Genomic DNA, 70,990 nt, shown 5'->3' with positions numbered 1-70,990 from the left:
CCCTCACTTGACAATCTTGTTATCAAGGTTAAAATGAAAGAAAATAAATGTTATCCTCTATCTTTGTTGAAGAGCAATCAACTTGTTTTAAAAGCTAGCATAGATTACTCTACTTGGACTTGGCACAGAAGGCTAGGTCATTTACATTTTAGAAGGCTTAAGCAGCTTAGAGAGAAAGATATGATGCATGGTCTTCCATATCTAGAATAAACAAAAGAAGTGTGCTAAGGGTGTCAACTTGGAAAACAATACAGAAACTCGTTTCCAAAAGAACAGGCCTCAAGAGCAAATTATCCCTTGGAACTTATTCATGTAGACTTATGTGGTTATATGTAAAATGAATCTATTGCTGGAAACAAATATTTCATGTTGCTTATTGATGATTGTACAAGGATGATTTGGGTATACTTTCACAGATGTAAGTCTAATGCATTCAATTGTTTTAGAAAATTCAAGTCAATGGTGGAACTACAATATGGTTTCAAAATTAAAAGTCTAAAAAGTGACAGAGGCGGATAATTCTTATCAACTAAGTTTTCTAAGTTCTATGAGGCTAAAGGGATTCAAAGGCAACTCATAATGGCCTATACTCCTCAATATAATGGAGTAGTAGCAAGGAAGAATAGAATTGTGATTGAAATGGCTAAAGCAATGCTTCATGACAGGAGTATGTCATACTACTTGTGGGCTGAAGCTATTCACATAGTTGTATATATTTTGAATAGACGTCCTACAAGGGCACTTGAAGATATAACTCCTTTTGAAACTTATAGTGGCAAAAAAACCAGGCATATCACATGTCAAGATCTTTGGTTCTATGTTATGTACATGTACCTGCTGAACTGAGACAAAAGCTAGATGCAAAAAGTACCAATGGTGTGTTTGTTGGCTATGCAACCTGTGAAAAGGGGTATAAGGTTCTTGATACAGTCTTCAAGAAACTCATTTTATTAAGGGACATTGTCTTCCATGAAGAGGCGTCATGGAATTGGAAAGAAAACCTTGAACAATTTGTGACTATACTTAATGATGAGAAGTAGTTTAATGTCTGTCCCAGAATTGAAGTTGGTGGAAGTGAGACTACTATATCAATACCTATGTCTCTATCTCTACATGAAGGAAACATATGCTCAATTGATTCTGGCTGCATCATCACTCAATCATTTTTAGATGACTCTTCAAATAGTATAAGCACAGATGAATGGAACACCCAAGTTTATGATCATACACCTCTAAAATGGAGAAAACTTGATGATATCCTTGCTCAATGCAACCTCTGCATTATGAAGCTAGAAAAATATACAGAATAAACTCAAGATGAATCCTGGATAAAAGCAATGCAGGATGAGTTGTCAATAATTGAAAAGAATGACATATGGGGATTAGTTGATAGACCAACAATGTAGCCTATTATTGAGGTTAAGTAAGTTTACAAAACCAAATTAAACCTTGATGGTTCAGTTCAAAGCAAGGTTAGTTGCCAAAGGCTATGTTCAGAAACTTGGGTTGGACTACAATGAGACTTATGCTCCAGTTGCTCGATTGGATATTATCAGGACCCTCATTGCCTTAGCTGCTTAGAAGGATTGAAGGTTGTATCAGCTTGATGTTAAATCTGCTTTTTTGAATGGAGTATTACAGGAGAAAGTGTATGTGGATCAACCAAAAGGATTTATAGTGAGAGACAAAGAAGATAAAGTTATAGGCTTCATAAAGCTCTTTATGGACTGAAACAGGCACCTAAAGCCTGGTATGGAGAAATTGATGCATATTTCTCACAGTGTGGTTTTGAAAAGAGTCTAAGTAAACCAACATTGTATATCAAGTCAAGGGGAGAAAAAATATCATAATTGTTTCTATCTACGTAGATGACATTGTCTATACAGGTAGTAGCATAGAGATGTTGAAAGAATTCAAAGAAGACATGATGATGAAATATGAGATGACAGACTTGGGTCTTCTTTACCATTTTCTAAGAATGGGAGTCATTCAAACTAATTACAGCATTTTTATTCATCGAAAGAAGTATGCCTCTTCTCTGTTGAATAATTTTGGTTTTAATGAATGCAAATCAGTGACTACATTTGTAGCAACTTAAAAATTAAGGATGATGGAAGTGGATCTGTAAATGAAGAACAATATAGAAGCATTGTGGGAAGTTTGTTGTATCTCATTGTTACTAGACCTGATATCATGTATGCAGACAGTCTACTTGCTAGGTTCATGCATTGTCCCACCAACAAGCATTATAGAATTGCTAAAAGAGTACTTAGGTACATAAAGGGAATACTGGATTATGGTTTGGAGTATGTGAAAGGAAAGAATGCAGTCTTAATTGGATTTTGTAATAGTGACTGGGGAGTATCAATTGAAGACAGTAAGAGTACCTTAGGGTATGCCTTTTCTTTTGGAAGTGGAGTGTTTTCATGGGCATTTGTCAAACAAAATTGTGTTGCACTTTCAACTGAAAAGGTAGAATACATCAGTACATCAAAAACTATAACTTAGGCAATTAGGTTAAGATTTGTACTGGAGGATTTTGGAGAACTTCAAACTGAAGCAACACAACTATAGTGTGACAACACATCTGCAATTGTCATCACTAAGAACCCAGTGTTTCACGAAAAAATAAAGCCTATTGATAAAAGTTATCGCTTCATCAAGGATGCATTGCAGGATGACATAATTGATCTGGTGTACTGTCCCATAAATGAAGATTTGGCAGATATCTTCACCAAGGCCTTGATCAAGGATCGATTCAACTACCTCAGAGATTTTCTTGGAGTCAAATAAACTCAAAGCTTAAATGGGAGTGTTGAATTATAAGCTATGAGCTTATTAGTATTAGTGAATAAGTTTTGTGTTTAATTGTGTATTCACTTCTACTTAAGATTGCCAAGTATAAGGCTCAAATATGTAAGGTCATGAATGCCATGTGTAATGATCTTAGTTGTTAGCTAGATGAGTGGCAGATATCAGCTTTTAGAGATATGGTAATCCAGCTAAGAGCTCCTAACATTTTTATTCTGTTTTACATGACTTGTGTGAGAGTGAGAGAAGCAATGAAAGAGAAGAATACTTTCTTTGTGATTTGGAAAGAGAAAGAAGCAACAATATCCTCTCCCTTGTGCATTCATCTTCCTTCAATTCTTTGTAAGTTCTATTTGAAAACAAACACTTTGTGATTTGTACGAAGTCTGTTTGGGACGACAAGGAGATTAGGATTAGCACATGTGGTAGACTTTTCAAGAGTTGTATTACTTTGGTATTCAAGTCAGAAATGTTCTTAGATAAATTAGAACTCTTCTAGCTGATTTATGCATAAGTGATTTTCAGTGATAAGATTTATCTTTGATAAGGTTTTCTTGATTGGAGGACTCCTAATCAAAGACCATCGTATACAGTATATAACTAAGGTCCCTACACTCTCATTAAATAGGCAAGTTTACAGAAATACTTTAGCCTCATTGAGCGAGCCTTGCTTTCAGTTAGTGCAGAGTTGCAGAAAAACTTCAGTTCCCTGCTCTAGTTCCTGAGACGATGTCTTCCACAGGTTAGTGGTTAGGTTGATATTGGGTCAGTCCTAATATATAGCTTAAGGGTATAACTAACATTTGGTATCAGAGCCTTCACATATCATCTGACCTTATGTGAGAGGCATCAAGAAATTTTGTTTTGTCTCGTAGGTTATGGAATTAGAACTATATTATCAAGAAAAAAAATGTATAAAACATGTTCAAGGATGACTAAAGTTGTCCTTGATCATAAGGATTATATATTTTTGAATTGATATATGTACCAGTGATGGTGCTCAAAATTCAAGATATGATCACTAACCATCTAAAGATGATCTTTCTTTCATGTTTCGAATTTAAGCAACATGTCATTTTATATAAATATTTGAATCAAATTATTATTATCAAACCACAAAGGCTTGTAGTTAATTGCAGAAATTCGAATATTGACTATAAAAGTGATGTGAATAAAGAAAGGTTTCACATGTTCTTTAGTCTAAAGATGTTGACAATGAGATTTATAGTTTGGGGTTAAAGATTAATACTCTTTACATTATGAAATGTCTTCCACAGTGAATCCCAGCTCGCTAAACCTCAACACAATTGAGCCTCTTACTGGTGTCAATTACAAAAAGTGGAAACAAGATCTCAAAATTGTTTTGGGAGTCATGGACTGGGATCTGGCACTGAGAACTGAGGAGCCTCTAGCACCTACTTATGATAGCACATCTAGTTAGAAATCCAAGTATGAAAAATGGCGCAAATCCAACAAAATGGCCCTGTTGATCATCAAAAGGAGCATGACAGATGTGGTGAGAGGTGGCTTTCCTGATGCAACAAATGAAAAAGACTTTCTGAAGTCCATTGAGGCAAAGTATAGGGAGTCACCAAAAACTGAACAGGTAATCCCATGAATGCTCTCACTACCATGAGATATGGTAAGGTTCAAAATGTGCATGAATACATATTGAAAATGGTGGATGTGGCTGGAAAACCCAATGCACTCGAGGTACTAATTTCTGATACTTTTCTAGTACATGTCATTATGAATTCTTTGCCTGAGAACTATACACAACTCAAAGTCTATTATAACGGTCTGCATGAGAAATGGGATATGAATGAATTGATAGCTACTTGTGTGAGTGAAGAAGAAATAATGAAGAAAGAAAAGTTTGAGAAAGAGAGATATGAGTCTGTGAACTTTGTCCAAAATGCCACTAGGGCTGCTAAACCTCATGTCCCCGATGCTGCCAAAAATGACTCTACCAAGCATGCTCCCTCTCCTAAAAGAAACTTCAAACTTAATAAATCTTCAGTTTTCAAGTGCTATTTTTGCAAAAAGGCAGGCCGCATGAAGAAAAACTGTCCCAAATATAAGGCTTGGCTTGCCAAACAAGAAGCAAAGAAAGGTAAAAATGTTTTTTCTTGTTTTGAATCCAATTTAATCAATATACCTAGCACTAAATGGTGGCTTGACTTGGGCTCTTCTATACATGTTATAAATTCATTGCAGGACTTCACAACAAAGGGAACACCAAATAAGGATGAAGTCAAGGTTTCAGTTGGCAATGGAAGAACAGTTGAAGTCAAAGCATTAGAAAGTGTTAGGCTAAAGTTAGAATTTGGTTTTTATTTAGAGCTAGACAACGTTGTTTATGTTCCTTCCATGAAAATGAAGTTTATTTCTATTTCAAAGCTAGTGTTGTTGTGTTTTTATTTTACTATCAATAAAAAGGGCTTCAATGTTTTTTATGAGTCTTCTCAAGTAGGCAATGCTTTCATGAGTGATGGCATGTTTCAACTTAAATTGAATCAAACTGAATGTATTTTCAATGTACAAAATGATAAAGCCAAAACTCAACAATCTTCAATATTATGGCACAAGAGACTCGGTCATATTTCCAAACAAAGAATGGAGCTGCTTATTAAAAACGAAAATTTGCCTCCATTAACTTCAATGATCTTGATTTTTGTGTGGATTGCATTAAAGGAAAATTGACAAACAAGAGAAAAGAAGGCTCAACTAGGAGTAAGCAGCCTCTAGAGATCATTCACACGGACATTTGTGGTCATTTTCTCACACAAACCTTGGAAGGAAACAAATACTTCATAACTTATATTGATGATTTCTTGAGATTTTGCCTCATTTATTTGATTTCAGAAAAATATAAAGTACTTGAAACCTTTAAAATTTATAAAAGTGAAGTCAAAAATCAATTGGAAAGAAGTATTAAGGTTGTAAGGTATGATATGAAAGGGGAGTACTATGGTAGATATGCTGAAATTGGTAGAAATCTTGGACCCTTTGCATTATTCCTGCAAGAATGTGGAATAGCAGCCATATATACCACACCAAATACTCCAAAGCAAAACGGAGTGGCCGAGAGGAGGAATAGAACTCTTATGGACATGGTGAGGAGCATGATTTGTAGAACTAACTTGCCTAGTTGTTTATGGGGTGAAGCAGTGAAGATTGAAAATTATAAATTATATATGGTACCTTCAAAATCTGTCGAATGGACACTTTTCGAACTGTGGACAGGTAGAAAACCGAGTTTGAACCACATAAATGTATGGGGGTTGTAAGGCAAAGGCAAAGATCTATAATCCAGGCTACAAGAAACTCGATCCCAAGACTGTCAGTTGTTATTTTATTGGATGTGCTAAAAGATTGAAGGGTTGTAGATTCTATTGTCCTAATCAAACTACTAAGATCGTCGAAACTGGAAAAGCAGTTTTCATGGAGTCTGATGCAAGCATTGATTCTAGGACAAGGGTTGATGATTTTGTTTTTGAAGCAGAAACTAATGGCAAAGAAGCTGTAGTTGGGGAAGTTGATCGTAACACATAGATGATGGCACCGATAACTATAGTAACCAAGAATTTGGGAAGCAACAATTCTGTTGAACCATATAATGAACCTGAGGCTGCATGGGACACTAAACTACCTAATAATGTAGTTGTCCAAGATGTTATTGAGGATACTGCAAAAGAAAATCATCTACCATAACATGCACAAGAAGACAGTTCGATGGTTGCAAGTGCAGCAAATGTAAGAAGGTCAACTAGGGTTTGAAAACCTACAACCCTAAGTGATTTTGTATATTTGACAAAGGCTAACACTAAACTTTCAGAGTTTGATGATCCATTGAGTTACAAAGAAGCAGTTGCAAAACCAAATGCTGACAAATGGATAAAGGCGATAAAGAGTGAATTGAGTTCGATTAGGGGTGGGCATGGTCGGTTCGGCCTAGTTCCACCCTCAAAATGGAACCGAAAGCGAAAATTTTCAACAATTCAGTTCAGTGCGATTTCAATTAAATTTATTACTACAATCGTACGGTTCGGTTCATGACGGTTTCGGTTCGGTTCATGCCAGTTTACAATTCTAACCAAAATTATATATATGTTTTTTCCAATTTTCTACTTCTAATACCAAACACATATTTCAACTAAAAATTCAAGTAAATTTGAGTTTCCACTACTAGATCTACAAGATTTGTGATTGGAAGATAGAAAGTGTGCATATAAATATAAATAAAAAGATAGAAAGGTGTAGATCTTAAACTAAAACTAAAATGTACATAATGCATAATATACTAGAAAAGAATAGAGAAAAATAATGTAAGGGGAGAAAAGTGATAAAACAACAAAGGAGTGGGAGAGAAGTGAAGAAAAATATTGGGCTTATGCACATGGTGTTCTTGGAAAAATGTCTAATTTATATAAAAATAATAATAAAACAATAATTTATATTAAAAGCGGTTCGGTCTAGTTCTTTCGGTTCCTAATATTTCCAAACCAAAATCGGAACCGTTTGAAATGGTTTGGTTCGGTTTTTGTTCCGATTTTGACTTTTTTGGTCAACGCAGTTTTTTACAGTTTTTTTTTTGGTCATAGTTCAATTCGGTTTTCCAGTTTGACGGTTTTTTTGTCCACCCCTAAATTCAATGGCGAATAACCAAGTATGGGAATTAGTGGAACACACAGAAGGCACAAAACCCATATAATGCAAATGGGTCTTTAAAACGAAAAGGGATTCAAATGGAAACATAGAGAGGCACAAAGCCAGGCTCGTTGCAAAAGGTTTCACGTAGAAGGAGGGTGTAAACTACAAAGAAACATTCAGTCATGTATCAACAAATGATGCCTTTAGGGTTATCATGTCTATGGTGGCTCATTTTGATTTAATTTTACATCAAATGGACGTAAAAACGACGTTCTTGAATAGGGACTTGGAAGAGTGTATTTACATGCGACAACCACAAGGTTTCAAGGAGGGAGAAGGAAGAAACCTAGTGTGCAAACTCAACAAGTCCATATATGGTTTGAAGCAAGCATCACGACAATGGTACTTGTAATTCATTGAATCGTGAAAGAACATGGCTTCACCGAGAGCCATGGCTTCACCGAGAGCCATGGCTTCACTAAGAACCCATCAGACAATTGCATCTATCTAAGGTTCAGTGGGAGCAACTTTATCATCCTAGTTCTCTATGTGGATGATATATTGCTTGCCACGAATAGTCACAATTTGTTGGATGACACAAAAATATTTTTGCAAAAGCATTTTGAAATGAAGGACCTGGGAAACACAACTTATGTTTTGGGCATTGAGATCAAAAGTAGGGGGGGTTCGGTATGGGATACTATACCGAAACTACTATCCCGAATCCCAAACTGAAATTTTTCGGGACGGGAATTTGAAAACCAATCCCAAACCAAATTTTCGGGAATCCCAAATTTCAGGAATCCCGAAATATTTTCAGGATTTTGGGACAAATCGGGAATCCCAAATTGAAATATGAAATTATGAATTGTTCTTCAAATATATAATTTAAGAACACATTCATGAACTAGGAATTTCATTTCATTCACACTATCATTTAATTGAACACTGGCATGTCTGACTGTTTTTATCATAGTCAAAATAAAAATTAATTAAACCCTTTTTGTAATTTGTTGAGAGACAAAAGAATCAAGCCTTCTGAAATCATCAGCCATGGCAGCAGCAATAATAAAATCCACATGAATATCAAATAGAACATGAAAAATATACAAGGTGTAGGGCATTCCAGGTTGCAGAGCATAAATTAGAAACTACTAGCATCAATTATAAAAGAATAATATATATATGTATAAATATATATATAATAATTAATATTATATATTTTCGGTTCGGTATGGGATTCCCAAAATATCGAGAAGCCAATCCCGAATCCCATACCGAAATTTTGGGATCGGTTCGGGATAGCATCCCGAAAATTTCGAGAATTTCGGTTTGGGATCGGGATTTTTTCGATTTGGTTCGGGATTTTCGGGATTTTTTTCCACCCCTAATCAAAAGGGATAGAAGGAGAGGCTTACTGAGATTGTCACAGAGAGAATATATAGAGAAAGTGTTAAAAAAAGGTTTAACATATCATCGTGTGCAACTATTGAAATGCCTATATCGAAGAGTGATAAATTAAGTAAACTGTGGTGCCCATAAATAGACTTAGAGAGGAAGGTTATGGAGGACAAACCATATGCATCCTTGGTGGGAAGTTTAATGTATGCACATGTGTGCACAAGGCCTGACTTGGCCTTCACCATTTATGTACTTAGGGAGGTTTCAATCCAATGCTGGAGAAGCTCACTAAAATGATGCCAAAAGGGTTTTGAGATACCTCCAGAGAACCAAGGATCATATGTTGGTGTATAGAAGAACTGAGAGTTTGGTTTTGGAAGGATATAGTTAGACCTGGCAAACGAGTCGTGTCTGTCGTGTTCGTGTCGTTTTCGTGTAACACCTGTTATCTTAACGGGTCGTGTCGTGTCACACCCGTTATCTTAACGGGTCCTTAACAGGTCGTGTCACTTTACCCAACGGGTAAAGTGACCCGACCCGTTATGACCCGTTAAGAAAAAAATATATTTTTTAAAAAATTTGCACATACCACACATTGCGACATAAATATTACTTGAAAACATTAAAACATTTCTCGTTCAAGTACTATATCTACACTCGAAAATGAAAGCCTAATAAAAAAAATAATACATACACTACTAATCTATTACAAATATTAAATGTGCAAGGATAAAGAGTTTTTGTTTTTAAGATTGACTAACACTTAGAGTTTATTTATACTTTTATTAAGTATAACATAAGATTTTGTGGTATCCACTTGTGTAAATATTTTAAATTGAAGATCGAATTCATTCATTGTATTCATATAGGGTCAAGGAGTGTAGTTATAAAAAATCATCAAAATCGGAGTTAAAATAACCGTTAAATCGTGATTTTTCGTTTATAACCGTTGAAAAGCTTTGTCCCGTTACTTGATCTCTGAATGTTTTTTTTTGTGATTTTTTGCTGATGTGATCTCCAAGCATATACAAACAATTTTGACGGTTTGGATCGTTGAAATTAGTTTTGGAGAATTCGTAAAACGATAGATTGACTAACACTTAGAGTTTATTTATACTTTTATTAAGTATAACATAAGATTTTGTGGTATCCACTTGTGTAAATATTTTAAATTGAAGATCGAATTCATTCATTGTATTCATATAGGGTCAAGGAGTGTAGTTATAAAAAATCATCAAAATCAGAGTTAAAATAACCGTTAAATCGTGATTTTTCGTTTATAACCGTTGAAAAGCTTTGTCCCGTTACTTGATCTCTGAATGTTTTTTTTTTTGTGATTTTTTGCTGATGTGATCTCCAAGCATATACAAACAATTTTGACGGTTTGGATCGTTGAAATTAGTTTTGGAGAATTCGTAAAACGATAGATTGACTAACGCTTAGAGTTTATTTATACTTTTATTAAGTATAACATAAGATTTTGTGGTATCCACTTGTGTAAATATTTTAAATTGAAGATCGAATTAATTCATTGTATTCATATAGGGTCAAGGAGTGTAGTTATAAAAAATCATCAAAATCGGAGTTAAAATAACCGTTAAATCGTGATTTTTCGTTTATAACCGTTGAAAAGCTTTGTCCCGTTACTTGATCTCTGAATGTTTTTTTTTTGTGATTTTTTACTGATGTGATCTCCAAGCATATACAAACAATTTTGACGGTTTGGATCGTTGAAATTAGTTTTGGAGAATTCGTAAAACGATAGATTGACTAACGCTTAGAGTTTATTTATACTTTTATTAAGTATAACATAAGATTTCGTGGTATCCACTTGTGTAAATATTTTAAATTGAAGATCAAATTCATTCATTGTATTCATATAGGGTCAAGGAGTGTAGTTATAAAAAATCATCAAAATCGGAGTTAAAATAACCGTTAAATCGTGATTTTTCGTTTATAACCGTTGAAAAGCTTTGTCCCGTTACTTGATCTCTGAATGTTTTTTTTTTGTGATTTTTTGCTGATGTGATCTCCAAGCATATACAAACAATTTTGACGGTTTGGATCGTTGAAATTAGTTTTGGAGAATTCGTAAAACGATAGATTGACTAACGCTTAGAGTTTATTTATACTTTTATTAAGTATAACATAAGATTTTGTGGTATCCACTTGTGTAAATATTTTAAATTGAAGATCGAATTTATTCATTGTATTCATATAGGGTCAAGGAGTGTAGTTATAAAAAATCATCAAAATCGGAGTTAAAATAACCGTTAAATCGTGATTTTTCGTTTATAACCGTTGAAAAGCTTTGTCCCGTTACTTGATCTCTGAATGTTTTTTTTTGTGATTTTTTGCTGATGTGATCTCCAAGCATATACAAACAATTTTGACGGTTTGGATCGTTGAAATTAGTTTTGGAGAATTCGTAAAACGATAGATTGACTAACACTTAGAGTTTATTTATACTTTTATTAAGTATAACATAAGATTTTGTGGTATCCACTTGTGTAAATATTTTAAATTGAAGATCGAATTCATTCATTGTATTCATATAGGGTCAAGGAGTGTAGTTATAAAAAATCATCAAAATCAGAGTTAAAATAACCGTTAAATCGTGATTTTTCGTTTATAACCGTTGAAAAGCTTTGTCCCGTTACTTGATCTCTGAATGTTTTTTTTTTTGTGATTTTTTGCTGATGTGATCTCCAAGCATATACAAACAATTTTGACGGTTTGGATCGTTGAAATTAGTTTTGGAGAATTCGTAAAACGATAGATTGACTAACACTTAGAGTTTATTTATACTTTTATTAAGTATAACATAAGATTTTGTGGTATCCACTTGTGTAAATATTTTAAATTGAAGATCGAATTAATTCATTGTATTCATATAGGGTCAAGGAGTGTAGTTATAAAAAATCATCAAAATCGGAGTTAAAATAACCGTTAAATCGTGATTTTTCGTTTATAACCGTTGAAAAGCTTTGTCCCGTTACTTGATCTCTGAATGTTTTTTTTTTGTGATTTTTTGCTGATGTGATCTCCAAGCATATACAAACAATTTTGACGGTTTGGATCGTTGAAATTAGTTTTGGAGAATTCGTAAAACGATAGATTGACTAACGCTTAGAGTTTATTTATACTTTTATTAAGTATAACATAAGATTTCGTGGTATCCACTTGTGTAAATATTTTAAATTGAAGATCAAATTCATTCATTGTATTCATATAGGGTCAAGGAGTGTAGTTATAAAAAATCATCAAAATCGGAGTTAAAATAACCGTTAAATCGTGATTTTTCGTTTATAACCGTTGAAAAGCTTTGTCCCGTTACTTGATCTCTGAATGTTTTTTTTTTGTGATTTTTTGCTGATGTGATCTCCAAGCATATACAAACAATTTTGACGGTTTGGATCGTTGAAATTAGTTTTGGAGAATTCGTAAAACGATAGATTGACTAACGCTTAGAGTTTATTTATACTTTTATTAAGTATAACATAAGATTTTGTGGTATCCACTTGTGTAAATATTTTAAATTGAAGATCGAATTTATTCATTGTATTCATATAGGGTCAAGGAGTGTAGTTATAAAAAATCATCAAAATCGGAGTTAAAATAACCGTTAAATCGTGATTTTTCGTTTATAACCGTTGAAAAGCTTTGTCCCGTTACTTGATCTCTGAATGTTTTTTTTTTGTGATTTTTTGCTGATGTGATCTCCAAGCATATACAAACAATTTTGACGGTTTGGATCGTTGAAATTAGTTTTGGAGAATTCGTAAAACGATAGATTGACTAACACTTAGAGTTTATTTATACTTAGATTCACCACTTCTATTAATTTTCATTTTTCCCTCTCTTTTTTGTTTCCTTTTCAACTTTTTCTTATCATTTTCACTTTTCCCTCCAACATCTTTCCCTAATTGAATTCCCTCACTTTTTTGTTTTATTTTCAACTTTTCTTAACATTTTCATTTTCCCTCCATTTTTTTTTTCAAAAAGGGCGGCAAGTTGGCAAATGGCAATGGCAAGAAATTGATTATTGAAATTTGAGAATGGAAACAAATCACATATGAGTCCTGACGCATCAAATTTCAATGGATGCAAAATCATGCAAATATGCAATGCATGATCATGCATATTAAATTATTAATTAATAATTATTATAGTTTTTATAAAATTTAATATATATATATATATAATTAGTATAGATAGACTTAATATTTTTGGGGTATAATTATTATAGTATATATAATTATTATAATTATTATAAATTTTATAGTTAATTTAATATATATATATATATTTATTATAATTTTTAGGGGTATAAAATTGTAAAATTAATGTATATAATTATTACAGTATTTTTTGAGGGTTATAAAATTATAAAAATAATATTCTGCTTATCGTGTATCGTGTTTACCCACGTGTATACCCGACCCAACCCGTTATCTTAACAGGTGCTTATCGGGTTACCCGATAAGACCCGATTCGTTATCGTGTCGACCCAAACACCTGTTAATTTCGTGTCGTGTCGTGTCGGGTTATCGAGTCGTGTCATAAATTGCCAGGTCTAGATATAGTGATTCAGATTTTGCAAGATGTCCAGATGATATGAAATCAACTATAGGTTATGTTTTCTTAATGGTATGTGGTGTGGTTTCCTGGAAAAGTGTGAAACAAGGAACCGTGGCACCATCAACAATGGTTGTAGAGTATTTATCAGTTTGTGAAACAATGAATCAAGCTATTTGGTTGAAGAACTCTATACTTGGACTTCATGTCATGGATTCTATATCGAGACCTATACAGATATTCTGTGATAATAATGCAGCTATATCCTTTACTAAGAATAATAAGAGGTCTAATGCAACAAAGAACTTGGATATAAAGTATCTCATTGCTCGAGATAAGGTGATGGCTGGTTTGGTTAAAATTGATTGAGACTAGATCCATGATTGATGATTCGTTAAATAAAGCAATTCCCACCATTGTTTTCAAGAAGCATGTCACAAGAATGGGAGTCTTGGCTGATTTTGATGCAGCGAATTAGTGGAAGACATGCAACAGGTTTAATTTTTTATGTTATTTTCAGTTTCAGTTACTTTATGGAGCATAAGTTTTGAGTATCAAGGATGAAGTTTTCTTAGCTAATAAAGAACAATGCTGAAAGGTTGTTCAAGTTCCCTTAAAGTGTTCAGCTGCTAGCTATGATAATGCATGAGTATGTTTTGCATGATGTTTTATGTTTTTACTCATTATAAAGTGTTAGACAACCCGAGGGCTTCATATAGAAGCACATGAATTGTTTTCGATTCTGAAACGGACCAAATGTTTGACATATTTAATACATGTTCTGCTGTGTCTTACATGTCATATATCTTGTTGGAGTCTTATGTGTTGATAAGCTTTACTGTAAGTAATTATGGGGACAATACTCTTTGGTGAAACTCAGTGTTGCCCTATAATTCACATAAAAGCTTAACAATGACAAAGACTGGAAAACTAAGGAGTGTCGAATGCTAGTCTCATGGCCAATACAGATTCTTCCCAACTCAAGTATGATTATACAACTTTACAAAGTATTTGTTCTAGTGGGAGAATGTAAGTTCCATTTGAGAGCAAACACTTTGTGATTTGTACAAAGTCTTTTGGGATGACAAGGAAATTAGGATTAGCACATGTGGTAGACTTTTCAGGAGTTGTATTACTTTGGTATTCAAGTCAGAAATGTTCTTAGATAAACTAGAACTCATCTAGCTGATTTATGCATAAGTGATTTTCGGTGATAAGGTTTATCTTTGATAAGGTTTTCTTGATGGGAGGACTCCTAATCAAAGACCATCGCATATGCTATATAACTGAAGTCCCTGCACTCTCATTAAACACGCAAGTTTTCAGAAATACTCTAGCCCCATTGAGTGAGCTTGCTTTCGGTTAGTGCAGAGTTGCTGAAGAACTTAAGTTCCTCACCCTAGTTCCTGAGATGATGTCTTCCACAGGTTAGTGGTTAGGTTGATATTGAGTCAGTCCTAATATATAGCTTAAGGGTATAACTAACATTCTTTTCTTCCAAAAATATCAATTTACTGAGCTATTTTTCAATTCACACTAACACGACTCAGGATCTTCACGAGAAGTTTGTGGAGTGTATAAATCGTCTTGGGGGTGCTGAAAGTAACTAACTTGGTAAAAATTGGTGCAGTTCACTATGATCAAATAATGATATGTTTCTTTATCAGTTGATTCATTGTAGAAGCAACACCGAAGGCAATACTGAAGATGATGGATTAACCATGTTTCATGTTAAAAGTCATTTGCAGGTTTAAAGGAATCCATTAAAAAATTCTTTCATTTTTCCTTTTCTAAAGTGTGATTTATTTTCCTTTCTCCTTTTTACTCTTCTTGTCGGAATATCGAATTGCGGAATATCTACTAGACCCTGCAGAAGGTAAATATCGAATTGTTTAAATCATACATCCGTTCCTAGTGAATAAGACTTTTACTTCTATAAAGTTTAATGATCCATTGGCGTGGCTTGTTTTATCATTAGTTTTTATCTGAGTACTTTTCTTGTGTTGCAGGAAAATCTGAGAAAAGAACTACTTTGAATCTTAAACCCCAGCTCGATCTGAAAACGTAACCTGTTGTATTACCCTGACTGTTATTCTGGTTCTGGTTTTTCAGTCTACAATTGCGAAATGAACACGCTTTCGTTTTAGTATTGGCATTCGTTTTGACATTTTCCTTTTATATCCACTAGCTTCTTACAAACCTATGATGTGAACTTTTCTGGCAGTGGCTTGCAACTCAAAGAGGCACTTCGCAATTCGATGTTCAGCGGCGTCTTCACGAACAGTTAGAGGTATACATTCATGAGATCTGTTGTGCCTTGGCTGATTATCTTCACCAACATACAAACCCACAGTTGAATAGTTTAAAATACAAGAAATAAAGACATCGAGAAATTTACGAGGTTCGGCAAAAACCTGCCTACGTCCTCGGAGAGATATTGCTCTTCACTATGAGAAAAACAGTACAAGTTACACATGAGTTAAATCGACATAACCCAATCCCATATCCCTTGTACACCCACTCACAGAATTTTCCCAAGAACCTCACTCTACCCCAAAAGTTCTTTCACAAGAGATCTTTCACTCTAACTCTCTTGATTTCTCTCACCCATGCCCATGGTAGAGCTAAATGCTCTCACCATCTCTTTTGGATGCTCTCAGAAAAGGAATGCTAAAAAACAAATGGTGCCCTTCCTTCTTTTTCTCATCTCTCGGCTGCACCCTTCATTCCCTTTAAAAACAACCAAATACAAATAAAATAATAAGGCTACTTGCTAGCCTTTTCCTTTTCTCCTCAAAACAAGGAAAGCAACAATGATTTTGTCCACCTTATTATTTTATTAGCCGAAAGTGGATGTGAGTTGGCCACTTGGCCACATATTCCAACAATCTCCATCTTGGCCAAGTTCCAAAATCCATTGGCCTTACGTACCAGCATGCACACTCTGAATCAACCTCGTTGGTCCTGTTCCGATTCAGTCACTGCCAATGCATGTGCAGCTGCTGCAAGCAAAAAAAACATTTAGCTTCAGACAGGATCTCGACACATCCTCGTCTCCTCCAGCAGGTTTTCCTTCTCTTCATTGTCTGCAACTTGGAAACTTGGTCAGTGCACCCATTTCCAGCAACACCCGTCGAGCCAGACAAACATTCCTCACACTTCTCATTCTTCAGGACCATCTCATCACCTGTGAATCCCATAGCTTCACCTGCTGCAAAACCTCTGCAACACTTGAGACTATACATCACCGGGAGATGTGTTGCTTCGAGTACCTAGAGGGCATACTCGAAGTCTTCCGCCACAAAATTGCTGCTACCTGGACCAAGATCATCCTTTCTTTTTCTCAAAGGACAATTTATCCTTTTATGCCCGAATTCTTTGCAGTCATAGCATTGTGGTCCCTTGCCTTTGGAGCTTGATTTGAACCTGCTGTCTCTCTCAAATCCTCCTCCCAATTTTCTTCCATGATTCCAACCTTGAACAGCTAAAGCAGTCTCGTGCCCACCATCAACAATGGTCTTCCTCTTTTGTGTATCATAAGACACCAAAGAAGCCTGCACCTGCTTCAAACTTACTGTATCTTTTCCATGCAATAAGGTTGTCACAAGATTCTCATACGAATCTGGAAGTGAGGTAAGAAGTAAGAGGGCTTTATCTTCTTCCTCAACCTTAACATCAACTTTCCTCAATTGATCTAAGTATCCATTGAACACATTCATGTGGTCCATGAGATTCCCGCCTTCATCCATCTTCAGCTTGTACAGCTTCCTCTTCAGATGTAACTTGTTGGTCAAACTCTTAGCAATATAGAGTTTTTCCAACTTCTCCCACAGTGCAGGCGCAGAATCTTCATCCATAACATTGTTGATAATGTTATCAGCTATGCAGTGTCGAATCGTGCTAACACAACGCGACTCCAGCTCCTCCCACTGGTCATCTGTCATTTCTTTAAGCTTCCCATCTTTTCCCTTCAAAGCTCTAACTAAGCCTTGTTGAGCCAAGACATCCTTTACTCTCATCTGCCAGAGAGTAAAACTGCCATTCCCATTAAACTTTTCAACTGAAAACGACATGTTTGTAGTCATCATGGTGAATAATAAATCTGAACCTTCAATGAACCAAAGCTTCCAACAAAGCTCTGATACCAATTGTTGTGCCTTGGCTGATTATCTTAACCAACATACAAACCCATAGTTGAATAGTTTAAAATACAAGAAATAAAGACACTGAGGAATTTACGAGGTTCGGCAAAAACCTGCCTACGTCCTCGGAGAGATATTGCTCTTCACTATGAGAAAAACAGTACAAGTTACACATGAGTTAAATCGACATAACCCAATCCCATATCCCTTGTACACCCACTCACAGAATTTTCCCAAGAACCTCACTCTACCCCAAGAGTTCTTTCACAAGAGATCTTTCACTCTAACTCTCTTGATTTCTCTCACCCATGCCCATGGTAGAGCCAAATGCTCTCACCATCTCTTTTGGATGCTCTCAGAAAAGGAATGCTCAAAAACAAATGGTGCCCTTCCTTCTTTTTCTCATCTCTCGGCTGCACCCTTCATTCCCTTTAAAAACAACCAAATACAAATAAAATAATAAGGCTACTTGCTAGCCTTTTCCTTTTCTCCTCAAAACAAGGAAAGCAACAATGATTTTGTCCACCTTATTATTTTATTAGCCGAAAGTGGATGTGAGTTGGCCACTTGGCCACATATTCCAAACAAGATCCAATTCAATGATATATATTACTTCGAAATTTTTTTAGTAGCATTAGTAAATCATTCTTAATACTCCAATTTCATAACAAATTCATTCAACTATTCCTATATGGTGATTCAACAAAAGTTACAGTTACGAATTCAACAACAAGGGAAGAAGCTCAAGAAGATGTTTGATCTGCAACAACAGACAAGTAGTAACCTGTTGAAGACTCAGAACGGCGATGTCACATGCCAAGAAGCTGCCCCATCAAATAGTAAGGACGATACTGATCAGGTTTCAACTCCTGAAGGTTCTGGGAATACCGGTTTTCCCTCCAAGATAAATTAGCACTGAAAAGATAATTAGTCTGTCATTCTTCCACACTACAACGGAACTCATACGGTTTCTAAGTCCTAAAAAGGTCGAGTCCCTTGGCAGAATCAATAAGACTACAATCAATTAACCGGTACTCATACACTGATCATATTCCATTTAAAGGATATGTTCCTATAAAATGACTCTTGTTTCTTGTTTCATATAGTTTGTAGCGACGGCTTATAGTTACCATCAAGTTCTCATGCTTCCATGTAATCATAGAAAATTTGTACTGTGAATATTTTTCCTGTGCGGAATCGATTAGGACTATAGTTGAACACAACGTCAAAATTTTTGGTGCGATAAAAGACTCAATAAGAATATTTATTTATTTATTTATTTAAGTTTCGTTATTCTTTACCTCCTCTTAGTAATAAAAAATTTAAAAAAAATAAATAAATCTTGTAGGCTATTTTATTAATCTTGCTTCCATTACTTTCATGCGTTTACGTGAGGGGAGTGGGACAAGAGGAATGGGAATTGCACTCCTCCCTGGTTATTCAAGTGTTTACCAACACTTGAGGGAATGAAATGTACGTGGGAGCCGTCTAATATTGGGAATCAGACTCCTAATATATCCGGAACCAGTCTCCCGAACAATAGATGGGATTTGAATTCCGGGAGAAAGCCTCTATCCGGAATCCCTTTTTTCCTACGCAAAATACCCTTATCACGTCTCCCTTCCACCTCTCTCTGCTTCTCTGTGTCTCTGCGGGCAGTGACCAATACCAAAGAAGAAGAAAAAATCAGAAGGGAAGAAGAAGAAGATGGAGAAAAGAGATGGGAAAGCTGAAAAGAATTGGGGAATGGGGTGCGGTGCGGTCTTCACGAGAAAGAAAAAAACAATTGGATGAGGAAGAAGAATATGAAGAAAACAAGAAGAAGAATCAGACGGGAGCAAGAAGAAGAAGGGAAGAATCAAAAGATGGGGAGGCTGAAAAGAGTTGGGGGATGGCTGAAAAGAATTAGGCGATGGGGTGTAGTTTGGGCTTCAGGAGAAAGAAAATAATTTAGGGATAAGGATCTGGAGAAAAAAATTTGATAAACCGTACAAATTTTTTTTAAAGCTTTTTCATACAGTCTTTTGAAAAAAAAAATTATCAAAAATATAAAAACTATAGACTTGGGTATGGGCAATTTAGTAACTACATAGTTTTCATTCCAGTTCATGCATTTAAGTAAACAACTTATATAAATAAATATGATTCCTATTTCGATTCCAAAAAATTTTAATAAACAATTTTAACAGGAATTTGATTTTGATTCCATTCTATTTCAATTCCTCTTCAATCCAATTCATCATCAATTTAATTCCTCTCGTTTTAATTACGGATTAGTAAACGAGCTCTCAATAAATTTGCAATCCATACTTTTCCTTTTCGCATAGCAATTCCAAGAAACAAAAGTTTCAACAATTTGTAATGTTTTCTAGTGAAGTTCTCGTTTTTCCATCGTCATAACTGGCAATTCCAAGGTTACACGTGTACTTTGGGAAATGGATTAAGCCACTTTACACTTACAGCGTCCTTGTAGTTTACTGCAATTTTCACTTCCGTCCTAGTCGTTTTCTTATTATATTTTCATGTCCCTGTAGTTTCATTATTCTTTCAATTTAGCTTAATCTGTCGACTAAGTTGATTCATTTTTTGTTCTTGTAGTTTCATTTAATAATTTCAGTATTTTAAAAGCATTTTCAAACTAGTCTTCAATAAGTAGATCAACAACTTTCGTAAAATTGACACTTACTACCTTGTGCACACATGTTGCCACCTTTTTAATCATTTTCAATCAAATTTCCTTCCACACAAATTAGATTATTTTTATGCAAAAAAAAGGTTTCACAAGGTCTAAACAATGCACAAAGAAACAAAAATACAACAATTTGTAAAACTGAGTAATTAATAATAATTATTGAGCTGCGAATTCTTAAGCACTCTAATACTCATTTTCGCGTTTGTTCATCACTTGCAATTCTACGGTTACACATGTATTTTGGTAAATAAATTAGGCCACATTGTACTTGAAGCTTCTTTCTTTGGGCGTTTTATATTTCTTATTGGCTGAAAAACTCCCCAATGTACAAGATTTAAGATGTTATCAAGCCAGAAATTGTAGATAAAATATAAGTTTACGTCTTTAAAAGTCATGTTTTTATTTTTTAAGAATGTATAACGAGATGTAAATGCGACTTTTTCATCTCATTCACCCTCAATTGAAGATGCTCATATAGTCCAGGTAGTTTGATATGATTTCTACTATCATCACAATAGTTTTCTTGTTACATTTTGTCCTTCTAAGTTAAATTTACTAACCACGATTCTTGAACAAAATTAGCAAATGTTTCCTCTAGGGGTTCAATTTCACTTTTTGATTAAAATCGAATTTAAGATTTTTCACTTACAAATAAAGATGAATATCAGTACATTACGATTCTTAAACCGTCTCGTATGGTGATTCACACTAGATTCTATGAATGAATTTGATGAGTGTCACATATCCACTCAGACAGTCTCTCAAGCTCACCCCACCTTGTCGTATCGTTTCTGCATTTGGATGGCACTAAAATAACCATTTCTGGTGGCGATGTGCCACTCAATCAGCAGCAGCAGCTTGACAAACTCTGCAGCCGGAGCGCTAAATCTCGCCGATTAGCGAGCTTAAATCCCCCCCTTCCAAGGTAACCCTTTCGTCCCGAAAGACTTGATGTTTCCATTTTATTCAGCAGAATCTTGGCATTTGAGCTTCTGTAGAAATTACTAGGCTAGGAATCTCATCAAATTGGTCATGACCCATTTGCACAAACTCAGAACGGCATCTATTCTCAAATTGGTTTCTTCAAATTTTGATAAGAACCACCTTAGATCGACAAGAACCCCAATTCACCCAATTGGGTATTTCCCCATTGTCCAAAACCCTAGGTTTTACACAACTAAAGGGGATTCTGTGACTCAAAGTTGTGAAAAATGGGATACAACTTCGACTGCCATTGCTAATGGTAAAAGTGATGCTCAAATTTCTCGTGCCATTAGAAAAGAAGCGGAAACTGCATTATTCGATTATTTGTATTTTACTAGATACTTACAGTTTGCGGATGCAGAGAATATGAGTAAAAACTCCCCACATTTTCTCAGGAAGCTTGTAAAATGTGCTGGTAATGAAAAGGGATTTGGGGGTTCAATTGCTCGTTTCTTGCGTTACCACCCTATTAATGAATTCGAACCTTTCTTTGAGAGCTTAGGGTTGAAACCTTCCGAGTATGGTCCTCTTCTTCCTCGCAATTTGATGTTCTTGATCGACGATGGCTTGTTGCTTCATAATTATGCTGTTTTGTGTAATTATGGGGTTGCTCGTAATAAGATAGGAAAGATTTATAAGGAAGCTACTGAAATCTTTCAATACCATGTTGGGGTGTTACGATCAAAGCTTCAAGCTTATGAAGAACTAGGTCTCAGCCAGTCTGATTTGATTAAGCTTGCTGTTGCTAGTCCTAATCTTTTAAGTGGGGTCATCAATGCTACGTTGTTTAAGGTGTTGGAAAAACTGAAGTCTGTTGGATTCGAAACCAGTTGGATTATAGGGAACTTATCCGAAGAAAATTCTTATAATTGGAGCCGGTTGCTTGAAGCTCTAAGTTTTCTGAGTAAGATGGTTTGCAGCGACAAACAGTTGGGTGAATTAATTGGCCAACACCCACATATTTTATTCGAGGGCTCTGGGGAAAAGATGTTTTCAGTTATTGGGTTCTTACTGAAATTTGGATCCACAAAAAGCCAGCTATGCTCAATATTTCTGCAATTTCCACGGATTCCAGTTGTGAAATTTGTTTCAAATTTGAGACAATGCATTTTGTTCCTGAATGAGATTGACATGAAGATTGTGGAGATTGGAAAGTTGATTCGTTCCCACCCCTTGCTACTGGGTTCATGTGCTTTGAAGAAAACTAACACCTTACTTCTTCACTTGAAAGTTGGAAAGAAGAGCCTGTGTAGATACATACAGGAGAACCCTCAAGAATTGAAGAATTGGGTTTTAGGTAAAAGACTTAGGCCATTAGAGAACCGTAGATCAATGACAGAGAAGACTATGTTCTTGTTAGACATAGGATTTGTAGAGAACTCAAACAAAATGAAAGTAGCTCAAAAGGCATTTCAAGGCAATGCATGGGAGTTTCAGGAAAGATTTGATTGTATTGTGGAAGCTGGTTTGGATCGCGAGGCTGTCTGCAAAATGATTAAAGCATACCCTCTAATTCTTAGCCAGTCAAGGGCTGTTATTGAAATGAAGCTTGATTTTCTTGTAAATCATTTGCGTTATCCGTTATCAACTGTGCTGACCTTCCCAAGATTTCTTACATATGGAATTAAAAGGGTCAAGCATAGGGTGTTTATGTACAATTGGCTCAAGGATCAAGGAACGGCAGATCCTAGGTATGCTTTGAGCACTGTTGTTTCTTGTTCAGATGCATGTTTTATAAGGAAGTATGTAAATCACCATCCTAATGGTCTTCAAGTGTGGGAGGATTTGAAAAATAAAATTCATTTGGATCAATAAAATTTTCACTGCTCTCTTAAAAATGGTTCTCCACTGTTGATTATCACCATGTTGATGCTATGTTAGTTTTTCTTTAACATGCTGAGGTTTTCAGTAGGATTACAGTTTGCGGTGAGATGACAAATACGAACAGATACTAAGAAATTAATTAGTCATGATTGCATCTCCACTTCAGCATAGTAAATTTTTACTTTTACATTCATTGTGGAAGGGAAACTGTCCTCATAACCCTGAAAACGTATCTCCTCATTTCGCAGTTATATTACCAGAATCATCTTAGTTAGGTTTTCCTGCATGAGGTTAACTTTAGAAGTAACATGTAAGTTTGAATGACTTTCAGCCGTTATCAGAATACTATAACAGCTATTATTTTATCATCGAAACTCGTGGCCTTCAACTGCCCTCATCAAACTGATGACAAGGTGAAACAAGAACTTGCACAAGCGGCTTGTGTCATGCTTGATATAACTTGCCAGGATAGAATGGTTTGATTTGTGATGGTGTCTGCATAAAACCAAGAAACCGATACACTAGTGTTGTGTTTGGGATTGATTATTGTTTATTAAGTTTACGGATATTAGCTTCGTAGGCTAGTGAAGTTCATATGAATACAGGTGCAGGCTTTCATGGTTTGAATCGATGGATTGACACCCTAGTAGTTCTGTGTGAAGTTGATGGAGTTGTTTTTATTGCTGCCATAGCTCGAAGCCCTTGTACAACGTGACAACGTTCGTGTAAGTTTGTAACAAAGCAAAATCTCCAGAAAAAAAAAAAAAAAAAGATCAATTCATGGTATGTTGCCTATCATCTCGTCTCTGGTTTTGTGACAGAAAATACATATCAGGAGCGTTCGAGGAATTAGAAAGAACAAAACCATTCGAGATTTTTACTCGAGAAAAAAAGTTTAACCATAAAATTTGTTTTTAAACTTGGTGCATTGGTTTGGAAGATGTGGATCATAACTGGGATGGTGATTGTAAACTTGTAGTTCTGGAATATGAAATTTATTGTACTACTCAGAATCAATAGTAGCAGTCCACCCGTTAGGGCTGGTTGCAGAAGGATTTTTCAAATTACGGTAATCCCAGCCTCCTGGCCTCCGCCATGTTTTTTTTATACATATAGAAATTAAAATTTTCCGATCATCATTAAGTTACTAACGGGTGATGCACTCTTAGAACGATGATAATATTACGGTTTTTATTGTAATGAAGATGTTATGAAGATCACATTTTGTATGTCACATCTAAACGAGACCTATTTATATTGGGAACTACATTTCTATTAAAGAGATGGTTTCGATTGATCTACACAATGTGGTTTCGCTAACACCAACTTTATAAAGAAATACGAGTGTAAAAGCAAACTGAAAAAATATAAAGTTTCGGCTAGGGGTGAGCACTTTATTGGGTTTACTGACCAGTTTGATCAACCAATCGAAATTCATTGGGTTGGTTTGTTTGGGTGGGTGAGTTTGCCCATTTTCTTGCGTGAAAATGAGTTTCAGTAATATCAATCCACGCCTATTAGATTGGCTGTTGAACTCCAACCTGACCAACCCACTCAATGTCCATTGCCCCTTTATGCTTAAAATGGTGACCCTACTCAAAAGAAATTGACCCACCTTTTGAATGGGGAAGTGTTATTAGCACTTTAAAAATCTTATTTTACACCCCTCATAATTGTATTTTTCTTTTTAAATATAGAAAGTTTAGAGTATAGAATGAAAATTTTGAAGTACTCGTAACAATTTTTTGAATAGGCTTAATTAGTAATTGAGCTCCTAGCTTTAAAGACAACAGTGCCCCCACTATTGGACTCAACTTGCCTAAAACCCTACTCTGATCCCTGACCCAGCAACAAAAAAGTGCTAAAACCCTTCGGGTCAGATAGCAGCTCATCGGCATCGCTACCGAAGCTCCGGCCAAAATCTTGCCGAGTATTGAGCCCATGCCTGACTGTTCTTCAAATCCTAAGGTAATACTTCATCCAAAGACTCCATATTTATATGTGTTTACCTGGAAATCTGGGCGTTTTAGGCTCTCTAGCAATCACTAGGGTTGGAATCTCTTCAAATTTGCCATGACCCATTTGCAGAAACTCAGATTAACATCTCTTCTCAACTGGGTTTCTTCGAATTTGTTCAAAAACCGTGTTGGATCATCACCAATCCCATTTCATCCGATTGGGTATGTCTGCAATGCCCCAATCTTTAGAATGTACCGAACCAATGGGGCTTCTGAAATTGAGGATTCTGAAAATTCGTATAAAGCTTCGAGTGGTAAGGGAAAAAATGCTGGACGAATTTCTTGTTCCATTCGCAAAGAAGCTGAAGATGCATTGTTGGATTATTTGCACGGTACTAGAGGGTTGCAGTTCACTGATGCAGAGAATATGAGTAAGAACTCGCCTCTGTTTCTGGACAAGCTGCTGAAACAGGTTGACATTGAAAAAGAAATTCCTGCCACAAAGAATAATCAGAAAGAAATTGGGCGAGCAATTGCGCGGTTCTTGCGTTACCACCCTATTAACGAATTTGAGCCTTTCTTTGAGAGCTTGGGTTTGAAGCCTTCTGAGTATTCTCCGCTTCTTCCACGCAGTTTGACGTTTTTGACCGATGATAAGTTATTGGTGCACAATTATACTGTACTATGTCATTATGGGATTGCGCGCAGTAAGATAGGAAAGATTTACAAGGAATCGACAGAAGTCTTTCGATATGATTTTGAGGTTTTAACATCGAAACTTAAAGCTTATGAAGAACTAGGTCTTAGCCAATCTAGTTTTGTTAAGTTTATAGTTGCTACTCCTTGTCTTGTAATTGGGGATGTAAATGTTGAATTTGTTAAGGTATTGGAAAAATTACAGAGTTTTGGATTTGAAACCAATTGGATTGAGGGGAATCTGTCTACTGATAATTCTCATAATTTTCGCCGGATGCTTGAAGTTCTAAGTTTGTTTAGTGAGATGGGTTGCAGCAACGAACAGTTGGGTCAATTGATTGGCCAGCACCCAGATATTTTGTTTGATGGTTCGGGTGAAAGGACGCTTTCACTAATTGGGTTCTTTCTGAAATTTGGATCCACAAAAAGCCACCTATGCTCAATATTTCTGCAATTTCCACAGATTCCAGTTGTGAAATTTGTTTCAAATTTGAGACAATGCATTTTGTTCCTGAATGAAATTGACATGAAGGTTGCAGATATTGGGAAGTTTGTCCATACCCACACCCTGCTTCTTGGTTCTTGTTCTTTGAAAAAAACCGTCAGCTTACTCACTAACTTGAGCACCGGGAAGAAAAGATTATGTATATACATCCAGGAGAACCCACAAGAACTGAAGAATTGGGTTTTGGGTAAAAGAGTTCAGCCATTTCCAGACTCGGGAGATGACCTTAGATCAAAGACACAAAAGATTAAGTTTTTGTTTGATGTCGGATTTGTAGACAACTCAGACAATATCAAAGAAGCACTGAAAGCATTTCGAGGCAAGGGAGTGGAGCTTCAGGAAGGATTTGATTGTATTGTTAAAGCTGGTTTGAGTCTAGAGGATGTCTGTACAATGATTAAAATAAGCCCTCAAATTCTTAACCAGACAAAGGATATCATTGAAGAGAAGATCGATTTTCTTGTAAATCAGTTGGGTTACCCCATATCGACTTTGGTGACCTTCCCAAGATATCTTTCCCATAAGATCGAAAGGTTCCAGCTTAGAATACTGATGTACAATTGGCTCAAAGATCATGGAACAGTTGATCCTCAGCTTTGCTTGAGCACTATTGTTTCTTGCTCAGATAAAAGTTTTATGATTTCTTATGTAAATCGTCATCCTAGTGGTCCTCAAGTGTTGGAGGATTTGAAGAATGAAATTCATTCCAAGAATTAAGCTATTCATTGCCTTTTCTGTTATGGTTCTTTCTGCATTGTTCATTATTCTTAAGTTGATAGTTGATACTAACATACTTCTTCCTGTTTCTTTCACTTGCGGAGATTTTATTAGCGTTACAAAACAAGAAGGCACATACAAGTTAAATACAGCAAAAAGTTTTTAGCACCGGATTAGTGTAAGTGTGGGTACTTCTGGACGTATTAATTGTTCATGTTCTGCGTAGATGCTAGATCAGTTTATTTTTATATCAAAGTGATATAATAATTTTCTATATAATGTAATGCTTTTTCTGTTTATTCCCTCTCTCTTTTAATGTGAAAAGTTTATCTTTATCTTGTTGATTATGAGTTAATGAGTGCATCTCCACTATACACAACCAATTGCACTTCCAAGTTCATGGTAGTTCAGTTTAAAATGGCTTATCGTCGTGATCCTGAAAACTTCTCAGTTTGACTTCATTATCAAACCTTAAGTTGTATCTTCTTTAACCGAGGTTGTACTGTTCTAATCAAATTTGAAATTCTTGGGTATGCGTTTCTGAAAACGGATGAAGGGTAAATGATAACCTGCATATGGGGCTTATGCTTGCTGAAACTTACCAGGGCATAATTATTGGATTGGTGGGAGTCTCTGGTGAAAGCATATGAAGAGTTACACATTCACCTGTTTCTTCTAATTTTGTTGAAGTTTGGAAGTATATATCGCACTCTTGATGGTGTACAGGATTTCAAAACTGACGTGCTGGTGGCTCGGTTACTGCTCAACAGATTTTGTTCATGCCTTAAAACATTTTAAAGCATTCATAAACATATCCACTGTATCCGTTCGAAAAATCAGAGATATCTTGTTCAACGATTAAGAGCAATTAACGCCAGCATCGGGTGGGCGGCTAACTCTGATTTAGATCCCAAGCTTTACACACCTTGAAGCTCTATGAAATTGTTGCAAATTGAACGTTGCCGTGATCCTGAATTTTGGAATTTTGAGTATGTGCCTTTGAATAGTTAAATGGTGCTAGTGTCAATTAATGCAGTACTAAGTAAATACATTAGCTATGCTTATCAACCGTCATCATCTATGCTTATCAACCCCTTGGTGTGGAAAGCTATCTGGGATGTTGATGTCCCCACAAAGATAAAACACTTCCTCTGGCGGGTTCTAAATAGGGCACCTGCCGCAAAGCTTGAGGTCTTTCGCAGGCGATGTGGCGCATCTCCTCTTTGCCCTTTTTGTAATCTCCATGAGGAATCGATTGAACATGCCTTATTATTATGTTCGTGGGTTGAACGGGTCTGGTTTCGGGGCCCTTTGGGTCATTGTGTCACTCGGGATATTGTAACCTCCTTCCATGTTTGGCTGGTACACTGTACGAAATGGTCTCCGAGAGTAGGGAGGTTCGGATGCACTCCATGGCTTTGATTGCGTTCACTTGCTGGAACATTTGGAAGTCCCGGTGCAATGCTATTTTTAACCACAAATTGCCATCTCCCCACCAAACTTTGCTCACAATTTCTGCTGCCACCACATCGTTCTTCAATGCTCGTGTTGTGAGATCGGGGGGAATCGGCTGGGGGTAGGTTGGCTTTTCTCCTAATGCTTCTTGGTACCCTCCTCCGTGTGATTCCGTTAAGGTTAATGTGGATGCAAGCTGGTGGGCATCCGATAAAAATTTTATATCTTGCAAAATGGATGTTTTGAGAAATGTATTTGGGAGGCGTTCCCTACGGTGTACAAGATACAGTGGCTGGAGGCAGGGCTGACCCGGGCAGGCGCCCGCCTAGGGCCCCCACTTCGGAAAGACTCTCAAAAAAAAATACAAAAAAAAAAAAAAAAAAAAGAAATATCATAATTCATTTGTTAGTTCAGTGGAAATGTTGGCTTCATTTTTCTTTGGGATGTTGAGTTTGAAACACGAACCTGCCCTTCAGTTACTAGAATTTTCTTGTTTTTCAAATTCACTTCCAATCCATCTGTCTAACTCCCAATCCATCTGTCCAAATGTATATAAAGTTATAAAACTCAAGTCTCTTTGCAATCTTTTTTTCTTTCAACTTCTCTCTCTCAATTTCTATCGAATGTTTAAACCAACTTCTCATTCTCTCAATTTCTATTGAATGTTTAAACCAACTATCATATGGTTTTAAAGATTGTACTTAAGGTAATCAAAACTTTGAATTTATATTTTTCTTTTCAATAACTTTTTATTCAATGGATTATTTTAATATTCAATTCGTTAGTGTGATGTTGATTTTAGAAGAAAAAAAAAACACAAAAGAAACAATTGGTGTTAAATTTATTATACTCGTCAATCAAGTTTTATTGTTATTTAATCTCTTGATCATCAAGTTTTATTGTTCTTCATTTTTAATCTTAGACTCTTGACTGCAAATATTTAGTACATTTGTATTTAAAAACGTGAATCGTGTAATGTTTAAATAATGTTTGAATATTTATCTTCTTTTGATATTAATTTTTAATGATATTTGATGTGAAAATAGAACTTTTTATGTATTTAACGAATTTTTTTTATACAAAGAATCGGAGATTAAAGAATTTTTGGACTTCATTTCGAAAGCTCACTTAAGGCTCCCAAATTCTCAGGGCCGACCCTTGTTGGACGGTGCCTTCCACGCATATGTCTGGTCTTGAATCCCAAGATTGGCAAACAATGTGGCGGACTTTGTTGCATCGCAGGTGGGCGCATGGATGTGAGAATTGATTTGGGTCATTCGACCCCATCTTCGTTTGTGTGGGTCCTAAACAAAGATGGGAAAAAAAATATATATTTACAATAAAAAAAAGGGGAAAAAGTGCAAAGTGATACCCAACTGGATTCGATTGTGACCTAAGCACACTGTTCATTATGTAAAGACACTTGGACTAGGAACTAGGAAGAGCACGACACAACCAATCTCTCATTACTTTCTCACCAGTTTCCCCTCTTCCCTTTGCCTTCTTCCTCCCTTTACAAGCTCTCAGAATCTTATTGCTTGTGGTTAATCTCTTCACCCCTCCATTATTTCTGCTAACCTTTCTCTCTAGTCACATCATTTTCTGATCTCGGTCTTCATTGCTTGTTTATTTCAGATCATAGTTTTCAATTTCATTTGGATTCTGCTAACTTCCTCACCGGTGATAGAAAAAACAAGGCTATTCTGGTTGATGGGTTTTTGTTGGTTTCTTGATTGGTCTATTCATAATCTGAGAAATGGGTTTTGTGAATAAGATGCAGAAAGTGGATATTTGCTTTCAGGTCAGCCCTCCTTCTTCTCTCTTCTCCATGTGTGTGTGTGTATTGATTTTTTCATATGAATGCTTTTGTTTTGTTATGTGAAAATAAATGGAAGAGAAAAGAAAATAATTTGCTTTTGTCATCGTGGATTTCTAATTGTTTGGAACCTGAGAATTTTGAAAGTCGGTGGAGTTTGTTCATCATAATCTGAAACTGAAAGCGTAAGTCTTCAGGTTCAAATCTCTGAATTCTATCTTGCATATTTTTTTTCTGCAGCCAAAGTTGGGATTAGGATTTGGATATATAAAAGTGAAGCCAGATTGGTTTGCCTTGCCATTGGTTTTTGATCCAAAAAGGATCGGTCTTTCTTGTTGATCTGCAGTTACTAGTACAATAAGTTATAGAGAAGTCGAAAGGGAAATAAACGGAACCACTTATGCTGTTTCGTGATACTTAGTTACCGTTTCCAAGTGTTTCCGTTTATTTCCCCTTCGACTTCTCTATACTAACGTGATTAAACTGAGTCGGTACAATCGTTTGATATTTGAATATCTCGGCAGTATTAAGATGCGCTTTTGGTTTTGGATATTTGAATTTTTGAGATCAAGGGTTTGGACCTGAAATTTCTTTCTTCTTAATTGAATTCAAGAGAAACAAAAGAGAGTGATAGGAATTAACTTTATATTGACGGCTGATATGGATTTGATTCAGTCGTCTTCTGCTTGTGGATAGCTTATTTGTTTTCTGTCATACAAAGTTTGCAGGTTGATAGCTGGGTTTCATTCAGCTACACAGTGTAGTTTTTGGAAATCATTGGTTTGCGTGTGTTAAAATTCCTTTAGTTGGGAAATTTCTTCACGACGTTTTTTCTACTATGGGTAGAGGTAGAGGAAAAGCAAAGAAACAAAATGTTATTGCTGCTCGTGAGGATACTGGAAGTGGTGAAGAGGAAAGGATTCTACCAAGCAGGAGAAGAGGAAGGCCACTAAAGACATTGAAGGATGATATTGGGGAAGGAGAAGTGGCTTTAAAGACAGAAGATGTCGATGATGCAAAAGGTCGTGTTTTGAGTAAAGACATGAAAGACCAATCTGCCATAGAGAACGGAAGGAAAAGGAAGAGGTCAGCTCAGGTTAAAGAAACTATAAAATCAGTCAAAGAGGATAAAATGATTGAAACAAAATCAAGTCTTGATGACCCGAAAAAGGCTGTTGGATTCCGACAAAATGGGAGTAGGCGGAAAAATAAGCCTCACCGAGCTGCCGAAGCTGGTGTTGAGTGCAAATGAGTTCAGTTCTGCTGTTGTGATGGTTACACACCTTCTTTGCTCACCTCCTTGTTGGTTCACCTATCATTCCTTATACTGTCCTTGTTATGTGTTTTGCATTTCTATAATTTCTGAGTTCCTTCTTAGCTAGCGGATGATTTTGACTGTGAGGTTCCGATAACAATGTTTGCTTGTTCCGTACTCTTTGCTTCTGTTGCTAGCCAGAGACATGCTTTCTGTTAGCTGTAAAAAAGAATATCTCTGACCAACTTCATTTTTTGATATTAGATGAAATGCCTTCATTTTTTTGCGTCTATTCCTTTTTGCCCGAAAAGGAAAATAAATATGGGCATACACATGTGATGAATGTGAACGTATGCTTGGATTTGACTACTAGTTAACGAAATAATAGGCTAGGGAAGAGAGTATGTAAGCGTTCAAGTTATCAAAATCCAGTTTAAACTAGTGCTTTGATGCTCAAAAGAATGAAAACTGAAAACTTGTAGCTGGAGATAGACCTGGCAACCCGATGTCTGAATAAAGATATGTCCCTTGTGATGATGTATTATAGGCCTTGAATGGATTTTGTTGCACATTCGTTGAACATGTGAACTAGAAATGTGGCCTTTGTAATGGTTTTCCATGGTATCGTCTGAACTCTCTCTCTGTCTCTCTAACAGCAAATGAATAACGACGTACTCTGACTTCTTATGAACATGTTAGCAGAAGTTTAATGTTGACACTTTGTCGCAATTGATAGCTGAGGATACCCAAAGGAAAATCAGGTGAGTTTAAGGGTTAACAGATTTTATTTTAATTTTATTGAAGTCTATGTAATTATATGTTCCTGTGCGGAGTCATGGATGTCGTTCCCTTGAACTTGATAACAGTCATCTCTATGTGAATATATGTTATGGTCCTTTTTACTTATCTCAGCAAAAAATTGAAGGTTGCTTAGACAATTGTTTGTTTTCTTCCGCCATGCTTTATGATCCTTGATAAAGTGTGCTCTTACTCACAAACATGCCTGCACACACACACTTATACACATTCTGATATGCTGGCAAACAATGAAAAGCAAGATTTTCAAAATAGAAATTTTATATGCGTTTGCTTTCTGGTTGATATTTTAGGAGATTATGTTCGAAGTAATGGGGACGGAGATGATGTTATACTCTGTGTGTACAGAGGAGGAGGTATACATGATATGTCGAAGACTGTTGATTCTTAGGCAACGAGTAGTGTACTCAGTATTGTTTGTTTACTGTGTTATGTTTAACTTAAGTCATCTGTCAACGAGCCAAGTTAGCGAACTGAACTTGCGGCTCTGATTGATATGAACAAAGTTACTTCTTACTTGAACTATCACATGATTCACATCTAAAACTTAGAAGCATTCTGTCACTTGTTCCCAACTTTTGACATCCCACGGACTTCTGCCCAACTTCTACATTGTGGCCGCTGTTGCATCACTTCCCTTTTTTTTCATATCAATTCATTCCTTGACCAAATGCATCTCATTTCTTTTGATATGGACCATGCTTTTCTTCATTATTTCATCCTTGGCCTTGACACAGCGTCGGGATTTACTGTTTGGACCATAAATGAAAATTAGGCCTGTTTAGGGCCGAAGCAATTTCATTTCCGTTTTAAGCGTGTGAATTGGGGTTAAATTTAGGTAATAAACAGTAAGGCCAAGAACTCAGACCCAAGTCCTAGGCATATTGGTGCCCTTCATTGAAGGGCGCCAATGTCCATTTCGGTCGACAAGGCTCCGTGCGACGTGCCCTTGTATGACCGCACAACTGTCATCGCGAACAAATTTCCAGTGCTGGCGCAGAGCTGGCCAAAGACAAAAGGTCCAGTTTACTTGGGTCATATTTCCTTCTCATCGAACCAGAGATGGCTTGATGTTGCCTTCTCCCATATTTCCTTCTCATTTTAAGCCTAGTTGTTTGAATTTACTAGCGCTTCTGTTAGAATCCTGTAATTCATTTTCTATTTCAAAGATTTGTATGCTCTCTCTCTCTCTCTATCAATAGAACCATTAAAACTAGTTCTTATTCATCTCTCTTCTATTTCGTTCGAGCACAAACGAACCCTCACTCTGTTTATATGTTGGCAGCATCCATCAGGGGCGCACTTGCACGCATCGCTCTCTCTTGTACCTAGTTGGACACCATGGTTCGAAAACAAGAAAAGTTGTTGGATACAGAGTTGTTTGCAGATTAACATCAAATAATTTGGTGGATAAGTTTACAAATTTATAGTAACACTCAAACAAATTGAACCAATGCGTAATACAGAGCAAAAAGTATTTGAGAATGAAACACTCTTTGAAGAGTTGCTACTCTTAATGGCTAACATGCTTTGGAAACCAGCGAATTCCTACGTCATCCACCCGCTCATCAGAAGCAATTAACCCACGAAACCAGCGATCCTCCCGCTCGTGCTCCCGGTGTATATTAATACCACACTCCAAACATTCACAAACCAATCCTTCGCAAATCTTAGAACAGCGAGGACACGGAATTAAGCGCTCTCTCTTATCATTAGGAATCGCGCTTTTTCTCTTATCAACAAGAGTGATGTGGTGCTGGTGCTCATCATGCTTGTAAGAGCCCCCTAACTTGACTTGCGGATACCTCCCTCGAATGCAATGAGGATGACAATCAAAGTCACAATCCGGGCAGGAGTAGAACCAATGTTTTGGATCTCGTTTTCCTTCGCATATGTCACAATAGTACTCATCGAGGTCATTTTTAACACTAGCATAAGTGAGTTTGAGAGGATGATCGTTGTATTTGTACCTGACTGTAAGAGGTAATTTAACACAAGGAATACACAGATCGAAGTTGCATTTCTTACTGCTACATCTGAAGCAGAAATTCTTATAACTAGTACCACAACTGCTGCAGTGCACGAGCTTTCTGCTGAACTGGAGGGTGTGAACATGAGCATCACAAGGGAGCGTCTTACCCTCATAAAGACTACTGCAATAAAGGTCCAGGTAGAAGTCGCAATCTCCACAACTGTATGAGAAACCTTGGCTCAAGGAATCGCACATGTGACACTTAAACACGCCACCAACAAAAGATGCCTCTGGAAGGAGTTTGAGCTCGTGTTCGTGAAGTGGGAGAAGCCTCTTTTGGGGTAATTTAGCACAATTTATGTGGAGAGAGAAATTACATGGCTTTTCTATTGCTTGTTCTGTGCATGACCTATAAGACTCACCCCTCATGATGGGTAGCGTGCAACCGTTGCAAGTAATTCCTTCATCTTGGTCGTCTTGTCTTGCCACCTCTAGGCCATCAATGAGGGTTAACTTGTGTTGATGACTGAAGTGCTCGACCTGCAGGGCTTCATGATCATCAGCGGTGGTCTCATTGGCTGGGGGACATCTGGATGTGGATGGTTCATCGACAAGGATGTTCATGATTTTCCTCTCTTTTCTTAAGCATTTACAGTGGGCTGCATAACCACGACATTCAAGATCATGACAACAATACATAGCACGGTTTTTCTCCATGTTTTCTGGGCAAATGTCACAGAAATCTTGGTATTTGGGGTACATATCTTGGAACCACCACGTAAGCTTGAGGCGGTGTTGGTGCCGTGCTATTTTGACTTGGAGCGGTAACCAAGAGCATGTGCGATGGACAATGAGCTGGCAGATTATACAGATGCAGGAGTTGTATTGAAGATTGTCATCCTCTTGGCCACAGACATCGCAAGTGAATTCAATGGGCCTCCTAATAATGGTGAAGTTGTGCTCATGACCGTCGTTTTGCCACTTGAAAGCACATTTGATGTCTATCCAGAAGTTGCATCGGAAACAATAGTAAGCTAGAAACCCTTCTTGTGGATATAACTGGCTACACACACCACATTTGGAGCCGCGGTGCTTTGGCCCAACTAGGTTTCTGAGAATAAGAGGGTGTTTTGGGTGGAGCGGGTGGTAGATCTCATGGGGTAACTCCGCACATGACTTGTGTATATTGACATCACACATGTCGCAAGTGTAGTGAGGCCCAAGCACTGGATCTAGGCACCCCTTACAGAACCGCGGTGGACCATCACTCTCCTCCTCTTCCTTGAAAGTCAATGGATGCTTGTGAATTCTTGGATCCATCTCTCTATCTGATGTAGGCAATACTACTTAATTCAGTATATTACCAACCAATAGGATAACAACTAAAAACTTGTAAACATGGATGCAAATTTCGACCAATAAATTAATCATAAATAAGAATCATACTAATCAAGAATACAAGAGGAAGAAATATTATTTAAAAGTTGGGCTTTGCTCCCAAACTCGAGGCGAGTCAATGTTGGTGGTCTCGAGCCTCGGTTGTCTGCCGTTTCGCGGAGTTCCAAAAACTGGCTGGAATTGCTTTTGGCCATGGCCAGTTTTCTGCACAATTATCAAATCTTCGTAACTTCCTAATACTCAACAAAATCGAGTCGTTCAAAAACAAAAATTATACCTCGGAACAAGACGTAAAGAATGGTATCGTTCTTGAAGGCTAAAATGCCGCGGTTTTCTCGAAAAATGGCCAGAAAGTCGCAGACATACCAAGCTTCGATCCCGGCGATCGGGAAGGAAGTTCGAGACGAGGAGGCTACGTGTTCTGGTCTTGTGAGGAGAGACGAAACTGTTGGTGCCCTTGGTTTGGGCGATGGTGGCCGGAAAAGTTGTGCACCGTGCGTGCACAGTATGTGCACAGTGAAGGCGGAAGAGAGTGCGTGAGGGAGGATAAAGAGAGGAAGTTTTGGGTTAAGGGAGAGAAAGCAGGGGTGGTTTTCGTTGGTGAGCGAGTGCTTTCCTCAAAGGGAAAACCTTAATTTAAAGAAAACTAGCATTTGCCTTTGTGCGTATGTATGTACGTATTTTTTTAGAAAATGAGAAGGAGAAAGGGAGAGAGGGAGAGAGAATGTGCGGAGTGGAAGGTTTTTGTTTTTGGGTTTTATTTATTTATTTATTTTTATTATTAAAGGTATTTTAACATTATTTGTAGGTGATGTTTTAATAAAAAACAGTAAAATTTGGATCTGTGAAATTACATTATTACCCATCATTTTTTTATGTAATAAAAGATTAATTTGTCATTTCACCATCTTTTGGTTGATAAGGAGAATTTTATTAATTAGTAGGGATAAAACCCACAAAAGACAACACCAAAGTCAGATATTTTTTGTTTTTAAATAGTAACCCACCGATAATTTTCACTTGTACAGCTTCACACAAGCCTGTTAAAATTTATCAGTTCTTATCAAACTTTAAACGAGTATAGTTTTTTCGTTACAAGTCCAATTTGGATCTAGTTTGCACTCACATGTTTGTATTGAGGAGCAATTTTCAAATAAAATACTGAGAAACAAGAACTTCCATTAATTTAGGGGACAGGGTATAAGACTTTCTTCTTCCTGTACATCTACTAAATTCATCTAATTTTTCATAGATAGTTTTTGAGAAGCACTCACCACATATGAATAATGTAAGATGTGACATTATTGTACACGCATCATTGGGCCCCTTGATTTACTCAGAGAAGCATGTTAACAAGTATAGAGTAATGCTAAAGAAATTAAATTTGGAGATAAAATGTGCATAACTAAATGACATAAAAGTTAATGATTGATTTATTATTTGGGAAGTATTATTGACACTTTAAAAGACTCATTTTACACTCCTCACAAGTGTATTTTTTTTTTTTTTTTGAAATATAGAAAGTTTAGAGTGTAAAATGAGATTTTTGAAGTGCCAATAACAATTCTTTATTATTTAAGTGTTGATAAAAGTGTTTATTCATATTGGTGATATGTTATTTTGTTTGCAAATTTAATCTCTAAATTTAATATTCCTAGCATGACCAGTAAGTAATTAGCCAAATGTGCTTAAAGTAGAGGGCAAGGCAAACAAAAGGCAAAGGTGTGAATTAAAAAAAAAAAAAAATTAAAGCAGCAAAAGGAAAAGGCGCTTAATTTTTTTTTTTTTAAATGACAAAATGGTAATCTTGCCAATTTAGTCTTCATGTTTTTAATTTGGTAATTTAGTTCTCATGTTTGTCTCTTTTAGATAATTAAGGACATTTCATTCAATCTCTTTTTAAAAATTCATAATAAAAATTATATGAGATATAATTACCCTTTCTCTTTATAAAAAAAAATGAAAATCAATAATAAATAACACATATAAGAGATAAAACTTCCAATCTGAAAAATGATTAAGGTTGTGGCATAGAAAAGAGAGGGGAGGTGGTAAATGTTAGGGAGGAGGTTGGGGAGTTGAGAAGAGAATAATTTTCTTTTAATTTTTAATTTTATTTCATTTTCAAATATTTTAAATCAAATAAATAATTTTATAAATAAGTTTATAATTTTTTTTATATAAATTAGATGGAAATGTCCTTAATTGGCTAATGAAGATATACACAAGGACCAAATTGACCAAATTGAAAACATGTGGACTAAATTGACACGATGACTAAAACACAGGGACCATTTTAACATTGAAGCCTTTTTTTTTGTTTTGGGTAAATTACACTTTACTTTCTCAGGTTTGAGGTCTATTGCAACCTTATACAACATCTTCAAAAAATTTCACTTTCATACCTCAAGTACTATTTTATTTCAATATAATACATTCGTTACATTTTCCATCCATTGGTCCGTTAAGAGCTGAGGTGGCTCCCACATTTGTGCTGACATGGCTAACACATTTGTGCCATGTGGCAAAAAAATAATTTTTTTGTGTATTTAAAATATTATAATATATTACCCTATTTAAAAAAAAAAAGGTAAATTACATTTTACCCCCTCAGGTTTCGGTGCAGTTACAACCTCGTACAACATCCTTAAAACATTTCAATCTCATACATTTAGTATTATTTAGTTTTCAATTTCATACATGATAGGAGCATATTCATGCGACTTAATTAGCTTGTTCTCTTGCATTTATGTTGTGTTTATTTAGCTATTTTAGTGTTTAAGGCCATTTTTGTGTATTTTCAGATTATAAAGCCAAAGTGTGCAAGAAGATGCAAATTGGAGTCTTTTGGAGCGAAAGAGGAATGAATGAGTTGAAGACTTGAAGAAATGACGAATTCCTACTCCAATGATGAATTCTTACCAAAACGAGGAATCCTACTCAAACAAGGTTTCCTATTTTAGGAAAGTTAATCCTAAGTTTCCCGTTTTGGTAACCTTTCCTAATCTTAAACGTCCGTATTTTCTAGCCACTTTGAAGTCTTTGTAGGCGCTTTAGGACACAAAACCAAGGCCCTAGCCCAATTACACAACCTTGCCGTGCCTTAACCCTAATTCCCTTCCCTTGCCGTGCAAGGGGGGCACTTTTGTCCAATGTTGTGAAATTAAACCCTATTTCCCTCTCCTAACCTAACCCTAGCCGCACCCTTTAATTATTCCCTTTTTAATTTCTGATTTTATTTCCTAAATTCTAGCAGCCTTTAGGTGAATTTTAGTTAATAAAAATAAACTAGGGTTTAAATTTCTAAAACCCTAGGGTTTCCACCATTTAGCCGCACCTTAGGGACCTCTTATTATTTTTCTTTTCATATTTTTCAGCAACAATATTTAATAAAACAAAACAGCCACAAAACCTATTTTTTTGCCTTTCTATCCGTGCCCCCCCCCCCCCCCCATTTAATTATCACCCTAATTCTACCCTAAGCCGTAGCCTATATAACCCTTTTTCTCCATTTCCAGCCGTAGCACCATATCCCATTCTTTTCCATTCGTGCAGCCACCATACATGATTAATCACCTTTGCCGTGCATTTCATGATAATTCAACATAAAATATCATTCAAGCCGTCACCCCTTTTTGGAGGCCATTCACCCTAAATTACAACCAAGCCGCATCACAGATTTTCTCCCATTTTTCCTCCCAAAAAGCGTGCAGCCACCATCACAGATTTTCTCCCATTTTTCCTCCCAAAACCGTGCAGCCACCATCACCCAAAACCTTTGCCGTGCCTTCCTCCATCACTCCACAATCTTGCCGCACATCTTTACCACCCTAAACCCATTCCCAAACTAAAACAACATCCAGAAATTCCCAAAAACCTCACTGCCGCAGCAAGGAGAAGAGGAAAGAGGAGCTTCGACGCGCAGAAATTCAAGTGGATTCGTTGGGCGTTCTAGGTGTAATCAATCCTTTGTTCATTATGTTTAAATTAAATTTTATTTTTCTTGTTGTGAACATGAGAGGCTAAATCCCTATTTAGTTAGGGGGTGATTCGAAACCATGTTTATGCTTGCAATATGATTTGATTACTTTTGGTTGGAATTTCATGTATTGTGGATTCAATTTGTTTAACTGCTTGATTGATAACTTATTTGTGTATGTTTATTGAGAGTGCACGCTTAATTTTCATGCATGAATATGACGCTAGAATATAAGTGAATTTCACCTAATAGTTATGAACTTATATTCACAAGTAGTGGAGGTTGCTTATAAACAATCGCGTTAAATAAATTCTTGGCATAAGTTTCATGCAATCATAGTAACGAATGCCTCGTCAACACTTATAGTTTTCATGATGCTTAATGATTCTTGCTTGTATCTCTATTATGCAATTCATGTAGGGAACTTGTGGGGAATGCTTTGGGTTGTCGCATGCAATCATCCAATTCATTAACTTAAGGAAAACTTGACGGTTAATTTAAGCGGACCTAATTAACCCGGGGTGTTGAGTTTCATAATTTATCGAAAGACCAACTGAAAATCAAATTGTATGCAAGTGTGACATGTGTGGAGAAGAACCTTCTAGCTAGCATTCATCCATATTTTCATCACATTCATATTTATATTCTGCCTTTAAATTACAATCTGTGTATTTAGTTTAATCTCGTCCAAAACCAATCTCCCTTTACCTTAGTGTCTAATTTAGTTAGAAAGTGTCTTAGTTTGTGTTTATAAGTGTTTTGTATTCTTTGAGTCTTTTGATTTGTTTTAGTATTTTATTGTTTAGTTTTACTTTCTTTGAGTCTAGTTTAGTGTTTTTAACGTTTGTTTTACATTTTTGAGTCAGTTTCCAAGTGATTTAGTAATCCCTCCTAATCCCCGGTCTAGAACGATCCCTACTTGCATCTTTACTACAATTGTCACAAGAGGGTTTTAATTTGTGTGCTTACTTAGTTAGCATCAATACATCCGTTAAAAAATCTGTTAAATTAACTGTTAAGTAATGACGTGGTAAATATGGGGTCCCCATTTGTGATGATGTGGCTGCCACATTTGTGCCATGTGGCTAAACACTGAATAAAAATTTTAAAATATTAAAATAATTTCTAAAGAAAAGTAAAAAAAAACAATAAATAAATAAAAACCCAGAAATCATCTTCCCCACCCATCACCCCCTCTCTCCCATCCATCATCACCCACCCCAAAAAATCCCACCTGAGTCCAACCCCTTCTCCCATCCCCCATCACCCTCCCCAGAATCCCCTTCTCAATCCCCTCCTCACTCACCATTTCTGATAGCTTATTCCTCTGCTCTTCTTATTCTCTCTCTCTCTCATTTCTCTCTCTCTCTCTCTCTCTAGGAGATGAGTTGTTTGCGAAGCCTCAAACCCTAACCCTAATCTCATGCACTCATATCTCTTTTTCCTCTTCCCATCGCCGATAAATTCGTAGAAACGCTCGCCAGCAGTTTCTGCTCCCACAGAAAACGCAGGAGCTTAGACAGAGGTGGTGGGCTCGGGTGGGATTTTTGGGGGTGGGTGATAATGGATGGGAGAAAGGGGTGGGTGATGGGTGGGGAAGACGAAGGGGATTTTTGGGTTTTTTTTATTTTTATTTTTATTTTTTAACTTTTCTTTAGTTAATTATTTTAATATTTTAAATTTTTTATTGAGTGTTTAGCCACGTGACACAAACGTGGCAGCCATGTCATCACAAATGCGGCAGCCATGTCATCACAAATGCGAACCTCATATTTGCCACGTCATCACTTAACGGTTAATTTAACATATTTTTTAACGATTGTATGAAATTGAAAACAAAATAATACTAAATGTATGAGATTGAAATGTTTTAAAGATGTTGTATGAGGTTGTAATTGCACCAAAACCTGAGAGGATAAAATGAAATTTACCTTTTTTATTTTTAAATAGGGTAAACTATTATAATATTTTAAATGCATAAAATATTATTTTTTTGCTATGTGGTACAAATGTGTCAGCTACGTCAGCACAAATGTGGTAGCCACGTCAGCTCTTAACGGATCAATGGATGGAAAATGTAACGGATATATTATATTGAAATAATAAGGATGGCTATACAAGAAGGCTTGACTGAAGAGGAAAATGCAAAGCTATGACTTCAAGAGTTGAAAACACTCGACGAAAAGAGGTTCGAAGCTCAACAACACTTGGAATGTTACCAAGCACGACTATCCAAGGCATTTAACAAGAAGGTTCGCCCAAGGTCTTTCCACACTGGAGATCTTGTTTTGGCATTACGAAGGCTCATCCTCATAACTCACAAAACAAAAAGCAAGTTCATATTGATGGACCTTACGTAATACAAGAGGTCTACACCAACAGCGTCTGCTTAATCATGGCGGAAGATGGCTTGAAAATCGACCCCATCAATGGCAGATTCTTCAAGCGCTGCTACCCCTAAAACAAAGAACCAAACGCTTAAAAGGCAACACTTAATGCTCATCGCATGCATAAGCCTAAACTGCACAGGACACCACACTCCTTATTTGCATGAGCTTAAAATGCGACACTCAATGCTCCTCACATGCATGAGCCTAAATTGCACACAACACCCAATGTTCCTTGTTCGCATGAGCTTAAAATGTGACACCCAACGCTCCTTGTTTGCATGAGCTGAAAAGGCGACACTCAAAGCTCTTCGCCTGCACGAGCCTAAATTGCACATGGCACAACGTTCCTAGTTCGCACGAGCTTAAAAGGTAACACTCAATGCTCCTCGCTCGCATGAGCCTAAATTGCACACAGCATACTGCTGCTTATTTGCACAAGTTAAAAGGCGACACTTAACATTTCTTGTTCGCACAATCTTAAAAGGCGACATTCAACGCTCATGGCTCGCAAGAGCATAAATTGTGTATGGCAAAACAAAAACAAAATCACCATCAAAATCGCCAATCCGCCACTTTTGAACTACGTCATGATCCCTCCTCAACCAAGGGTACGTAGGCAACTTGAAACCTCAAAGAACTTTAAGTACAGTCACATCATCAACAAACACACAAACATTTTGAAGAATAAATAGAAAATTCAAGAATATGAATACTTTATTTCTTTAAAGGAAGAATTTGGCGACAAAGCCTTATTACAAAATGAGTAAAAACAAAGAAGGCTTCAAGTACAAAAATGGAAGACACTACTTGAAAGCTATGTCCCTAAAACTACGGCGACGATCTTCAAGCAAGCTTTCCAAAGTCTTCAAAGTCTCTACATCGGTGGGAAACAAGGTGGGCACTTCTATGGCCGCGCCATTCTCTCGCTCTATGTGTGAAATCACTTCTTGATGATGAGAAAGTGTACCTTCCTGCTCTGAGATAACACCTTAAAGTCATGATGCTTCAGTTTCCAAATGCTCTCGCTCATGTGCCAACGCTTCTAGACATATCTGGATGGAAGCTAAAGAAGTCCATGTGACTTGATAACTTTCTAAAATAACTTGCTGAGAATACCGAACTTGGGCAATTGATAAGTCTATTGCCGCAAGTTATTGAGCTTTAACCTCTAGGCTCAACTTCTTTGAGCAAATAACATGCAAGGAACAATACTTAGTTGAGGCGGCCAAAAGTTCTACAATCTTAACTCTTAAGAATAAGAAATCAACGTTAAGGTTGTCAATCATAGAAACAAGCTTCGACAAGTCATTCTTGAGCAACGCAAGGTCTTCCAATGGGCACTTTGAAATCTTGTTCTTAATGTGGCTCTTAATATCCATGGCCGCACGAAGTTTGATGCAATGGATAAGCTGCTTAGTGACACTAAGGTTCGCCCCTCTCAGAAAGATCTCAGAGCTAGTTGGCAAAGGTGTTGAACGCATGACGGGCTCTTGCATACCTTCACCTGCACATGGTAAACTTGGGAAACTTGGCGGATTTGGAACAAGCTCTACATCGGGCGGATCTCCAATCTCCTCGTTTGTAGGTAGATTGTCTCCAAATAACATCTTCATAAAGGAATGAACGCCTATGTTCGCCAAGTTAAAAGAACAAGAAGGCCCAGCCTAAAGATGACAAAGAAAGATGTTAGAAATAAAACCTAAACCAACAAAATCATAAGAAATCACTAAAAAAGAAAAAAGAAAATACATACATCTTTCTCAAAGGACACACGACCATCAAACTAAGGAGGCCTAAACACTTTCTTCTTTTTATGATGAAAATTGACGTCGCTATCATCCAGAGCACCTTTAAACAATCATTTTTTCAAAACTTGTTGATGTTGCCATAAAACAAGTTCATCTTCATGCGAGTCAACTTCATCACCCGCCTTTTCAAAAGCATCCGAGTGATGAAAAGACAAACACGAGCGTGGAAGAGCAAAAGTCACAGGTCTATCTTGTAAATGAGGTGCACTTGCACAATTAAAAGGTGCCAACTGCGTAGGAACCGCAGAACAACCTTCTGTCAGCGCATCATTGCATGAACGAGAAGAATTTGTGCCACCTGCCGTCCCCAAATCTTCATGGTGTACCTTTGATCGCTAACCTACATAGGCACGGGTCACTGGATTGCTCTTGAACTCATCCTTAGCTGGCAGGGTAATAGAAGCATTTGTGCATGCACTGGTACAAGACTCTCAATACATATACATGGCTTGCAAGGATTCCGACTATGTGTTTTCCTTCAACTTGCCTGGCATATGTTGGACAAAACCAAACTGCCTACTAAAACAGTAAGGACTATACGGCTAAACAATACATCGGCCTCATCGCTGCAAAGAAATATAACCCGAGCGAAGAATTGTAAGATAAGACAAGTCTGGGAAACGAAGGTGTGAATCATCTATAGATATCGCCGCGCTGAGCCAACTCTCGCCAGATGGTCCATCTTCAAACCGTCACAACTTCTAAACAATGCTTGTGCCTGCAAATCATCAAGGCTCTTTGTAGAAAGCACACCAGAGTACTTTGTCATCAAATGCTCTAACTTGTCTAAAGTCGATGAAGAAAAATGAGTGCCAAAGTACTCACCCAACTAATAGTACACATAGTGGTAGGGAAGTACCACAGCACGATCTTCGGTGCTTGTCGAGTTTAAAACAACACTCAAGCCATCATATATATTGGCTAAGACCGGAATAGCAAGGCTGAAACATTCACATGCGGCCATCTTGCTAGCCACTTTGAAGACTCTAGGGTAAATAAAGTTGACGTCGTTTTTGGGGAAAACAAATTTACAAAGCCAACAAGCTAAGAAAATGGTTAAGATTCTTCCACGTGCTCTAATGCTACATCAAGATCCTCAAACGCTTTCAACTCGGCAGGGGTACGACGCCTAGCTAAACCAATGGCACCTGACGGGTTTAAGTCTCTCTTTGGCTTAATGGTCTTGTTGTAGCCACTTTTCTTCAAAGACTTATTGTACTTCATGGCATCCCAATACCAAAATCGGATCCATGAAGAAATCTTCACACCTGACTTACCCTGAGCTTCCTAGGAAGGCTTGGGATACTTCTAAAATAAATAGCGGCAACTAGCAGGCAATTCTCGGCTATTGCAATAAGAAAATTCCTCCACGCTAGGAACAACCTCATCGTAAAACTTACCCTAGATCTGCAAGCCTCCTATCTTGTGGAGATCCCAAAGTGAAATCGACATCTCCCCTTGTGACGTATGAAATGTGTTGGTCACTGAACACCAATGCTCAAAGAAGGCATGAAGGACAGAAGGATTAAGATCATAAATAAACAAAGATGCGTACACAGCGTGATAAAGGCCCATGTTGGTAAACACATCTTTAGATCTACTCAAGACATCTTTAAGCCAATCCCAATAAAACTCAACAAATACAGCTTCTCCAGTAGTCGGCAAAGTGTTATTCCAAGTCACAGCTCCATTACGGATACGATCACCGAGAAGCTTAAACAAAGCCCAAGGAATTGTCATGAACATGGTGCAAAGGGTTCAAGATAAGAATTCTTGATGTACATGCTTTCTTCTTTATATTTAGTTGACCAAAATCTATCACCTCCCAAGATACTTCAGAAGGCCATGACTTGATATGCATCGAGTTATCTTTTGCTGGAAGAACAAGCACCTTAGGGCCAGTCAATGGTGCACAAAGTTTCAACGTTGTTCCCCTATCTTGCGAATCGCCTTCCCTTACAAGAATAATGATGGTACTGCTCTTAAAGCACTTGAAAAATACCATGGCTGCAATGAAAAAAAAAAAAGAAGAAAAGACAACATAAGCATAAGAGTGGGGCAACAAGAAAAAAAAAATTTGCTTCAATAAAGCAAAAGACATGCGAGATAAACCTCATGAGCGTTGAAGGATGACGATGACAAAGTCACAACAACGAAAAGAAATTAGCCACAAAAAGCTTGAGCAGCATGGTAAAGAGGGCAGCTACAAGACGATCCTTCAAAGCACGCTACAGTAGCAAAGAAAACCAAAATGCTACGCAATCGCATTACGCAAGTAGTTTCTTGCACTACATGACAACGTCACCACCAAAGGAAAACGGTGACCAAAAGGCACTACACAATGAAACCCCGCTATAGTCTTTTGCACAACACCACATGGTAAAAAGTGACGCACTGCAACAAGCTTAAAGCAAGCAGCACACATGGCGGCAGCAGCAAAAAGGGCACGACAGCTAACACAATGGCTGTGCACGGCAAGGATGTGAATTGTGAAAAAAATACACACCCAATTGTCCTATAAATAAGGGTCAATTGCTTCCGAATGTTATAAGTGAAATACATACCCAAATAGCAAAAGGAAAATCAAAACAAGGAAGCACATTCCAACCAAAAGAAGGAAGCAAATTCCAAGCAAAAATGGCAAGGTAAGTTTCAGCCAACAAGGAGAAAAGCATGCTGTTTTTTGCACCAAAAATCAGCAAAGAAAAAAAAAGGAAATCAAAAAAAAAGGAAAGGGCTTCAAAATTTCCAAAACATCAAAGGAAATAGCCCTTTTGCCAAAATTCAAAGAAGGAAACCCCTCCAAGGTAAAGACAAAGTCTTCAAGTTTCCCAAAACAAAGGGAAAGTTCCTTCCTTGCCATGGAAATCAAAAGGGGAAGGGAAAAATACCCCTCCTTGACATGGAAATCAATAAGGGAAAGGAAAATACACTGCCTCCTTGGCATGGAAAAGTAAAGGGAAAAGGAAAATACACTCCCTCGTTGCCATGGAAAAGAAAAGGGAAAGATAAAAATGCACATCCTACTTACCCAAGGACAGGCATTAAATCTTTCCAAAACCTTGAAGGAAATCACTAAAGCTTTCTAACACTTTGAAGGAAGTCACCCTCATTACCAAAATTGAAGGAGATTCCTACCTAAAGAAGGAAAAACATTTGTTTCCTACAAACACAAGGAAAAAAATTCAAAATACACCAAACGTATTTTGTCAAAATTATGGAAAATCAATACGCACAATAAGTATGTGTCGATTTATCTATTTTCAAATTTTTTCATTCAAGATCAAGCCTCTATGGCCCTTGAAGAAAGTTTTCATTTATTCAAGACCAAGCCTTAACAGTCGTTGAAGAAATGTTTCGTTCAAGAAAACGCCTCAATGGCCCTTGATGAAATTCATCATCTCAATTCAATAAATACGCCTCCACAACCCTTGAAGAAGCAAACTAATTCAAGATTAAGTCTTAACAACCCTTGAGTTAGAACATTCACATTGCAGGACTTCAAAACACGTTTCCTACATCTTGCAAGCACATGCCTACAACGCGCCTTGAAGTAGGGGCATTTGTAGTCATGTAAATTTTGTTGCATACAAATGATGCATTACAAAGTTTGACGTGGTGTATGACTCATCACAAATGGACAAGTCATCAATGATATGTGGCACAAATCAAGCAAATGAAGAATAAAACTTCCCGAAATTTCGGCAAAGAGGGGGATCTCTCCTTAAAATCGGCAAGGGGACCAAATTGCTCTCAAAACCGGAAGGAAAACTAAAGTATATTCATGAAACAAGCAAGAGATTGCTCACAAAATAGGCAACAAAGCTCTATAATTTGGCCAAGCAAAGGAAAATGGCTGAAATTAAGACACAAAACATACCTAAATTCTCCCATGGACAATCAAGACACAAATCAAGCAAAATCTATCCACATGCAAGCTTTGATAAGTCTATAAATACAAGGTCTTCAAACAAGCTTAATTGTCGAAGTGTCGACAATTTCTACATTCAAGGTCGACAATTTATGCATTGAAGGGCCAACCTCTGCCAAATCCTTGAAGACTAATACGCTGCCAAAGCTCTCTTCAAAGAACATTCAACCAAATCCGAAGCTTTCTTTCAACCAAAGCCGAAGCACTCCCTTGCAGAATCAACAAGCACTCGTGCCGATTCCTTCAAGACTTTGTTGCAAGCTCAAAACTTGTAACGACTTTCATTTCAAGATCAAGTCGACAAGACCCTTGAATCAACAAAGTCCCCCCTCAACATCATCTTTGCCGCACCTTGAGGTGAAGACCATCCACGCATTGTTTTTAAGCTCAAAACTTGAAGCAATCGTTCAATCGTTCGTCCAAGATCAAGTCATCACGACCCTTAGATCAACAATCAATCATCTACATCAAATTTGAAGACTGAATCAAAGGAAAAGTTGAAATAGAGATTGTAATCTATAAATTCAAATCAATACAAATCTACTTTGTACATGTGTTCTCGTTTCATTCGACATAGGATATTCGTTTTCACAATATTACAACATGTGTGTGTGTGTGTGTGTGTGTGTGAGTGTGTGTGTGTCTATGTGATTTTTTGGGATGTATGTATTTTCTAGAATCTCTTGCAATTGTTTAAGATAACAGTGTATTACACTTGGATCTCATTTGGTATTCGCAATAGTCATTGAATCTGCGACTTAGATGCCATTTTTTTCTTTCACACACCTTTTTGACGTAAAATTGCAATTAGTTATCAAATTAACTGCTACACACCATTTAATTGGGAAAGATACTATGGTGGTGGTGTATTCGGTCTAGATAACTGCATAAATATCGTTTTGAGTTCGGTCATGTCCCAAAGCATGTGCAGACTGTGAAGACACCAACAAATATATAGTTGGTAATGAGAATGTGTTTAAACATTTTCAGGACATAGCATGATTGTAGTAATTGTGTATATTTGTTAATAGCTATCACAATAAGGTGATGACGGTCGCTAAAATTAAAGCACAAAATGTTAAATGTCTATGCTCCTTTCGCCAAAAGTTGTTGCAGGGCATTAGAAGGAACATTTGCATACCAGAACTTGTGGCACTAATATAAAATATGCAGACTACATCTTGAGACTAGAAATACGAGTAAAAGAAGCCAAGTAGTATTATGAAATTCAAAATAGTCTTGCATCTACTCGTATTAGTCATGGTGAAAGTCTTGCATTATTTGTTCATGTTAGTCATGGATAAAACCAAAAACCAATTCCTTTGAGATAAATTATACACTGAAATTGTGGGGGTCTTTCATAAAAAGGAATGAGGATCGAGACATTGGAATTGATGCTTATTGAATAGGCATACACAGTTGAATTAGACACGATGGTGTTGATTAAATAAGCATATGAATGGGCATGGCCATTGGGTCATGCATGTAAGTCATAGTAAGTAAAGGATGAAAGCCAAGAAGTGTTTTTTTTTTTTTTTTCCCATAATGGCTAGTGAGGCAGGAAGGCCTAAGATGATAGATAAAGTCTATCTCTATTGTTTCCTACTTCCTAAAGTATAAATCATGATCAACTTAACAATAAAGTTAAAAACAACCACAATTATGGAAAAATGTAGGGATAGCTTATCTATCTTTTGATATATGAGTTTTACTTAAGAAGAATGGAAAAGTAATTATTATTTGAATGAGATAACCAAGAAGTCATCTCTTATAATGAGTAATTGTTTAAGGTATGTCAAGGTTAGAGACCATCTTATAAATACCTTAAATGTGGGGGAAGTCTACTTCCTAGTGTTAGCAAATTATTGTGTAAGTCTTAACATATGTTTCAAGTAGGCCTGGCAAACGGGTCGTGTCTGTCGTGTTCGTGTAACACCTGTTATCTTAACGGGTCGGGTCGTGTCGTGTCACACCTGTTATGACCCGTTAAGAAAAATATTTATTTTTTTCTTAAATTTGCACATATCACACATTGCCACATAAATATTACTTCAAAACATTAAAACACATTTGTCGTTTAAGTACTACATCTACACTCGAAAATAAGAGCCTAATAAACAAACATCCATACACTATTAGTCTATTACAAAATATTAAATGTGCAAGGATATGCAAAATGAAAGAGTTTTTGTTTTCAAGGTTGTGAAGCCTTTCTCAAAAGTTTAAACCTTGCCAATGTAGCTCAAAACTGGCATGTTATTCCTTTTACAAAATCCTCAATTTTCATCGATCATCATGACATAAGACTTTGTGGTATCCACTAGTGTAAATATTTTAAATTGAAGATCAAATTTATTTATTGTATTCATATAGAGTCAATGAGTGTAGCTGTAATAAAATCATCAAAATCGGAGTTAAAATAACCATTAAATCGTGATTTTTCATTGATAACCATCGAAAAATTTTGTCCCGTTACTTGATCTCTGAATGTTTGTTTTTTGCAATTTTTAGCGTATGCAACCTAGAAGCATATACAAACAAGTTTGACGGTTTGATCGTTGAAATTAGTTTCATAGAATGCGTATCCCATCAAAATGATAGATTCACTAACACTTAAGAGTTTATTCATACTTTCATTAAGTATAACATAAGATTTTGTGGTATCCACTAACGTAAATATTTTAAATTGAAGATCGAGTTCATTCATCATATTCATATAGAGTCAAAGAGTGTAGCTGTAAAAAAAAATCATCAAAATCGGAGTTAAAATAACCGTTAAATCGTGATTTTTCGTTGATAACCGTCGAAAAGTTTTGTCCCGTTACTTGATCTCTGAATATTTGTTTTTTACGATTTTTTGTTGATGCGATCTTGAAACATATACAAACAAGTTTAATGGTTAGATCGTTGAAATTAGTTTCGTAGAATTCGTATCCCATCAAGTTCAATGGTACATATATATATATATAGTTATTAAGTAGATTTAAATTTATTTATTTCGTACGTATAACACTTAATGTGACAACCCATCCCGAATTATAATATATTTTGTCCTCGATAGTGTGGAAATGACTTTTATGCCCTTGAACGTTGAGTGTGTTATGTGAATGAGCTTAGGGTTTGGGACCACTTCCTTTCCTTCCTAAATATTTGGACCCAATTGGAAGTTAAGATTTTTGTTTGTTTTGTTTGGTTGCCAACTCAGACCACACACACACACACACACCCGTTGACCCTTTTTCTCTCTCACCTCCTCTCGGATTTTTCTTCCATTTCCGTACAACTGTACAAACAACCTCTCAACCAACTTCATCACTCACGGATCGAAGTTGTGGAAGTTGTTTTCATGCTCCTCGCAAGCTTAGAAGTCGAGCTGTAGTTTTGGTTGGACTTGAGGACTTGTAGAACTCGAGTTATCTGATCTCCGGTGAAGGGCGAAAATTTCTCGGACGTGATCGCAAAGGTTTCAGGTAGTTTTGAAACTTAAGAAGGTTCTATTCTTGCTTTTCTAGCACTTTGGATCAATTTTAGAATAGTTTTGATGTAGGAACACTTGGGTTTATCAAGTTGCAGGGTTTGGTCGGTTTTCACGAATTTTTCCGACGAGATTCCGTTGGTTTTAGATCCTAAAAGTGGTAAGGATGTGGTGCTACGTATTCACCACATTACATTGCAGGATGCTCAGAATAATCCTGATTTGATCATAGGTATGTTGAATATTCTTGGTCATTTTGCTAGAGTATTAATTGATTGTGGTGCTACGTATTCTGTTATTTCTCATAAATTTGCTCAGATGACACAACCTCATCTTACACCTCTTGGGTATGATTTAGAGTTTGCAATGCCTAGAAGGGAAAGATGTTTTGTTAGTTGTGTATATCCAGGATGTCCCGTGTTAGTAGAGGATGTTGTTATGCCAGCTGACTTTATCCCGTTAGATATTGTTGATTTTGATGTTATTTTGGGCACATATTGGTTACATTACAATCGTGCCAATATAGATTGTTATGGGAAGATAGTCACGTTTCATCGTCCTGGGTTACCTGAGGTTACGTTTGTGGGCGATCGTGGTGGGGTGAGGTATGGTGTTATTTCTACCATAAGGGCTAAAAGGTTGTTAACAAAAGGTTGTTAGGGATATTTGGCTCATGTGGTGCTGAATGATAATGTTCCTAACAGTGTGGAGGATGTACGAGTAGTCAAGCATTTTCCTGATGTATTCCCTGATGATTTACCTGGATTGTCGCCAAATTGAGACGTGGAGTTCACTATTGATTTACTTCCTGGTGCAGATACTATATCTTTAACTCCTTATCGAATGGCTCCTGCTAAATTGAGGGAATTAAAAATTTAGTTGCAAGAATTAGTTTATAAGGGTTTTATTCAGACTAGTATTTCACCCTGGGGAGCTCCAGTTTTATTTGTGCGAAAGAAAGATGGGACTTTGAGGTTATGTATTGATTATCGGTAGTTGAATAAGGTAACAATTAAAAACCGTTATCCATTGCCACGTATAGATGATTTATTTCTTCAGCTTCGGGGCGCCTGTGTGTTTTCGAAGATTGATTTGAGGTCTGGTTACTATCAATTAAAGATTAAAAGTGAGGATGTTCCTAAAACAGCTTTTAGGACTCGATACGATCATTATGAGTTTCTTGTAATGCCATTCGGATTAACTAATGCACCTGCAACTTTTATGGGTTTGATGAATCGAGTATTCCAGCCATATTTAGATAGGTTTATCATTGTCTTTATTGATGATATTCTAGTGTACTTCTAAGTTTAAAGCATAGCATGTTCGACATCTTACTTTGGTGTTGAAGAAATTGAGGGAACATCAATTGTATGCTAAGTTTAGCAAATGCCAATTTTGGTTAAATCAAGTGGCATTTTTGGGACATGTTATATCCGCCCAAGGTATTCAAGTGGACCCTCAAAAGGTAGCAGCCATTGAGAATTGAGAGCAGCCACAAACCGTCACGGAGGTACAGAGTTTCCTTGGTCTAGTAGGTTAGTATCGACGGTTTGTTAAAGATTTTTCAGTTATTGCATTACCACTAACAAGGTTGACAAGAAAAGATGTTAAATATGAGTGGGATGATAATTGTGAGTAGAGTTTCGAACAGTTGAAGTATTGTCTCACTCATGCACCTGTTTTGGCGCTCCTAGATAATAGTGTTAATTTCGAAATCTACAGTGATGCTTCCTTAAATGGTTTGGGTTGTGTGTTGATGCAGCATGATAAGGTGATTGCTTATGCTTCATGACAGTTGAAGCCTCATGAGATGAATTATCCTACTCATGATCTTGAATTAGCAGCCATTATTTTTGCCTTGAAGATTTGGAGACATTATCTTTATGGAGAAAAATGTAAGATTTTTATGTATCATAAAAGTCTTCAATATCTGTTCACCCAGAGGGATCTAAATCTTCGACAGCGAAGGTGGATAGAGTTGCTCAGTGATTATGATTGCACGATTGAGTATCACCCTAGTCGTGCAAATATGGTGGTAGACGTACTTAATAGGAAGTCACAAGGCCGAATTAATGCTTTATACACTTGTCGTATCCCTCTTCTTGCAAATTTGAGATCCACTGGAGTAAAGTTAGGGGTGGAAGATCGGGATGAAGCTTTGCTTGCTAGTTTCCAGGTTAGACCAATTTTAATTGATCGTGTGCTCGAGGCTCAGATGAATGATGAAGAAACCCAGGAGTTAATTCAAGCTATTTCACAGGGGAAAAAGAAAGATCTTAGAGTTCGGGAGTCTGATGGTATACTTATGCAAGAGAGACGAATGTACGTGCCAAATAATGTTAAATTAAAGAAAGAAATTCTTGATGAAGCTCATTTATTGGCATAAGCAATGCATCCTAGAGGTACTCAAATGTATCATACCATTCAACCATTTTATTACTGGCCTGGCATGAAAAGACAAATTGATGAATATGTGAGTAAGTGTGCCATTTGCCAGCAAGTCAAGGCTGAGAGGAAAAAGCCATTTGGATTGATGCAGCCACTTCCCGTTCCATAGTGGAAATGGGAAAATATTACCATGAATTTCGTGTATAAACTTCCTCGTACATGAAATGGTTATGGTGGTATTTGGGTGATTATGGATCGGCTTACTAAATCAACGCATTTTATTCCAGTAAAGGAGAAATATTCTTTCAGCCGATTAGCTGAATTGTTTATATCGAAGATTGTTAAATACCATGGGGTTCTGGTTAGTATCATTTCGAATTGGGATCCTAGGTTCACTTCTAAGTTCTGGGTGGCATTTCAGTAGGCTCTGGGTTTCAGGTTACTTTACAGTACGGCATATCATCCTCAAACAAACGGTCAATCTGAGAAGACCATTCAGACGTTGGAGGATATGTTAAGATCTTCCGTATTACAGTTTGGTGACGCCTAGCATCAACGGTTATATTTGATGGAGTTTGTCTACAATAACAACTACAATTCAAGCATTGGTATGTCATATTTTGAGGCACTTTATGGTAAGTCTTGTCGTACGCCATTGTGCTGGTCGGAGGTTGGTGAAAGAGTATTGGTGGGCCCTGAGATTGTAGATGAGACTACTCAGAATATTCAGGTAATTAAGTCTAACCTGAAAACGACCCAGGATTGACAAAAAAGTCTAGCATATAAGCATGCCATTGACCGGGTGTATAAAGTTGGTGATTGGGTATTTTTGAAGTTATCACCATGGAAAGGTGTAGTACGATTCGGGGAAAAAGGTAAGCTAAGTCCTAGGTACATCAAACGGTATCAGAGCACCGAGCGAGTCGGTGAAGTTGCTTACAGGCTTGGGTTGCCTCCAGAGTTATCTAAAGTACATGATGTTTTTCATGTTTCCATGCTTCGTCATTATGTCTCAAATCCATCACATGTGATACCTTTTCAACCACTGGAAATTAATCTAGATTTGACTTATGACGTGGAGCCAATGATGATTTTGGATTGGAAAGACAAGGTTTCAAGGAATAAAACCGTGCACTTAGTGAAAGTTTTGTGGAGAAATCACTCGGTGGAGGAAGCTACTTGGGAGACGGAGGACTGTATGAGGGATTTGTATCCACGCTTGTTTATGATTATTAGTGGATTGTTATGTTATAGTACGAAATTTCGGGGACGAAATTTTCTTAAGGGGGGTAGGCTGTGACAACCCGTCTCGAATTATAATATATTTTGTCCTTGATAGCGTGGAAATGACTTTTATTCCCTTGAACATTGAGTGTGTTGTGTGAATGAGCTTAAGGTTTGGGACCAATTCTTTTCCTTCCTAAATATTTGGACCCAATTGGAAGTTAAGATTTTTGTTTGTTTTGTTTGGTTGCCAACCTGGACCCCCCACACACACACCCGTTGACCTTTTTTTCTCTCTCCTCCTCTCGGATTTGTCTTCCATTTCCGTACAACTGTACGAACAACCTTTCGACCAACTTCATCACTCATGGATCGAAGTTGTAGAAGTCATTTTCATGCTCCTTGCAAGCTCAGAAGTTAGGATATAGTTTTGATTGGATGTAAAGACTTGTAGAACTTGAGTTCTCCGATCTCTGGTGAAGGGTGAAAATTTCTCGGCCGTGATCACGAAGGTTTCAAGTAGTTTTGAGACTTAAGAAGTTCTATTCTTGCTTTTCTAGCACTTTGGATCAATTTTAGAATAGTTTTGATGTAGGAACACTTGGGTTTATCGAGTTGCAGGGTTTGGCCGGTTTTCACAAATTTCCGTTGGTTTTAGGTCCTAAAAGTGGTAAAGATGTGTTCTTTTGGTCCTAAGCTGCATTTTGGTACAAATTTCATGAATTTTGGTTGAGAAATGGATGAGATATTAAGGTTTGAAATTTTCCCAGAATCTATAACCGGTGGCCGGCGTCAGACTCCGGTGAACCAAGGAAGAAGGAAGAGAATATTCTGTCAAAGTTAACAGAATATGCTAACGACGTCAGGTATATTTAACAGTATATTCCATTATTTAACGAAATATTCCCTAACGCCGTTAGGGATTCTGTCCAGCGTGCCAGGCACATGCCTGCTTGTGGCCGTGCCTTGGCCGACGCGTGGGACATCGGAAATTTTTTTCTGAAATATGGGGATGTTCGTGGGGTTAACCATATCATGTTGGTATATTTAAACACCCCCATTGAGCAACGTATGGGAAGTTATTACCTAGTTTTGTATATGTGCTTAAAAATAACATTAAAATAGTTGTTTCGCATATAGGTGAGACTTTTCCAGAGGACGAGCGCAATCAAGCGAGACTCGGGGGCTACGACCCTTCCACATATCAGTGCGTGGGCTTTTGGTTTTCATTGTGTATATATATATATATATATATATATATATATATATATGCTTGGTATTTTCCAAGAAAACGTGTTTAAATGGACTTGTGTTTTAAAATGCCATGCCAAATGTTTTATATTTAGAATATGCATTTAGTAGTTGCACATATTTATGTTTGACGCTGCGGACGCTCAGGTAAGTTCTAGGTGAGTTTATAGATTATGGATGCAAGTTGCATAATTATGCTGAGATGTATCTATAGCTCATAACCTGAACCCCGGTGTTAGTGCTCCCGCCCGTGCTCAGGGCACAGTCCTTCACGTGATGTTCACCTCCCACACCACATGCTCACCTTGGATCCAAGTTAGGTGCACAGTCCTATCGTACAGACCACTATAGGTGGTTCCGACTCGTAGGTGACCCGCGATCATTTGCACAATCTTCACGTGATCGTAGCACTTGAGCGTATTTATTTACACCCAGTCCTGTCGTACAGACCACTTTAGGTGGTTCCGACTCGTGTGCAGGCATACTTGTTGAGCTATTGGTTGAGTCGTACAGGTCACATTAGGTGACTCCGACTGGATGGATGAGCTATAGACTCAGCCATACAGGTCATATTAGGTAACTCCGGCTGATATGTTACTTGTCATTAACTTACTTCACCTAGTTTACCTAATTCATTATACTGAGATTTTTGGCATGGTATACCTATGAATTTTTCTATTCTGAGTATGGCTGTGATATAGATATATATTCTAATTTCTGAAAAATTATACAGGTTTTACGGCGAAGGGTTACTACCATTGATAATTGAAATGGTTTTGAAAAACTTTGTTTTTGCCCACTCACATTTTCTGTTTTGCGCCCCTTTAGGTTTTAGGTAGGAGTGCTTGTTGGTGGTTTACGATGAATTGACGACGTTTCTAACAGATTATCACTAATGTAGGACCACCTCTGGTATTGTATAATTAGTACTTGTCTTGCAGGACTGCACTGAGGCTACCTATGCTCTGATTATGGTGTATCATACTTAAATATCGAGATTTGCACGTATATTTGCTTAGTGTAAATTAGCTAGCTTGGTTCTTAGTTACTCACATTTCTTTTTCTCAATATCATTTCCGCACTGCGCACATGGCTACGTCACCCTCATGTGACGGCCAACACGCCTTGATTTTGGTAGGGATATGTCACTTAAGAAATTGAATGATATGTATATTTAAGCCGATCCAATGGTCACCGATTTTTAATATTTAATTTAATATATATATATAATTATAGTTTTTTACGGGTATAAAATTGTTAAATTAATATATATAATTATTATAGTATATTTTTAGGGTTGTAAAATTATTAAATTAATATTTTGCTTATCGTGTATCGTGTTACCCACGTGTATACCCGAACCAACCTGTTATCTTAATAGGTGCTTATCAGGGAACCCGATAATGACCCGATTCGTTATCGTGTCGACCCGAACACCTATTAATTTCGTGTCGTGTCGTGTCGGGTTATCGGGTCATGTCAAGAAGTGTTAGGCCTAATTTCAAGGACTTAACATTAGAAAACAACTACTCTCATATGAAATAAAATTTCATAAGGTGGATTGTGCACACCATTAAAGATAGTCAACCTAGTAGTGGATCTAATTATTAAAGGTTAGACTAGAGAGTAAGTTGATCATCGAAATGAATAAGGCTAAAGTCAACATAAGTAATGAATTAGCCGAGCGGAAACGTAACTTAGTTAATTGAAGATCCCATGGTCTAAGTTCAATAGGCAAACTGGTTGGGCATAATTCAAAGAAGTTACACACTATATACCTCATTCTTACAAAGGAAGAAGTGTGCTGTCAACAGAAGTTTTAGGGTGTATATTTATACTTAATGACAGTGATATCTTGTAAATAAGAGGAATATTGTAGAGTATTCTTAATTAGTGGTCACCTATGTAAAAGTTCAAGTGGAGTTGGTTCTATGAGAATGAGATGGCTAAATTCACTAAAGCTCTCATGAATATGAGATTTGTTTAAGACCAAAATGAACACAACCATATGAACCGTAATATATTAGGACAGTTCATGATCTTCCACATCCACTGCCTCACTAAGTAAATCCCATAAGTATTCACTAGGGTAGGTTCAAGTCCAAAAGACACCTCTTTCGATGCATCTCTTATCCGTCTGTACTCTCAAATTCTTCTAATTTTCCATTCATGTGGGGATTGTGGAAATTATATATTATAATATTAATTTATAATATTTAATTTTTTTTATGAATGAAAAATAAGAGTCAAATGTTACAGTTGAATTCAAATTCATGAGTTGCATATGACATTTGTTTGGTGGAACTCAAGCATCTCACATGTCTAATAAATAATAAAAAGAAGTAGAAAATTAGAGTAAATTCTTACTCTTGAGAAATAGGGTTTCCCACTTTGTTTCTCTCATTCTTCGTTTGACAAATTTCGAGTTGTATCTAGAGAATACGAAATATATAAAGTTGCCATAGTCTGAAGATTGAAGTGCTTCAACTTCGGATTATAGATTGTTGAATCCTAAGAGACAGAAGCCTACCGAAATACAAAAAGAAGAGTAGGGGCGAAATTATGTCTTTAGGACATTTCATTTATGCAAGCCTTAATCTCCAAGTTTCTCAATATTTCTTACTTTCTCTATTGTTTATATTAAATTTTGTATACAATTTGTGTTGTGATTTTCATTATGATTATTATCATTAAAATCCTTGTAATATTTTCATATTTCCTAATATTGCTCCAACATAGTGTTCATGACTCAATCAACAACAAGAAGGCAGACTCATTACTCATTAGACGTTTAAACTTGGTACACTATTGAATAAGCAAACGAGTTTCAGGCACTGTTCTTAAATTCTCATGGCTCAATATATTTTGAATAGTATCTACAGGATTCCCAGGCACAACCAATTTCTGAAAATAGAGACTGCTTGAACAAGTTTTCAGGTCATGTTCATCTGTAGATTCATCCATCAGGGAGCTTTACTACCTTAACACAATTATTTGACTGAGTGCCAAATGCTATCGAAAAAACGCGATTTCAACTCTCCTGTGGAGCTACCCACCATTAACAAAATCCGAAGAGAGTTGAAAAAGATCAAGAAAGATATCAAGGATATTATAGCGACATGGCAGAGCATTGAATGGAACCATTAATCCACAACCTGGTAATGGCCAAGCAAGCCACTAATCGAGGTGGACGACTTGTTCAGTCAATTCTGTTGAAAGTTTATGGTCTAAACTAGACTTGTAAATGGATCGGGTTTATTGGGTTTGGGTCGGATTTAACCCGATTCGTTAATTTAACGGGTCATTCAAACCCAACCTCTTAAGTTAACGGGTCACCCGTTTTCCCCGTTAGTCTTTTTTTTTTTTTCAAAAGCAAATGGAGGACACTACAAAAATCAAAGGAGAAATAATAAAACCTTCCCCTTTATAAACATATTATTTATTTCAAAATACTTGAGGTACAAAAATTTTACAACATTCTTCCCCTTTATAAACATATTATTTATCTCAAAAGTAAATCTAAATCTGAATTGGGTTCCATTTCTCACATATAATCCAATACATGAGCAGCTCCAAATCCAAAATTAGCAAAAAAAAATTATCAAAACCCCAAATTGATGACATGGGTAAGGATTAATTTCATTCCAATCAATAAAAATCCATACTTTCAGAAGAACCCAGAAACAAAAACATAAGAAATCGGATCCAAAACAAACAAACAAACAAACAAACAAACAAAAAAAAAAAAAAAAAAACCCATAGTTTAGAGAGAGATCATAGAGAGAGAGAGAGAGAGAAAGGATTACCAGGAGCAATCTTGAGGAGGGCAATTGCAGTTGCCAGAAGGGCAAGAGATTTTAGAATCCCCCAACTTTATGGTCTTCTTGAAAAGCAACCTGAGATGCAATTTAATGATCATCAAGAAATAAAGTACGAAAATTGAGATTTGAGAGAGCAGCAAAAAAACCCCTAGAAACCCAAAATCTCCAATCCAATCACACAAAGAAAGCATAATTTGCACAACAAAAGTAAAAAAATGAAAGAAGAGGTGGAAGGGAATCAGAGCTTACCAGAGAGAGTGGTGGAGTTCAGTAAAATTTTTGAGGGAAGAAGATGAGGGAGATAACCGGAGCCAAGGAGCACACCGATCTTTCAAAGGGCAATGGTGTGAGCGAGAGAGAGTCATGAGGGACTGAGGGTTTTCTATTAGGACTATTGAAATTACACAAAAGTCCTCAATAACGGGTGAAATGGGTTCACCCAAAATGACCCGTTATTTAACGAGTGATTAACGGGTTGATCCGTTAACCACCCGACCTGTTTATCACTCACCCGAATACTAATTTTAATGGGTCAAGTCGGATCGAGTCGGATCGAATTAACGGATTGGGTTGAAAATGCCAGGTCTAGTCTAAACTGATTTATTTAAGTTTCATGTTGCTTAGGTGCTATGTATTTTTTCACTTTGTTAAAGATCAAAGGTTGAGATTTGATACTTGGTTTTTGGGCTCAGATGTGAGCAAGTGACAGAGAGAGAAAGGATTACTTTCATCGTCATCTAACATACATGGAATCAGAGTTCATGTTCAATTCTGAACTGGGCAACGGTCTCTGTGAAAAGTTTGAGAGAAACCAACAAGAAATCTCTTGGATTCGAACCGATTCAGACCAAAATGGCTGGATCTGGAGGTGGTGAGCTACGAGCTCCCACCTTTGATAACACCGAATTTGAATTACATATACTTAGTAAAGCAATTTTAGAAAATGACCGTATTGCTTTGCATGCCTGTGTTCTGTTGATATTATCATCACATAGATCTATAAGATTATAGTGGCTACGACATCAAACACTGATTACTTCTTATGAACATGTGAACAGATGTCTGTATCCCGCTTCTTGCGATTGATAATTGTGGATACTCAGCATAGGAAACCTATGTGAGTTCAAGATTGCGATTTTAATTTTACTTTACAATATTAAATCTCTGTAATCGTGTGATGTCATTTGCCTTGAAGCATGATGAGAAGGAGAATTCCCGTGATCCTGAAGCTTTTCGTTAGTGTTTGTTGGAGAAGCAAACCAAATTTCAGTTACTAAGTTACAGTCATGAGTAAGGATTAATAATATATAGAAGTTCCCAGAGTTGTGATGATTGAAATTACTTGAGTCTATCATGATTTCTCTAGAGTTTCAATGACAAAGTTGTTCTTAATTAGCTAAATCAATTATGATGTATTGAGCCATAAAAGCCATGTACTGTTATCAGTTTTGTGTGTGAAGAAATCAGAAAGTTTTTTCGAGTTAAAAGCCTCTCCCTTCTCCACTACACTAAAAGTTTCAATCAAGATTTTCTATCCGTCTTCTTCCTACAGTGTTCGTATACTCACTGATCATATATGACTGTTAGATGGTGAACGTATTATGTAAATGCAAGTATCATAGCCAAAGTCCTCAATCAAATAGTAAATATGAAGTTAATAAAAACTTCAGGGAAAGGTGCCAAGATTGTGTATACAAGATAACGATATTTATGCAACCAGAAGAATGAAAAGTTTCATTCCAAACGGTACATAGCTGATAGCAACATTTCACCTTAATATTCACCTAGCTTGTTCTTAAAACACAATTGCACATTAACTTAAGAGGATGATTGTACTGTAAAATCAACTTAAGAGGATCTTGTCGTATTTGTGCCTGATGGTGGGAGGTAACTGAATACATGGAAGTATATACATGAGCTCTGCATTACATTGAAGCGGAGGGCATGAACATGAGCTTCATGTGTATAAAGGTTTACGGCAGTTTTAACAAGAGAGTTATTTCTCTTTTCAAAAGGGATTATGCTCTCTTCTCAACAAGCGTGACAAGGTGTTTTGAGTGAGTTGGATGCTTGTAAGTACCCCCTAAATTCACTTGGGGATATCTCCCTTGAACGCAATGAGCATGACAATGGAAATCACAATCTGTTTTCGTACGCAGATTTCACAATAATATTCACCTAGCTCGTTGTTATCACTATAATAGGTGAGCTTACGAGGATGAGCATTGCATCTGTGCCAAGCAGTAAGAAGTACAATGTCTGTCTATTTGTCTCGTTTTGGATTGCATTGTATATGTTGTTAAGTTGATGAATTTTTTATGTAGTTCGTTTGGTTTTACTCCATGATAGCTTATCCTGGCAGCGTGTCTTTTTAAGATGCAACTTTTGTTCCTGATAATCACGTTTGAGTTTGAGATAACTTTTTACACTATCGTTTTTACTCTCTAATAAAACATCTTTTCCAAAAAAAAAAAAAAAAAACACTGTGGGAGATGAGGTGCGAGAGAGAGAGAGATCAGGCCTTCTAAATGCAAAATGCGGGTTTAGGCCTTGGTTATTTTACAATGATCGACCTTTTTTTTTTTTCACCCCTGCTGTTTTAAGTGGGCTTTGGTTACAAATAAGAAAGCTTTACAGTCAATGACAAAACAATGTAGAAAAAACAAGAGTTAACAGGGTGTGGATGAGCAGTATGCTTGTAACTGCTACCTAACTTGACTTGCGGATACCTCCCCAGTCCCCAGAAAGCAATGAGGATGGCAATCAAAGTCTCAAACTACGTAGGAGTTAAAGCAATGTGTAGGATCTCGTCCTCCGATCCTTCACATGTTTCACAATAATACTCACGTAGTTCGTTTTCAACATCGTGATAGGTGAGCGTGAGAGGATCATTGTGGTATTTGTACCTTGCAATAGGAGGTAGTTTAACACATGCAACACACAAATGGAACTGACGCTTGATACAACTGAAGCGTGCGTTGGTAAGAGAAATACCACAGCCCCTGCAATCTTCTTTGTTCGGCTGAAAGTTGACGAAGAGCGGATGCCTATGCATCATGCGTATTCGAAACCAAAATGAATTGGAGGTCAAGGTATAAGTCACATTTGTTACAATAGTTAGAGAAGCCTTGGCTCAAGCTCCGGCACATGACACTTAAATACTGTCAAATGAAGAAGCCGCCGAGAGGAGTGTGAGGTGGTGTCGGTGAAGCGGGGGGAGCATTGTTAGAGGTAAATGAGCGCAGATTTGGTGGAGATTGAAATGGTACGTATTGTTCTTGTTCGGCGCAACAACTATAAATGGCACCGGTGCTCATGGTGTGACACTGAATTTGGACTCGTCTAATTATCATGGTGCATTCATCATATTTAATTTAAAGATGGTTCATTTATTACATTAAGTTTATGCTTAGTAACCTCTTCATGGAAGGTAGAAGGTTGTTCCATGCCTAGCTATTTAAAACCGTTACTCATGTATGGAACTACAATTATTCAGAAATTAAGATTTACTTTTAAACTTGGTTTAGTGAAGTGTTTTTCTTCCTATCCATAAACCCTTATCTCTTTGGTGAATTTCTTAGAGTGGCGAGTTGTTTATTGTTGAGTGTTCACTAGTGGTTTCTCTTTGATCTCCGTTATCCGGTGTCATGGTGATGGGTCGCATGCAACCGTCACAAGTAATTGTACCATCAAGATCTCTAACTGCTGCATCACTGAGGATGAAGAAATGTTGATCATGACTAAAATGCTTGATCTGCTGCACTGCCGGTTCTGTTTGGTAATCTTCCATGTTCCGCTGCTCTTGACCAAGTATAAGATCGTCGTCATTGTCATCATCAAAGGTGTCGGTTATTTCGTCGAAGGTGCATAGTGCCAGCAACATACAACACCGATAATAATAAACAGCGCGGCTTCTATCATTTGCTCATTTGCTTGTATAGCAGATTTTACAAAACTGGCGTTGGATAATAATCAACAATCAATGATAATTATATATAGAAGTAACTTCTAATACGCTAATCTAAACTAACTATTAATAAAAATCTCTTCGTCATCTAAAAAAATGTGAAAAGACTATTTAGTCTTGCAATAATGTAAATTCAAATACGCTAATCTAAACTACATATTAATAGAACCCTTTCTTCCTACTCCCATGTTCTCTTTCTCCCTGTCTCTTTTCCATTTTTAAAACAAAAATAAAAAATGTTAACGCAAAGTGTGTAGGCATATGCTAGTAAATAATAAATGCAACTCAGTAAATTACCAAAGAATGAATAAACGAAAATAATATTAAGCAGATAAACTGAAGATCGAGGCTTACATACAGCAATGTCCTTGAAACAGAAATTTCCCCCTACTATGTGCTTGTAGGCGTCTCAGCTTCACCAAGAGTCAACGATCTAAACTATGATTCCATCACCGAAAAAGTTAGTTTCTGGCGAATTTTTTTTGTGGTTCTCTTAGTATGCTTGTATGGATGAAAGAATGATTTTCGATCATAAGATGCATATGCATGCATTTATATTTGCATAAACCTGTTCACAAAAGGTATAAGTTTGGGAGGTGATTATTCGTTCAACAGGGATGTACGACTTCATATTTTTCTTAGCGTTTTTCAACGTTCTCAAACTTCATTCGAAAGAATGAGTCTTTTGTGAACAAAAAGATTAATTAAATCCGAAATTAATTTAATAAATTAAAAATAATTAATTATTGATTTTAATTATTAGAGCCTCAGCCTAGAGACCTAAGCTCCATCTTTTGATAATTAAATATATATTAATCATCACACCCCAAAACCTAAACTTAAAGTTCAAGCCCAAATTTGCCCCCAATGATTTATCTTTCCAATTACTTTGTATGATAGACTTGATGTTATAATGTGTGTGAAACTTCTAAATCTGACCAATGTGGGACAAATGGGAGAAGAAATTTTCCACTCAAAAACTCCAACAACTGATCCCTTGGGTACGCATCCTCAAGGTACCAAATGAGCATGAGGCCGTGTTATGCGGCGTAGCAACGGAGAGATTTTTTAGTGTGACCAGTACATAGGATGGTACATCACGTGTCACTATACAAATGGTGGGATATGTTTGTTAAAAGTTAATAATTAAAAAAATAAAATTTTCCATCACTTACATAAAAACATGTGGTGCAGTCAAAATGAAAAATTTCTGGTAGTAACGATCCTTTGTCAACCAAGAGGTGATAGACGGTACATAGATATGAGACAGAATCTCATGTTCCGCCGCAGATATGATGCACGTGACGGCGATCCTCAAGAATGAGGCGCCAATTCAAAGGCACATTTGATGTCCTTGCAATCGCAATCGGAACAAGTGTAGGCTAACCGGCAAGGCTGGTGGCAGGAATCGCAAGTGTAAACTGTGAAAGGATCTTTGTAACATTGGAATTTGAGGGGGTGGACCGGGTGGCTGATCTCACGGGGTAGCTCAGCACATGATTTGTGGAGATTGTAGGGAAAAAAGGGGTCGACACATTGGTTACATGTGTAGCGAAGTCCATACACTGTCTCCTCGCACCCGTCGCAAATGATGAATCGACAGTCTTTTCTCTGCTGTTCTATGTACGTCAATGAATTGTATTAGTCATCAGATAATCTTCGCCAGGCCTTAAACTTAATTATGTGAAAAATGAAGAGATATTCTTTAATAATATATATTCTGGTGTGTGTGGAATTCAATTTGTATATATGTGGGAGGCTTTAACGGGATTTTTATGTGCAACTTAGTATCAACTTTTAGGTTAGCAAAGATATTCTTTAATAAGTTTCATCTCGTAGCCAGCCATTAAAAAAGGCTGCTAACTAAGATACGAGTGGGAGACGGAAGCAAATACAAGATCAGCATAAACAATGGTGGAGTCGGAAATTTTAATAGGGTTGGTTACCAAATTTTTTTGGTGACTCCTGATGGAATTGGCCGTAAAATTTCTCACTACACTAACTACATTTGAGTTTAGTACAATTAGGTTTAAGGATCAGTTTGATTGACAAACATTCAACATAAGAAGAACTACGTTTAGGAATGTTTTCTTCCCTAAAAGGCTAGTTGTGTAATAGCACATGGTAATATTATACGTGGCTACACCAATAATCATGACTGAATAGCCTCAATCACTTAAGCTTCAGTTTGTTACAATAATAACATTCTAACAAAAACCACTTTCGATATATTATACTAGTTAGTACGTAGTTTTTGTATTTACAGTAAGGATAAGTGAGGAAAATGAGTTAAACAATATTATGCTTTGGATATTCCCAGTTACGCAGTTAGTAGTACGATGTTGACCACTTGTCTAAGTTTGCTTCACAATATTTCTTATAACCTGAGCTGGTCATTTTTTTATGTTATCACTAAAAGATCAAATATGCAAAAATTCACTCAAATATAAAACTGTCTACGACTTTATAGATAGACCCGCAAAGTGTTATTAATAGATACTGAAATCTTCACAATAATAAGCAAAGGGTTAAATAATTTCTAATTAGTGCGAATTTTTCCAAGAGTGGTCTATAAATAAGAACCTAAAATGAATGGCTTTGGTCATGAGACTATCAAACACTTGAGTGAAGAAAGTTTAGGATTTGCTATAAAACCAATTGGCAATATGAGGAGTAAGTCAACTACTTATAAGCACATGCAAGGTCCCTCCTTTCCATGATGTGGGATTCACTTGCACCACGCCCCCTTATGTGTGGCATACTTTTAAGTTTAGCACGTGCACAACACAAATAAGATGACATAGAGCACGTGTGGCCATTGAGCTTCACACACGTCGGATAACCTACTCTGATACCATAAAAATTTGAGGCCTACCATAAAACAAATTGTCAATATAAAGAGTAACTCAACTACTTATAAGTACATATAAGGTTTCTTATTTTTCAAATGTGAGAAATACTCTCAACATTGAGTGCTCCTATATATAATAAGTTTATTGCTATTTTTTTCCTACCCCATGTGCCACATGATAGCACATAAACTCATTGCATTTCTTTTTTTTCTTAAGAGAAAAGAGAACAACAATATTGTAGTGCCTATTGGCCATGCCTTGTAAAGTAATTGACAACAGAAGTAAAATTGTAGAGCATTGTCCATCACTTTATGTTTTAAGAAAATGATAACTAAATAGTTTTTTTCTCTTTCTCTACACACGCATTTGTTTAATTTATCTGTAAAATATATTTGATTTATTCAATTTGACGGTCTGAAATACAAAGAGTAATATGTAAGAACAAAAAAAAAGTACAGTTCTAATTACCCCATATTTTATGGTTGTCTAGAAGTTGATTAAAGTAGAGTAGATTCTCTCCTATCCAAGTCTTCTCCCCTCCTTTCGTACTTTTTCTGTCTTTAAAAAAGTAACACAAGATAGTAATGTAGCGTAATTATGATCGTTCAAGTAAAAAGAGATTGAAGGAGAGAAAATCTTATTCCGGTCAAAATGTTATATTATTACTTGATAGTTTTTCCTATATACAAAGCGATCACAGTATTTGCTTTGCTTTGTACTAATTAGTCCCCGAAAAGTGTGAACAACTTGCAAAGAAAATATTCCTACATAATCATACCATGTTCTTCCTTTAACAGGAAAGAAAACCAGTTCAGTGATACTTTTTATGTAAATTACTGTATGGAGAGGTGGTTTCATTTGGCAATTGCAGAATGATCAAGCAGTTTGTCCCCTCAAAAGAACAAAACAATTATACCAAACAACGCAAGAGCAAAAAGAGTAACAAGCAGCAGTAACAAGAAACCAACCCACTTTAAGATTCCCCAATGAGGAAGCAACGCTTCTGGGATTAATCATAACTGACTGCTCAACTGCTGTTAACTTGCTATAACTTAAGGTTATTGGCCTCCAAAAGGACAGTCACCTGACACGCCAGAAAATGCTTGCCATTTTTTGGCATAAATAATCAAATCATTATTCTATGCTTTAGGTGAAAGAGGGCAGCTGGCTCATGCAAGACGGAGATTTTTCCAAAACTTGAAGTTGGTCATTTGCTGATGAGTGATTCTGATATTTTTTTTTTTTTTAGCTTTTGTGAGTGGGCTGGCTTGTTGGAGTATGCTACAGAATTGATATTGACGTTCTAAAAAAGCCATACAGTTTGCATAAATTTTTTTTAAATGTTACGATTTTTGGGTATTTTAAGTGTTTTAATTATTAGATCTTGGTTTTTGTACTTTTAAATAAATATCTAACGGTTAAAATATTCGGAATAATCGTTACTCCAGAGCATCCAAGAAAGTCCCTAGTTTGCAAGAGTGTATTTCTCAATTATGCTATCGTGTTGATACTAATGCTTTAAAAGATGAGTGTAGAATGATTTTTGTGAAGTGTTGATAACAACTTAGTTAATAATAATGTGTTTGAGAGAAAAACTTCAGTAGGGCATATGCTCCTCCTCTGGCTCCCCTCACTTTCACAAACACACGTAAACTCTTTTTATTTGATGACGTCAGTAGCCCGAATACGTGATTCCTTATTAAAAGAGAATAATTTGTATAAAACGAGTTCACAGTCACATGACGTTCCAATTTAGTAATAAATTGTCATGTGTTGAAAAAACTATATATGTCACTGTTTTATTAGAACAGGACGTCACAATAGCAGTAAAATCGTTATATATAAGGCTCTCTTACCGAAGATTCTCTTTCATTCAACAGCCAGCCTTCATGTAAGGAAAAAGAAGAATTCATTGAAGTCCAACCAAATTGTAACCAAACTAAAACTAACGAACTGAAACCCTAGTTACCAACCTTCGACTCCTTTAGGCCATCAAGTTTCCGCTTTTCCAAACACAGCTCTGATTTCATGTAGTTTCACTGGAAACGGAAAAGAAAACAATTCAGACACCTCACGCACTCACAGGGTTCAGAATTCAGAGTGTGATTCTTGCCAAGATTTATGCAAAGCAGGTCTAGGACTCGTGTATAAAAATAAAAAATATAAAAATAAAATCAAAAGTACAATTTCTCGGGAAAAGGATGCTTTTCCAAAGGATTCTAGAGATTTTGCGATATGCGTTCATTGTATATCGTGAGGTCAGTTTTCGTTAGGTACTATTTATATTTAATTATAAATTTTGATATGATTTTTGACCGTACGATATACGATGAATAGTCACGATCACAGAATTCTTAGAATTCCCATAAAAATGATCTAATGAGGATACTTTTCCAATTTCTCACATGCAAAACATCCAAAAAATGTCAGTCTTATTATTTTCCAACAAAAATAAAAAAATAAAAAAACCAACGGGATCATCTTCGGAACCTTTTGGTGAGAATCCTAGGAATCCATTAATCGTGTTTGTTCATCGTATATCGTGTGATCAATTTTTATCAGGTAATGTTTATGTTTATTTTTAAATAAAAATATTTAAAATAATTTATGACCGTACAATATACGATGAACGGATACGATTCACGTATTCCCGAGATCTTCACAAAAAGAATCCAACGAGAATCTGAGCTCCAAAAAAAAAAACTGTCACCTTCAAGCTTCTATTTACAAAAAGAAACAAAAAAAAAAATTAAGAAAATGCTCTAACCTACCACTATTACAGTTTGAAGTGAATGAATGACCAATATTGCATTCACTTTGAACTGTACTAGCAGCCGCTTAACTAGTATTCCGTTTGCAGTAATAGTTGTAACTTAAAGAATTTCTGAAAATGTTACTTTTTTTTCTGAAAATCTAAAAGTTGATAGGTGCTAGCCAGGCGGTGGGCTGGGATCTAGCTCCTAGGCGGTTAGGTAGGACCTAGGCAGATTTAAGTAAATTTATTATATATTGTATAAATAAGTGTATACTTATACTTCAAAACACATAATTGCATTAGATTGGATACATAAATTGCAAAATAGAACGACATATAAATTATAAAATGTTAGAACATAACGCAAAATAAAAGTTATCTATTTTTTGTCTAAGTGAGATTCGCAATCTAAGAGGGTGCCTAGGCAAGTCTGAACAAGCTAAGCAGGTGCCTAGACGGTCTAGGCGGGCGCTTAGGCAAATTTAGACACTTTTTTTTAATTTTCGAACACCTAAAAATTAATCAAGATCGTGACTAGCCGTCTAGTGCAGACGGAGTCTAGATAAGGCAAGGCAGAAATTTTTAAAACAGTGCTTCCTTCTACTCCTACAGGGACGTTCGAATTTCAATGAATATCAAGTTTGAAATGGAACAACTCAAGGCTGAGTAGCTTGACTTGTCCAAGAGCAAGAGACAGATCTTCCCATCTTTTAACATTGGTTTTCTCGTTAGAACAATAAGATATGAGCCTTGGTAGCAGGAAACTAACGGGGCACTCAAGGCTAATTACTAGATTTTGACCACTGCTGAACACCAAGAGACAGTTTGTACCCTTCTTTAAGGTAGGACTAGAAACACGTTCCTTTGTTTTGCCTTATTATGTGCGAAAATTCTACAATGTAATTGGTATAAGGGATGTACACCGATGCACTCGAAGACTAAATTTTAACAAATTTAATTGACCCATTCAAATACTAGTACATCTCAAACACCAATGTGTTATAGAGAAACTTTCATAGATTTGTTTTGTACGATTCATCATTAACGCATTCATGTTCAAGTTTCTCTTCATATGACATTTTGTTATTGAACTGCGATACCTAAAAGTTGTTCTCTAACAGTACAGGCTGATACACACTCCAAGGTAATTATTGCCCTAGCAAACATGTCATGTTAGCATGACGAGCAAAGGTGTAAATGAGGGTGTGCCATAGGTGCAACAACATAGGGCCCCAAAATCTTATTTGACCCCTCAAAATATTATGCCACAAGTGATTATCCCAGATGTTATGAAGTTTTTGTTGACATGGTTGTTGAAAATTGAACTGGTTTTTGGTGAAGAGAAATTCTAAGAAGACTCTTTTAAAGTAGGGCTTTCTATGGACTCTTTGTTACTTTATATTTTAACGTCAATCCTCATACTAACATTATAAAATATTATGTCAAAAATATAAAGTACAAAAAGTCTATATATAG

The 70,990-nt window shown here is 36.6% G+C and overlaps 4 protein-coding genes, 2 long non-coding RNA genes and 2 pseudogenes across 10 annotated transcripts; 5 read left to right on the top strand and 3 right to left on the bottom strand.

The window, feature by feature from the left end:
• The first annotated feature begins 13,605 nt into the window (after positions 1-13,605).
• On the top strand, positions 13,606-18,759 carry LOC148691394 (myb family transcription factor PHL5-like; annotated as a pseudogene).
• A 2,241-nt stretch (positions 18,760-21,000) lies between these two features.
• On the top strand, positions 21,001-23,099 carry LOC137713914 (transcription termination factor MTEF18, mitochondrial-like). Its single transcript, XM_068453269.2, has one exon. The coding sequence runs from the start codon at positions 21,310-21,312 to the stop codon at positions 23,074-23,076; it is 1,767 nt and encodes a 588-aa protein (XP_068309370.1). The 5' UTR covers positions 21,001-21,309; the 3' UTR covers positions 23,077-23,099.
• Positions 23,100-24,956: 1,857 nt separating this feature from the next.
• Positions 24,957-27,337, top strand: LOC137713981 (transcription termination factor MTEF18, mitochondrial). The gene is made up of 2 exons (XM_088683812.1): positions 24,957-25,053; positions 25,174-27,337. The coding sequence occupies exons 1-2, from the start codon at positions 25,027-25,029 to the stop codon at positions 26,959-26,961; spliced, it is 1,815 nt and encodes a 604-aa protein (XP_088539938.1). The 5' UTR covers positions 24,957-25,026; the 3' UTR covers positions 26,962-27,337.
• A 2,491-nt stretch (positions 27,338-29,828) lies between these two features.
• Positions 29,829-31,765, top strand: LOC137713490 (uncharacterized). Of its 4 annotated transcripts, none has more exons than XR_011065313.2 (3): positions 29,829-29,959; positions 30,052-30,217; positions 30,961-31,765. XR_011065313.2 is itself a non-coding variant. In XM_088684471.1 (2 exons), the coding sequence occupies exon 2, from the start codon at positions 31,071-31,073 to the stop codon at positions 31,482-31,484; it is 414 nt and encodes a 137-aa protein (XP_088540597.1). In that variant the 5' UTR covers positions 30,078-30,217; positions 30,961-31,070; the 3' UTR covers positions 31,485-31,765. The 4 variants fall into 4 exon arrangements, 2 of the variants coding, with proteins under 2 accessions (XP_088540597.1, XP_088540596.1); XR_011065312.2 differs by having other exon boundaries at positions 30,954-31,765; XM_088684471.1 differs by lacking the exon at positions 29,829-29,959 and having other exon boundaries at positions 30,078-30,217.
• Positions 31,766-32,119: 354 nt separating this feature from the next.
• Positions 32,120-32,825, top strand: LOC148691393 (uncharacterized). Its single transcript, XR_015955788.1, has 2 exons — positions 32,120-32,248; positions 32,597-32,825. It is a non-coding gene; the product is annotated as an uncharacterized LOC148691393 (long non-coding RNA).
• Positions 32,826-33,680: 855 nt separating this feature from the next.
• LOC137712117 (uncharacterized) lies at positions 33,681-36,311 on the bottom strand. 2 transcript variants are annotated; one of them, XM_088684469.1, is made up of 3 exons: positions 35,951-36,283; positions 35,722-35,877; positions 33,681-35,603 (listed from the first exon to the last, which is right to left on the bottom strand). In XM_088684469.1, the coding sequence occupies exon 3, from the start codon at positions 35,593-35,595 to the stop codon at positions 33,817-33,819; it is 1,779 nt and encodes a 592-aa protein (XP_088540595.1). In that variant the 5' UTR covers positions 35,596-35,603; positions 35,722-35,877; positions 35,951-36,283; the 3' UTR covers positions 33,681-33,816. The 2 variants fall into 2 exon arrangements, with proteins under 2 accessions (XP_088540595.1, XP_068307362.1); XM_068451261.2 differs by lacking the exon at positions 35,722-35,877 and having other exon boundaries at positions 35,951-36,311.
• An 11,301-nt stretch (positions 36,312-47,612) lies between these two features.
• Positions 47,613-60,280, bottom strand: LOC148691392 (uncharacterized). The gene is made up of 3 exons (XR_015955430.1): positions 60,190-60,280; positions 59,926-60,015; positions 47,613-48,243 (listed from the first exon to the last, which is right to left on the bottom strand). It is a non-coding gene; the product is annotated as an uncharacterized LOC148691392 (long non-coding RNA).
• A 1,508-nt stretch (positions 60,281-61,788) lies between these two features.
• On the bottom strand, positions 61,789-62,998 carry LOC148691391 (uncharacterized; annotated as a pseudogene).
• Positions 62,999-70,990: the final 7,992 nt, after the last annotated feature.

Source organism: Pyrus communis, chromosome 14 (genome assembly GCF_041283825.1).
Source record: "Pyrus communis isolate YQ-2024b chromosome 14, ASM4128382v1, whole genome shotgun sequence".
Classification (NCBI taxonomy): Eukaryota; Viridiplantae; Streptophyta; class Magnoliopsida; order Rosales; family Rosaceae; genus Pyrus; species Pyrus communis.
Note: the sequence above shows the minus strand (reverse complement) of the source record. Positions and strands in the feature narration are given on the sequence as shown.

What these genes read in the sequence shown, in the direction of transcription:
- LOC137713914 (XM_068453269.2), top strand. Translation starts at nt 21,310, where the DNA reads ATGACCCATTTGCACAAACTCAGAACGGCATCTATTCTCAAATTGGTT.
- LOC137713981 (XM_088683812.1), top strand. Translation starts at nt 25,027, where the DNA reads ATGCCTGACTGTTCTTCAAATCCTAAG. An exon ending in ACTGTTCTTCAAATCCTAAG is followed by an intron (nt 25,054 to 25,173) that starts GTAATACTTCAT and finishes ACCCATTTGCAG; the next exon opens with AAACTCAGATTAACATCTCT.
- LOC137713490 (XM_088684471.1), top strand. Translation starts at nt 31,071, where the DNA reads ATGGGTAGAGGTAGAGGAAAAGCAAAGAAACAAAATGTTATTGCTGCT.
- LOC137712117 (XM_068451261.2), bottom strand. Translation starts at nt 35,595, where the DNA reads ATGGATCCAAGAATTCACAAGCATCCATTGACTTTCAAGGAAGAGGAG.